Below are 70,599 nucleotides of genomic sequence, written 5' to 3'. Positions count from 1 at the left end.
GCTGTCGGGGGCTTCCCTGGTGTTCCGTGACCCTTTTGCCCACAGGCTCATCCCTCTGCGATGCGTTTCGCTCCCTGAGCACCGTCGGAGGTGAGTGGCGGTGGGCGTGCGGCACGGCTGCGTGCCAGCGCCACCACCAGCTTCTTGTTTTCCTTCCTTCCTCCTACTTGCTACTGCTGATATGGAGATAATGGGTAGAAAAGAGCTCCTGGCTATGGCTTGGTGGCTTTATGCTGGAGAACAGCCCATCACCCTGGGGAGGGTTGTGCAGGCTGGTTTGCTTCTGTGCTGTTCCAGCCTCGGGGCTTCCCTGGAGCGCTGGCTCACGTGCGTGGCTCTTGGCAGGGCTTGGGCACGGCTTATCCTGCAGCCTCGCGGCCTCGCTGCCTCGCTTGGGGTTTTTTTTTCGGGGTTGCGCGAGGAGTTAGGCGCGTGTGGTTGCAACGCGGAGAAACACCGGGTTGGGAACGCGCTGAGGGGTTGTTAGCGCCCCGGGTGGCTCCTCGGGTCGGAGGCTCGGGCGGTGAGCGGGGCTGAGCGTTTCTGCCCCGTCAGCTCGGTGCTTCGGAGGGAGACGGGGGACGCTGGAGCGGCCCGTGGTATTTATTCGCCTTGAGGCGCCTGCGTTGCTCGTCTCGGCAAACAGCGAGGTGCTGAGGCTGGGTGCGACGCCATCGGCGACGCGACGTGCGGCAGATGGGTAGTGGCTCGTGTTTGTGGGTGCTCAGTGCTGGGCAGCATCAAGTATCAGAGGGGTAAAAAGGAGTAGAAACAAGCTGCTGCGCCCTCCCAATCCATCTGTTGGGGGAGCGAGGGCCCTCGTTCCCCTCTTCGTGGCTGCTGCGAGGTGGGAGATGCAGCTCGCGAGGGCTCCGCTCTGGTTTGCGAGCTCCTGGCCCAAAACCTCCTGCCTACAGGCACCTTTTGATAAGGCCAGGCCCCCCCGAAAAAGGTTATCGTGTACCTGGCAGCCCAGTTCAGAGACTTCAGAGCCTGACCGCGCCAAGCGATGCCGCAGCCTTGTCTGTTTTTGGCTCCTTCCCCAATCGTCCAAAAAACCCAGCATAATAACTGAATACTCGTGGTTGCCATGGGAACGGGAATTGGCTGCTCATCCTGATTTTTGTGGCAAATTCCAGGATAGGGTTGTTTTGTTTTTTTTTTTTTTCATAATAGCAGACACAAGGTGTCCCAGGTTGTGAAAGCGGGTTGACTCAGCGTGCTTTGAACTGGCCCGCAGGATGTTTGGCTCTAAACATCCTGTCTGATGGCCACCTCCCCGTGGTGGCTTCTCCCTTTATCTGCCTCTTCTGAGTAATAACCCCTCCTTGCTGCCACATCTGGAGAGGGAGAAGGACAGGCAGGAGTCACAGGTAAAGTCTTCTACCCATAGAAACGTGTTGGTGAGCCAACGTGGGTGCTTGAACTGGGGAAGAAGGGACGTGGGGAGAGTCCATCTGCGCAAGGCAAAGGTTTAGCGCGATGACAGCCGCCGATGAGGCTGGTGGAGGTGGTCCTGACGGAGACAGGCTCCTAGTAATTGCGGGCAGTGACCGATTTTGTGTGTCTTGAGTTGGTTTTTGGGGAGGTTATCAGGTTTTGGAGGTGCGTTCTAGCTGAGGATTTACAGGAGGATAGGGGGCTCGTGACTGTTCTGTTGGGTGAGGGCTGTTGGCCCATGAGAGATGGGCAGCATCTGGATGGAGGAGGATCCACCGAGAGAAGACCCTCCAAATGTCCGTGGCCAGGCGCCGAGCTTGCCCTCTGCATGCAGGCTGGTAGCCCTAGGGTGCTGCCTGCCAGGCTGACGGTTGCACCCATGGGTGCTTGCAGGGGACACTCATGCGTCCACATGGGCAGCGTCCTCCCAAGTAGCATCCATCCCCCTGCCTCAGCAAGTCCACCCACGGGGCCGAAATCATCGATGGGGACAGGCCCGGAGCTGCAACGGCTCCTCGGGGGGAGAGCCTGGAAATCGGGCAGAGATGCTGTCCTTCCCGAGCCGAGCCCGGGGAGGCTGCGAGCAGTCAGGGCGAGGCACCGTAAGGAGAGCAGGCAGCTCCCGTATGGCTATTAAGCAAAAGCATTGCAGCCTGGAAGCTGCGGAGGAAGAAGGGCAGTGCAGGTAATAACTTCTGACTGCAGCCGTATTTCAGGTCCTCTGACAGACAAAGTAGCTCGCAGGAAAAATAAATAACCCGGGCGCTCTCTTCCCCAGCTGCGGCTCACTTAGAGCTCAATCAGCTTTTACTGAACGGGGTCCTCAAATGCTGGGCTGGGGGAAGCTGGCGGGTGAGACACCTATCGGGTTTGGGCTCGGCGGGCTGGTCGAGGGGTTGTGTGGATGTTGCGGGGGTTGGTTTTTTTGTGCCTCGAGTATGTGAGCTGTGCCACGGACTGTTGCTTGGAAACGTGTCTGTTTTTTTCTGTGAAATAGTGGCTGTTTCATAACAGAAGGTGGGTTGTTTTTTTTTCGAGTGGGCTACATCCAAGCTTCTGCTTGACCAAAGGGTGGGTTTGGGACACCTTTGTTGAATAAGAGATGCCCCAGGATATGTGGTGGCTGCTGAAGAGCTGTGCCCGGGTGGTGGGAAGCAAAGGGCACCCGTGGCAACTACCAGAAGCCTTGCTGAACCGGGCTGCTGAGCGAGGTGATAAAGCAAAAGGGTCCCCAGCATCATGAAGAGCAGTGAGGCTACTCTGCTGGGGGGTGGGATGGTGGGGGCAGGAGATCCCAAGGACAGCTCTGAAACAGAGTGGTTTGGGCGCTGCTGGTAACTAAGGTGAAGAGGGGATGCCCGGTGGCTGTAGGGTGATAAATCCCTGGGTTAAAGACGGATGAGATGCTGTTGTGGCTTGGAGCAGCCTCTGGAGATGCAGGTGGGACATGTCATTTGTGCTGGCTGGGTACTGGGTCGTCTCCGCTCTCCTCCAATTAAGCAAGTCAAATTAACACTCCTGCTACGTATCTTGTTCGGGGTACGCTCCCGACTCCAGCCTCAGGCTGTTGCCCTTGTAGTCACAGTCCCCGCAGGACAATGGTAAAATTTGGTTATATATCGTGCAATTGTGCGCCGCTTAAATGGGCTTTAATGGTGTTTGTTCCTAGTCACTTCAGCATGTAGATGCCCGTGCAGGGAAGATATGTGCCCTGGACTGGGCATAGAGGCTATAATCAGGAAAGACACGGGGCGTGAGCCGTCTCACCCCAATGCAGGCATCCGAAACAGAGCAGAAAGCCACCACCGATCCCCAAACCAGCTCCTGGGATGGGGCGTTTCCCGTCTGCCCGAAAGGCTGTTTAGTAACTTCCCTCCTGAAAGGAAACCTTAACACGGCGTAAACAGCTTTGAGCCTTCCCCAGATGACCTGCGTCCCGGAGATCCAATGGATGACGATAGTTTCTACATCCGAACGGCGTGCTTGCCCACGCAGGGCCCAGCCAGTTCGACCGACCAGTTCCGCAGCCAAAACCTGACCGGGGACGTCTTGCAGAGCTCTCCCTCACCTAAGGCTCTTGCCACGCCACATCCTACCCTTATTTTGCAGTGCCTAATTACTTTCTAGTGTGGGAGGACCCGGAGAACGTGCTGGAGTCGTTCATCCAGCCTCTGCAATCTGCTTTGGTATTTATAAACACAGCGAGGATGTGATTTGTGATGCAAGGGCAAGTCGGTGTGGTAGCTTCAGGATGAGTAATGCCTCCTTCTGTGCACATCCGAGCTGTAGAAAAGGACCAGAAATCCCACGAGGAGGGAAAGAGCGAGACCTCCTTAGGTGGTAGATGTGTACAAAGAGCAAGGAGAGAGGTTTCGCTGGAGGAAACAAGACCGTCCCAAGGCAACACCGAAAGCTCACTGCCATAAGCATGTGGATCATTAATTACTCCTTTCTGTGCTTGCTGCTCTGGGATTTCTTCCCACAGTTTGAGTACGGGCTTAAATACTTTGCAGGACATCACTTTGCCCGCGGCAGCCGGTCGCCGTGCCGTACCTCTGCTCCTCCCTCTCCAGCCTTGCTGGTACTCGGTGGCGTTGGTCCGGCTCAGCACAAAGGCAATTTTCATGCCATTAATCTTGGAGCTCTTCCTACCAGAGATGAAATCTCTTTCCCTTGTGTCCCATCACCGCTCGCGTGCGACGCGAAGGTTGTGTGGAATATGCACGATGCTCCTTTTGGAGACGGTAATGGTTCCTGGATTGCCGCCGCCGCCGTCTCCTCCTCCTCCTGTTGCACAGCTGGTAGGGCCCAGCCAAGCCTTTGCTTGCTGGAGCTGCTGAACACACCAGCTGGATTCCTGCCCTGGTAATTATCTAGTTCGGAGGGAGTTTATGTTCCAAGGAAATAATTGTCACGTTGCTTTTTATTAGCAAAAACTTTTTGTTATGGTTCCTCTTCTAGCAGCACGGAGCTGTTAAGCTTTCTTGGGTGCTAATGTGTTTTTTCCCTGGCACGATGAAGTCCTGATGTTCGTACGCATGCAACCATATGCATATAATATATATATATATTGACACAGTGGTGCACGGTGGCAGCTTCTCCGTGGCCATGTCACATCTCCGGTGTTACCTGTGCGCACCCGCTCTGTCGGGATGCAGCTTCCCGGGGATGCTGAGCAAGCGACGAGCAGCCTGACATCTCCCTTGGGGATGCTTTGAGTCACTCCCCAGAGACTGTTTTTCCTTGCAGGACCAGCAAGCGAGCCGAATGCCACCGAGTTTCCTCGGCAGTGCCCTCCGGGGCACCTTCTTCTTCATTTTCGGTCTCTGGTGGTCTGTGCGATACCCCCTGAAGTATCTCAGGCGGAAAGCCAATGCCGAGAGTCAGCCAAGCTATGGGGTCCAGCGCGTGGAATTCTTCGAAGGGGCGGTCAAAGCTTTCTTTGCCTTAGCAGGTAAGAGATGACCCTCTGCCCCAGTAACTACTGGTACTGCAGCCATGCTCTCCCACGAGACTGGGCCTGTTTGTACTATGAAACAGACTGCGGCTGGCGTGGGAGGGCACGGGGAAACGCTGGTGACGCACTCCGTGATGGGATTTTGCCCCGTTCCTCTGGGCAAACACCTCTACGACTTCACCATCACGAAGAAGCGTTTCCTGAAAGCTTGTCCTTTCCCGCCGTGTGAAAGGAGAAGCGTGACTTTCCCTCTCTCTGCCCAGGGATATTGGTCGAGCAGTTTGTTCCCGCTGGTCCCCACCTGCAGCTGTACAGCCCGCAGACACACAGCTGGACAGACCTCACCCCCTGGCACTACACCACCATGTACCTCTTCTTCCTCCTCTCCGGCATCGTGGACATGGTCTCGAACTCCCCGCTCAAGCTGCCGCAGGGCTTAGATCGGCTCTCGTTGTCCGTGGCTCTGTTCATCGAAGGTGAATCGCACGTGGCGCCTGGGAGAGTGTGGAGGGTGGGTTAGGGGGAGCGCTGGGAGGGTCACCGACGTGCAGCAGCCCAAAATCCCTGAGCTGTTTCGAGGCTGGGGAGGTGCTGCGCGAGCAGCCGGAGCCGGTGGGGGCTCGCATCCCCGACGGCATTGGCTGCGTGCCGAGGTCACCCCCATCCCGCTCCTCTCCAAATGTGAACGTGGCCACGGCTGGATGCCCTGGTTGCACAGGGGATGCACAAGGCCCTGGAGATGCGTGCCGCCCCTGGTGACAAGCAGCTGACGCTCTCTGGAGTTGCCAAAAATTGTTGTGCCGCCATCCTCCGTCGGATGTACGGAAGGACAAACTCTGATACAAAGCTCCCCGCAGTCTTCTGAGCTGAAGGTCCCCATCGCCGTGCTCCTCCCGACAGGCCTGGCTGGGGCACGGGGATCCCCTCAGCTACAGGGGCTACTTTGTGGGCAGAGCAGACCCCGGTGCTGGGGGCGGCGTGGTTCTTGTAGAGTGAAGGTGATGAGAGAGGGCTGTTTGCCCTGGCTCTTCCCACCAGGCAGACCCTAGCAAGACCTGGAGCACAGTCTCAGTTTCCAGACATTTGTTTAAAAAAAAAAAAAAAAAAGAAGTCCTAGAGCATCTTTTTCTAATGCAGTGTGAATCTTGGCAGGTTTGCTCTTCTGTTTCCATGACTACACCGATGCTGAGCTGGACCACCACCTCCATTCCCTGCTGGCCATGGCTGTCTTTGCTGGAGCCCTCTGTGCCCTCCTAGAGGTGTTCATCCGAGACCACATCATCCTGGAGACCTTCAGGACCAGCTCCTTCCTTCTCCAGGGCTCTTGGCTTTGGCAGGTCAGTGCGCGTCCGGCACGCTCCTCCGAGCAGCGGGCTTCGCACCCAGGGAGGCAAGCGGAGGGGGACTGCTCTGCCCTTTGTGGCACGTCTGTTGGGGTTAAACTTGTAGGCTGGTTGAAATGCCTTGGGAAGAAACGAGGCTTAGTGCTAAAGCTGTCATCATGGAGGTTTGCACGTGTAACATAGGCAGCAGGGGCAAATCTGGAGTCTAAATGGAAATTGGACCCCACAAGGGCAGGGAGCCACGGTCACAAGGTTTTGTTCTTTTTATTGGGTCCAATTTCTTCCTCTCTTTGTTGCAAGTAACGGGAAGTATTTGGAAACTTCTTCACGTAATCGCCCAGCTTTGTGTCTAGGGAGAAATGCACAGCCTGGCAATGTAGCCTTTGGGAGGTTGTCGTTCTCTGGGGATGCGGGGCTGTACTGTGAGCCCTAAGGCTCATCTGCAGGGCGCCCCTGTCGCCCTGAAATGCACCCCCATGTCAGTGTGGGGACAGAAGCACGCTTGGGGGTGCAGAGGGCAGTGGTCCAGGTGTTACTTGGGATTGTTGTGCCTCTAATCCGTAGTCGGCTGCAACAGTTTGGCTAAAAGCAGGAGGAGAAGCGAGGAGGGGTGTGCTAAAGCCTGACTTGTGCTGATGCCTAATCTCTCTTCCGCCGGCGACCAGATTGGGTTTGTGCTGTCCCCTCCGTGGGGAGGACCGGGCTGGGATCAGACCGACCGCAACAACTTCATGTTCCTCACCATGTCCTTCTGCTGGCACTACGTGGGCGCTCTCATCGTCCTGGCGGCGAACTCTGCTGCATCTCGCTGGTACGTGGGGGAGAGGGGTCCCCGGGAGGCTCCCGGCACCGTGCGCGAGCTGGGATGACCCAGAGCCATACCGAGACCCAACGCTACCCTGGGAAACCCGGCCACCACCGTATCACGGGATAAGAAAAGGGGCTGTCCATGCGTGTCCAAGCACGGACCAGTGCATGGCTTGGCTGGAAAGGGTGGGCGCGTGGCCACCGTGGAGCAAATCATCCTTGGCAGCCTTCCCAAGCGGGCGGGGGCGAGCCGACGGCTCTTGCTGCCCGCAAATACCTGACCGGTCTCGCTGTCTCCCCCACAGCTGCAACGAGTCCTGCCAGCTGAAATTTGGGGACATCGACGTGGAGCTGGACTGCGGCATGTGCATCCGCAAAGGCAACAAGAGCTCCGGCGGCGCCCTGCTGCCGGAGAGCGCTTCGGATGACAAATGAGGCGTTGACGGGCCTGGAAACTTCTTCCCCGCTGTGGCTTAGAGCTGTTGAGATGAAGTTTTTAATTAGTCTTGATAAACTGCACCGGCACTTGATGGCAGAGCATCAGAAGTGGGAGGCAGGACCCCGAAGGCAGGAGGTGCAAAGCCTTTCCCCGTGCGTCCCTTCGGCAGTAGCAAGAGCAAACCAGGCTCGTCTGGGAGGGAGTTTTTAATTTTTCGGGGCTGTGAACAGCAGGACTGGTTTGCCGATGGAGTCCCACCGGTGCGGCCAACTTGGCCGTGGTTTTTTAGCATCATTTTCACTTCTGTTTCTGCAGAAGGGAGCCAAAGCAGCGTTCAAAGCTCCCGGTGGCTGTCGCTCACTCTGGTGTTAATGGAGGGGGTTTTGTACAAAGCTTAATGTGCACAGAGGATACGTCATCACCAATAAAGTGCTTTAAGGAACCACCTGGGTGGATCTCTTGAATACGAGGCCTTGAGATAGAAGGCACGGGTAAGGCGATGCCCGCCTTCAAAAGGGTTTAGGGGGCGGAGGAAATATGGGAGGGGTGGGCCTGCGTGTGGCCGAACGTGGCCAAATCTGCCTGGAGAAAGGGGTGATGGAAAGGATGGAGGTTACCCTGTTAGCACGGGCACGTAGCTGGCCTCCCGCTTGTTTTTGATTGGAAGCTGAGAGGATCGAGTCGGGTGGGTGAGGCAGCCTGTTTGTAATGGGATTTGGCGCGCCTGCGAGACGGGCTGTTCTCTGGGGAGGGTTCAGCTTGGAGAGACACCTTTGAAGCAAGATGATGGCTTCTGCCGGTCCAGGTTGGGCGTACGGATACTCCCGGTGAGAGTCCGAGAGCTGGGCTCTGCGGCGATCCCAGCGCAGATATGGCTTTTCCCAGACAGCTTTATTCCCTCCCTGGAGCTGGTCACTTACAAACAAACCCTTCAATTCTGGGTGTCTGCTTTCATTTGGTGTCTAGGGGTATATGGGCTTTGTTCCCTTAGGTCCCTCATTTAGTTCGCAGCAGAATAGCATGGGGAGAGGCTTCCTGCCATCAAGATCAAAACTGAACTTGAAAGATCTCATTAAGCAGGATTAGAGGAAGAACTAAAAGTTTGTCAGCAGCTTTGAAAATGCTTGTGCCGTGTCCTTCGCTAAGGGCTGGACGGGGTGAGCAGGGGAGCACAAACAGCGTTAGTATTATTATCCTTTAATACCTTCACTGTCCTCCCTTACGATGTGCAAGAGGCAGCTCAGTCTGAGCACATCACTGCCGCTCTGCACAACTCCAAAAGCCCAAGCAAGTGTCGGGAGGAAAAGATACAACCCTCCTTGGCTCGAAGATGTCGCGATTCCCCAGCCCCACGGCAGGTCCCTGGAAGAGCGAGCGCTGCATGTTTTAGATTTTTTCCCTCGGTTTTGGAGCGGGACTGGAAGGAGCCCGATGCCTCACGCTGCTGGCGGCTGTTGGGAAAAGGACCTCGAGGAGCCAAGAAACCAAGGCGAGTGCAGCGGTTCGGGCTCCCACCTTCGGTACCCGCAGGCAGAGGGCTATTATTTGGGGTTGTAAAGCAGGCTGGCCTTCACGAGCAACGGTTTCTCCAGGAGCTGGTGGGGAGGGTTGCCTTGAATCAGGGCTGATGGGGATCCTCCCGCACCGGAGCGAGAGCTTCGAACGTGCTCCGTGGAGGGGATGTGCTTTGGTTATTAACAATCCTCACGGGACTAGAAGCAGGGTCGTTCGGTCAACTTGTTATGGACTAGCTGCCATTAACGGGAAGATAAGTGCAGAGGTTATAACCCTATGTACTGCACTTTGATTGAAAAGAAAGGGAAAAAAAAAAATCTCTTTCCCCTTTGATCAACTAATGGTATTTTTTTCCTGCTTTTTCTTGCCATGGTGTTATCTAGGTAATGCTGAATCCCTCTCTCACTGAGGTTTTTGCTACTTAAAATGTAGGGTTTTAGCGAGGATGTTTTTTCTTTCCTTGAATAAATGCAAATCAGACCAAATACTTACTGATAATCTCGGCTGTGTGTTTTAATAAGCTTAGAGGGATCACGCACCGATCCTAAAGCTAACGCACGAGGGTTTCTTTCGACAGGGAGTGCAAAATTACCTCTCGTCTAGTTGGGTGACGGAGGGGCCTCGTATTTGAGAGAGGACCTGATGTTTCATGGGTCAACAGAGTAGAAAGGAAAAAAAAAAAATGAGACCGTTGTGGCTGTAATGGCATTTGTGGAACAGTTCCGAGCCAGCCCGTGTGTGGAATTGATAACCTATAACAAGGCTTTAACCAGAAGCTTCCCTTGGAAGCTGGGAGGCAATAAAACTCACGGACCGAGCAACGTGCAAGGGTTATCAATCGGGGAAAGCCCCACCGTCCACCCAAACCCACGGCTGCCAATGCTGGGTAGCGTGCTACGGACAGAGCTGGGTGACCCTGAAAGAGGGTGGGAGTATAGAGCTGTGCAGCAAACCCTGCCTCTCTGAGGCGGGTTACGACGTGCGTGCCTGGGTGGGTTTAATGACCGGGAACCTCGTTATTATACACCGACCCAACCGCTGCGGTTCCCCTGCCGACGTCGTGTCGTTTTGCGAGAGAACGCTGGATTCCTCGTGAAGCTCCCGCGGTCCGTCCGTGCCGTCGGTCCCCGGGGAGACGGCGGCGATGCGGACGTGCCGCTCCAGCGCTGATTTGCTTTTTTTCATGGTCTGTGGGCCGTGACCTGCTCCTGGAAGTACCTGGGCCGGAAAGCGAAGCCACATCTCTACGCCGATCCGCACATCAGCAAGTTGTTAGCATTTAACTAAACGGCAGTGCGGGAGCCAGGAGCTGAGGTAACCTTTACCTGCTTTTTATCTTTGTTTTCTGTCTATAAGCACACAGAAACGTGTTGTTAACGGCCAACACTCTCTGCTGCGCAATTGCACTGGGGAATGGATTGAGCTTCCCAGAGCACGTGCGTGCTGAAGCGTTCGGAAGCGATGGGAACGCTTGTGCCTCCGGATCTGAGTCGGTGTGAGGTTAAGGGCTGCGAGAAGACCACTGGAAGGGGGAGATGGAAGTCTTCCCCTTTCCACAAACCCTCTGCTGCTGGCAAGTGTCAGGGACAGGCTTTCAGCCTGGTGGAATTGCCCAGGAAAGCCTTTAGTAGAACGGCTGGTGGATGCAAGGTGTGACGGAGGGTACTCTCTTGCTGCAGCTGGAGGGCAGAGAAGCTTCTGAGACCATATGGAAAGGTGCTGCTGGAAGAGCTGGTGGGCTTTGCGGGCTCTCGGCACCCAGCATCTGGAGGCAAAACTTCTTATGGTTAGACTTGCTGGAGATCCAGGGTTTAGAAAAGAGTTGAAATTAGCACTTTAAGCACCACTGAAATCTACTGTTTCCGTTCAATTAGTGGATTTAGTTTCCAAACTTAGTGCAGTTGCCATTCAGAGGACAATTGGATTTTCTAGGTCACTTTTTTCTTCCAGAACACTTTTCTTTTTAAATCTTAATGCATTTCTTGCCTATTAACTTAAGTGGTTTAAAGAAGAGCAGTAAGCAGTACATGGTTACACATCCTCCATCAGCATTCACAGGTCTCTCATTGCAGCTGCCTTAAGCGATGGAAGAGGATCCCGGCAGGGACGGATCAGGATTGCAAAGCTGAAGCCATACGCGTGCATCCACCCTGCCCTCCCTGCTGGCTCCCGGGAATGACGGGCACCGGGCATCGCGGCCGCCGGCTTTATGTCCTGCCAAAAAAGAGGTATTTTTGAAAGAAGCAATTTGGGCTTAGGATTTAGTGAGTCTGTACAGACGATGCCTCTTGGGGGGGGAAGCCTGATATTTGCCCTAGGAGAGGCGGAGGGTCAAGATGTGGGAGATCTACTTTGTCAGTTGTACTGGAGCTGTTCGGAGCGAGTGTAAATCCTTCTCTCCGTTAATGAACAAAACCCGTATTTTGCTGCAGAAAGGAGAGGGTGTGAGTTTGCAAAGCGTACAGATGAGGGCTGCCAAGGCAGGAAAAGTTTTCCAGCTTGGCCTGGGGCAGCTTTTTCTGGTGCGGGGTGCCTGGTGACTCGGGCCATCGGAGGTTCAGGTCTGAGCTCTTGCAGAGGGGTTGGCCTATCTGTTGTGATAAATGCATGGTCCCTTGTGAGCGCTCTGTACTCATCCAGCTAAGCGTGTCATCATGCAACGCTAGCGGAGATGCTGCTATTTTGATTTGAAAGCCAGCCACGGGCTCTAGCGTTTCCCTGGCGGAGGCTGAAGCTGAAGCGCTTAGCGCCCTGGCAGAGTGAATTTCGGTGCATGTTCATCGGCACAGTCCAGCATCTTGGGCTGGGTTCGGAGGGCGGTTGAGAAGCGCTCGGAGAGAAGGCGGTGAGGAGGCCGTTCCTTGCTGCGCGATGCTCTGGCTGTTCTGCTCGTGCGTAGTTCTCGGTTTCGTCAGGAACTGGACGATGTGACAGAGGTGATAAACTAATCGTTTAACATATTTCTGCTGAGATTTGGTGCCGATGCGTTTCACCGAACAAACGGCCGTGTCCGTAGGCCGTCCTTCGGTATCAAACAGCAGCGCTGTACGTTTGTGGCTGTCAGGCTGGCAAGCAGGCTGTAGCATGGGTGTTAGCTCAGGTAAGAGCAGCTGCTTAGTAAAACACAGAAGCATGCTGGCAGCTTCAGGTGAGCCAAAAAGTCTGGGTAGAGCAGAGAGATTTCAAAACACATCAAAAAAAACCCTCAAAACAATTACAACCTACGTTTTATACGTAAGCTTAGTACTATCTGTTCGCCTTGCAGGACGCGGTGCGGCTCACACGCCATGTCTAGCTGCTAAGACTGGTCTTGGGCTACCTCGTTGTGCTGGATGCCCAGCAAGTGCTGACTCCTGAAGTTCAACAGGACCATCCTTCCCCACACTGGACGCCCCGCTGACACTGGACGCCCCGCTGACACTGGACGCCCCGCTGACACTGGACGCCCCGCTGACACTGGACCAGTACAGCACCATGGCTCACCCGAGAAGTTCCCAGGTCAACGTGTTCCTGCGAGATGGATGTTTTCCTTGGTGGCTTCAGGTATGTCCCTGTCCTTGTCACTCCCAGTAGAGCTCAGCTGCATGGGGGTAGGTGTAGGAGGAACGTCAGCGAGACGGAGCCCCCCCCCAGCTCTCCCCAGCTCCTGCTCAGCAGTCGGTGCGTTGCCGCTGCGAAGATCCAGGCAGAGAAACGCAGCAGGCAGCCAGGGAACAGATGTGTGCACCAATAGTCGTGCTCAGTGTTTTCAGCATTTCCAGAGATCCAAGTGGAGTCCAATGAGTCTGTAATTATCTGTCCTAATGTTTTCCCTTAAGAAGTTTGAAAACATCTTGTGCACAACCGCTAAAAATCAGGTGAAGCTTTTGGGCTTGACGTGCCTTAGCAGACCTGAGGTCGTCCTCAGAGTCCCCAGCTGCCATAGTGGTCGGGCTTATCTCCGTGGCTCCCGTCTCGGCCGAACTTCTGGCTGATTGCACGTGCGAAGATGCGAGAGGTTGGGGAGAAATACAAAGAAAGGTTTTTTCTAATGCTTAACGTTGCTGTCAGGACTTTCCTTCCCCAGAATCTGGTTTGGTTGCACGTGCCGGGTTAGAAATACCCACGTGTGGTGATAATGTGGTGGGGGCACAGGCATGAAATACGTAGGTTGAAGGATGAGCTGCCAGGGCTGCTTGGAAACGCAACTCGAGCCCTTCATACCGCATCAAGAGCTAGCGTAGCTGTTCTGCAGCACTGCTGCTGCAATGATGAGAGAACAGGGGTTGTCTCTTGCCTCCTCGCTTTCCTCCTCAGTGACTTTAATTGCCCCTCATTTCCCTAGACTGTTGCTGTTCGAAAATAAAATGCCTGTGCTGCCTGCTTTGATGTGTGAGCTTAGTCGAAAGGTGGTTTTACTTGACTCTATGAGGTAACCTGTCACTTTGATTTGATTTGCAGCATACGTGCGATACATCTATTCTGCTGACCTGACTGCCGCTTGACCTGCTCCATCACTCGGTGAGTCCTGTTACTGAGGCGCAAGGGTGGAAAAAAAGTCTGTTTTGTTGAGTTTGGCATTGGTGTTTTTATCCTGTGGGCATATGACAGAGACGGTGCAGCTCCACTTCCTCCTCACTAAGAGACTCTCTTTGTCACCCAATGGAAAAACCCACTGTCTCCTGCATTTGTCAGAGAGAAAAAAAAACACTATCTGGACAAGCTATGGCACAGCTCGGGGGAAGGGCTTGCAGGAGATATGTGGGTCTTCTCCTCAGCTTGGGCCCCAGTAGTGTCACCTAAACAGAAAGCTTTGTCCTTAAAATCTCTTACTACAATGAAGCTGATTTAGCATATTTTTAAATTCAAAATATTTGTCTTAGAATGTGTAGTGTGCTACACAGGGCCAGGAGTTGCAGGTTTAAATAAGGCTTTTTTGGGGTTTAAGGCTTTTTTGGGGTTTAAGGCTTTTGCTTTGTGCTGCCATTAGGCCCTAGTGCTGCTTTAAAATACTGCTGCATCAAAACTTTTTATTACAGAAGCCTTTGGAAGATGCAGCCAGAGAAGAGTTGTTGTCTCAAAACTGTGCATCTGCCTTGTCTTTCTGGAGGGATCCAGTGAAGAATGGAAGAAGCTCAGCTGCTGCTTTTTCTTAATGACTGAAGAAAAACGAAGTCATCGTTGTGTATGTGTGCAGAGTTTAAGCTGGCTGATGTTCTGTAGCAAAGCATGGATCAATCTGAGCTTTAAACGGCAAGAAGACAAAGGACCGGAGCTGTGCTTCTCAGCTGGGTGCCTGGAGCCCGGAGCCCGGAGCCCCGTCTCTTGCAGTTTGCTTAATTAACTAATTCAGCAATTATCACTGGAGCTCAGGGGCTGAGACTTTTGTGACCTGGTGTATTACTTGATTCATCTTATGCAGCAACTCGATTTTGGAGCAGGCTTAAGTGCAGCAACGCGACTGTAGAGGTGTTCCGTGAGCGAGGAGAAATCCATGTCTGGTCTTGTTTTGACAGAAAGCTTTTATTCAGTGTTTTTCTGATTTATTCTAAGTGCTGTGTGCTTTCTTTTGTTGCTGTGATTCAACAGGGAACAGGTGTAAGGAGAGAAGCTTCCAAAATAAAAGGTGACTTATACTAATTGCATGATGTCTTTGAACTGGGTGAGTTCAGAGGGATGCAGCTGAAGGCATACACCTCTCTGCAAGGAATCACCTACTTTAAGTCTGCTCAAGTAAAACACAACATAACCCCATTTAAAACAAACAAACAAACAAACAAACAAATCCCACAAAGTAAAATAAAACCAAAACACTTCTAGAAAAATAATAACAACAAAAAATAAAATAAAAAAATAAAATTAAAAAGTAAAATAAAAAAAAACCCTCCACCCTGACTCAACCCCCAGCCAAAATCCCAAACGCATGAGATAGGTTCCGGCCTGACGTTTACTACCATAGAAATGAAAATTGCAGCCCCCTCTTCCCCTGGAGTTTACAGATTAAAAAAAAAGAGCGCCCCCCCCCCCCAAAAAAAGAGACTAAGTCCTGCATTTTTATTCAGCTCTACACCTTAAAAAACAAGCAGCACCTACCACCCTGTACATAATGAATGCTAGTGGAATTGCAAAGCTCCCGTTCCCAGACATCTCACATCTCTTCCAAGTGAGCCAAATTCTAAGTCCTTCATGGAAAAAAAAGTAATCATAGGGGCTGTCTTTCTTCACAGAGATATTTCAAATGTACCAGTGTGTTGCTGGATGGACTCACTCCAGTCCCACATCCCTTACTGATTATAGAGTCTATAAAAGCAGAGAGCACTTGAAAAAGCTCAAAAATGAGCCCACAGCTCAAGGGAAAAAAACCGCACCAGCTAAACCAAGAGCGTGCAATACCTGATGCTGGGTACCAAAACTGACTTCTGGGGAAGATTCAGCTCCACTAATGATTTTGGGTCACAGGAAATTCACCTGCTCTCTACTCTTCTTTTAAAAAATAAATATAAGCAAAGAGGCCTGAAAGTAAAATGCGAAGACTTTCCTCCTCAGTGGTTGCAGTTCTAGATGCCTCATCGTGCAGCGCAGTGATGTTCTTGGTGTTCCCCCTTCAACACAAGGAGACAGCAGTAAGAACCAAAAAAATTCCCAGAATTATAAGCAGGAGAAGGCACAAGACACACATCACCTGTACAAAAGGGATTATTACACTGAATAGCTGGAGCTTGGCTCCGTGACGCAGCAGGGTACCCGAGAGCTCGCTCCAAACGTTGATGCAGACTGGGATAGTCTCAGCAGCTGAACTTTGCTCCAGACTTGTATCACCATGGAGCATTAAAAACAAAATTCCTGCAAATACCTACGTGGCAGCGGGCCGTTGGCCAAAGAAGCTGCGTGAGGAGCGTCACCTGCCGAAAACTCACGTCCGCAACCGCATCTTCACAGGGTAAGACATGAACCTCAAAGCCTGTAAAGCAGATTATCTCATTACATCAAAAAGAATAGGTACGAAAAAGTGACACCCGGGCCCCTTCCCTCCGCCCAGAAGCAAGGTTTCGCATCGCGAGGACTTCATCCCCAGAAAAAGAGCTGCACAGAAAAAGGTGCATTTGTCCAGTGGAGGAAAAAAGGATGCCATTTTCCTGCGGCCCACGGTTAATATGGAGTAGTAATTCACCTTTAGACTTGACTGACCTCATATAATAATTCACGTAGTTTTTCGTGCCCCTAAACCCACGGATAGGGGAAGGGGAGCGGCCGCAGAAAAAGGCAGCGTTGTGTTCAACCCCGCAGCGACCTGATCTGACTTCAGAGCTGGCCCGTTCGGCGAGATGCCCTCCAGAAGTCCCTTCCAACCTACATTTCTGCACCAGCTGCAGGATTATTCCCTGCCAAACCGCTACGCTGGAGAAAAACGATTATCACTCACCTTGCGTTTGATTACGCGGTGCCAACCCCCAGAGACTCAGCTCCGCTCTGTTCTTGTGCCAGTCTCTGCTGCAGAAACCTGGTAAACCCACAGAAATACAACACCCCCCCCTCTTCCCAAAACCACCTCACACAAACCAGGGCAGTGACAAAAAAAAAAAGCCCACCCTGCCTTGCCTCTTTTCAACTAGACTGCTTTTAGGACTGCCTCTCTTTGCTCGGCGTTCAAAGGCGCATCCCGGGGGCACCAAGCCCAGCCCCAGAACTGCAGGTCGCCAGCGGGCACCCTTCCCGGGAGCAGGAACACAAGGCAGCCACCCAGGGAGCGGGCGAGGGAACCAATCCTTCCCTCCCTCTGCTCACTTGCACCCTGCAGGTATTTTTCTCTGGAGCAGCTGTGCTTTCAGCTACAAAAAATAAAATTAAAAATCCAGCATGGCATCACCCACCAGACCAGAATTTTCCTCTATTTTGAGCTCGCATTGCTAGACAGAGACCTTCATCTCAGAGACCTTGCAGGAGGACACGCTGAATTGCTGTGATCCAACCCAGAAGGGACGTTCAATCCAACTCAGTCACAACTCCATCTTCCTTCCTCCTCATCTGCATCATCCAGCGTGAGCATCAGAACAGAAAAAAAAAAAAAAAAAGCATTTTTAAACATTAGAGCGCTAAGTATCACAAAGAGAATTTAAAAACCATTAAAGCCCACACTCATTTCTCCCAATAGAATACACATTGGCAGGGGGCAGGTGAGGAGGAGGAAAGGCTGAGGGTGGCTTCCAGAGGAATCCGTGCTCTTGCCTGAAAGCACGGCGAGCAGCTCCCGGGCCTGGGAGAGGCTTCTGCCTCTCTAGTGGCCTCCAGCCTGGCTCAGAGGAAGGATTTGGACCGGCTGGTGTTGCTATGGAGACCGCAGGGACTTAGAGGATGCTAGGAGGAAAATTGACAGGTAAAACTGGCTCCCCCTGCCCTCCCATCCAGGGATCAAAGGGACCATCTGGGGAAGCCGAAGGCACGGCAAACAGAAAATCGGCTCAGTCACCTACCTCCCAGCCAGGCCGGACGACCCACGGCCCCATGAAGCTGTAAGGAACGAGGATGAGGAAGCCTCTAGAAGACAGGACCATCCCCAAGCTGCTCCAGTTAGAGCCAGCCATTTTGGAAGAGGATATTAAGCTCCACAAACCACGCTCCATCACCCCCTCTTTCCTCTGCCACTGCAGGGTCTTTCCCCCCCCGCCCCCGCTGACATACCCCACGGCAGCCTTTTGAGGAGATGAGACCACTTGGCTCAGGTCCCAGCCTTTCCCATCACCTTCAGTCCAACACGCTGGTGAGACGGGCGCGGCGGCCGCTCGGAGAACCTCCCAGGTGCCATCCAGAGGCTGGCTGACACTATTTAATAACCAACTCGTTCAGCCCGCAGCCTGTTCTCAAATGGCTCTCGGGAGCGGAGAGCTGCTTGAAATGAAACAATCCACATTAAACCGTCCTGGCAGACCGCACGGAGAACCTACGGGGCAGAGGTTAAGTGCTCCTCCAACAAAGCACAGGCTCCCCACGGGTCACTGGTAAATACAACAGAACTCCTGCGTTTTTTAACGCCCTCGCTCCCGCAGAATCACGTATCCACGCATCAATCCCTCGTCCCCGCTCTGCGCTGCGCTCCGCAGAGCCTTCTCACCCCACCTGCGGCAAAGCTACCAGCGCCCACGGGGAGCGAGGGGTGAATTTGGGGAGAGGCATCCTGGCACGGGTTAAGGATGCCCCGACTCCTGCGCTGGAGAGACACCTTTTAAGCCTGCTGCCTTCCAGCTCCCCAAGGCTTTCATCCCGCGCTGTTGCTAAGAATCGCGGGCAGGTGATTCGCACGCGGCCCCGCCGAGACCCGAGAGCGCAAACAGCTTTTTCCAGGGGCTGAGAAATTGCCGCGGAGCCGGCGTAACCCGGAGCCGGCACGCGGCGCGCGCTCGCCGGCAGCGCCCGGCAGGCGGGACGCCGGGTCAGCGTGGACGGGACGATTGTACCGACGCCGTGGGCCGTCCCGCGTGCGGCAAGGAGGTCAGCGCTCCTTTCCAGCAGCCCAATCTTTTTCAAAGGCTTGACGGAGGGTTTGTCACGCATCCCAGGCTACCTAACGTCAGCATTTAGCTCCACTCGCCCTCGCTTTCCCTACCTTGCTCTTCATTACTCTGCTTGCCAGGTACCTCTCGCTACGTCCTACTAAAATGGTCTTTCTCTGGCACACCCCTGTTTGCCCCTTGTCGTGCACATCTAAAAGCCTCTGCCACCGCAGCAAAGCCGTGGGCAAAGCACCCACGGCAGCCACCGAGCTGCAGCTCCTCTGGAGACCCACGCAAAGAAATTCCCGACCTGAATTGAGCTGCACAAAAGGACGCAGGATACCTAACCTTGAGGTCTGCAGCTCGCTCTCAGAAACACTGATGTTCAGGGCTAAAACACCCCAGGTCTGAGGGTTACGGGGGTTTTACGTGCTCCGTGAGGTTAACAGCAGCACAGGGACAGGCACCGCATCACCACGTACCGGAGCTCCTCTCCTCGAGCACCTTCAATCTCTTCCATCAGCCGGGGCCGAACGATTGAAAACGCACTCCACATGCCTCTCGGGAAGCGCTGCTTTCCACACAAAAGACAAGCGGGGCTGGTAAAATACAGCCGCCCACGTCGCATCCACCTCGCATCACGCACAGAACGGCCTCAAGGCGCGTTACCCCACTGCACCCTCGGAGAAGCAGCATTGACGAGGAGCTTTACAAGAAGAAAGGAGACCAAGTGACCCAGCGCCCCCTCCTCTGCTCAGCGTTCCTTGTTTCCACAGGCCCCCTCTCTCCAACACGCTTTTTTCCTTCACCGACAACATGCTGCCTCTCTTAAAAGGTAAACAGAGGACTAGTGGGTTTTCTCTTTAAATCACAGTTTCCTTCTGAAACGCAGCTCTCTACAACCCTCCGCAAGTCTTTCACCAACCCACTACTCCGCCCTGCTTTGGACCATCTCATTTTAAGTGTCTTACCGCGATGGAACTTCTGACGCTACCCTGCGGCCTCTTCGCTGGGACGTCGGCCCTTCACGTCCGCTTGCTGGTACCAGTAACATTTGGGGGAGGTTTTAGCACCGATCTTCAAGCCAGCACCTTTAAACATTACTTTTCAGAAGCTGCGGTCAAAACCCATCACAAAGAATCGATCCCGAGCGCTTGGCAGTCTGCGCCAAAGCATGTAACTAATAGACTTTGATTCCAGCCTGACGTATTTATTTTGTAAGACTAATAGAATTTATCGAGGGGAAAAAAAAAAAATTAAATCTAATACCCAAATTCAATTCTGGAATTCAATCCACAGCGTCAGTAATTTGTTTCTCTCTCAGGTCACCCCACCTGAGGGTGCAGTCCAAGAAACAGCTTTGGACTGAAGACACGCTCCGGCGTCATTTAAATTAGATTTACGTTTTAAAATCAAAACTCTTTCCCAAGTCGTTGTGACAAGCCAACAGACGGCATTTTCTGGGACAGCATCTGTTCTTTCCTGCGGAGTCTGAATAATTTAACCGGAACGTGGAAGTTCCAGTGGAACCCGGGAGCCCACGTTTAGGGAGAAACAGGACACGGGACCGCTTCCCATTCAAGATCGCTAAGCCTCCGTGTCTCCTCCTACCTCCTGACCCCCTCTTCAGTCAGACCTACTGGGAGCCGCGCAGATCAACGCGAGGGAAGATTAATTCTGTCTCTCGGCCTCCTAAAAGAGCGTTCAAACGGCAACGACTCTTCGGTCATTTCGCCGAGACGTGAGAGAGGAGGAATTTGCGTTCGAGGTCACACTTCAAAGGAGGAAAATCGAGGAGGAAGGACACAGAGGAGCAGAGGCAGCTGTGAGCTTTACAGGCTGCTAGTTTTAGGTGTTCTGGAAGAGAAAGTTAAACCAAACAGCCCTTTGGTAACACAAAAACGTTAGAAGCGACGCAGCAAACACTAACCACTGTCGGCCAACTACTGTCCCGGGCTCTTTACGGCTTCAAAGTATTTCAGATCTGGCCAGCCACGACGGGAGGCGTTCAAGGAAACCGCGTCCCTGTTGGATGCCTTTTTCTACGCCCTCTTATCTACAAATTCAAAGATTTCCTGCAGCCCCTCTTCTTCCGTCCAACCCCGTTCCTAAGGCTCGCGGGCACGCCAGGCTCCGAGCGCCACGCCGGCGGCACGGTCACCGCGCTCCCCAAACCCTTCCCCACCGCCCGGATCTCTTCCCACCGCCCGTGGGGTGGACGGAGGAGGACGGCCGAGCGGCGGAACAGCTTGCTACCGCGGCGCGCTCCGGCTCTGCCCGGTGCCAGCGGCCGCCTTCGCCCCGCGAGCGGTGCCGGCGTTTTCCTCGCCGCGGAACCGTTGACTCCGGGCACGGCTACACACCCTCGGCAGCGGCACGTTCCTTCCGGCCGAAGCGGAGGGCGGCTGAAAAGGCAGGGAAAGGTCTCCGCAGGTTTGGCAAGGAGATGGCGGGAGGAGAGAGGGAGCGAAGCGAGCCCGTGAATGAAGAGAAGAAACGGTCGGGAAGTTAAAGTGTTTATTGATGTGTTTAAACTTTGTACATTCCCCACAGACCACACTAAGGAGTTTGCAGGTAAATCTGTGCATAGTGGGAAGAGACACGGAAGGGGGGGGGGGGAGAAAAAATAAAGTCACAGGAAAAAATAGAAAAAATACACCACAGGTTACCAGAACCTCCAGATTTAAAAAAGCCGTGAGCATTAACACCAACTATACAAGCATTACAAAGACATAATGGCGAGTGGAACAACACCCCTCTTGTTCTTCTGGGGGCCTACGCGTCCAGTTTCCCTTAAAGCAGGCAGTATCCCTTGCCCAACTCGTCCCTCTCTTCCCTCCCCAGGCAAAGCGAACTCCACGTTCATCAGCTCCCAAGGTACTGATTATTGCAGTGATTTGTCATTTCTGGGCAGACACCCAAAGCCGTGCCGACGGCCCAACGTCACCGACGCGGACGCCAAGGCTCAGAGCCCCGCGTCTCTGGACTACTTACCCTGTTGGTGAGGCGGGAGAGCTGGGGAAAATTAGACTGTAGTAGCGAGGGGCGGGGGGCTGTTAATGCCAGGTGAGTACTGAAGGAAACTGGTTCAGAACGGAGGATTTAAATTCAATACCGGGAACTTCCAACTCTAGAGCAGAACTGAATCTGGAAGGGGAATGTGCAGACCCCAGTATGCACAAACCATGCTCTACCATTCCACTAGAATACCTATAAACAGAGATGCTAGAAGCCTTTTAACTCCTTGCCTCCAGGGAGTCTTGATTCCTACAGCCCAAACTGCTAAGCAGCAGGGTGCACACCACTGGCATATGAGGATGGGGGTTTTTCTCTTTTTTTTTTTTTTTTTCTCTTTTTCTTTTTTTTCTCGTTATAAGGATTCTTGTTAGTTACCATTCCCAATTGCTTCCTTGCTTACGCTGTCATTAGCTCCTATCCCTAAATTAATCTCTTTGCAACTCCCAGCGAAATTCACCTTTTTTTAAAAAAAAAAAAAAACAACAAAAAAACAAAAAACAAACCAAACAAAAAAAAAAAGGAAAAAAGAATACTGCTTTATATATAAAAGCCAAAATGACCTAAGAGCCACAACCATCTCCTCTTTACAAGGCGGGCTGGTACAAATGACCTTCAATATACAGGTGGTCTATCAGAAATAAAAATCAACATTTCCCATTTTATATATATAGAGCTTGTATCAGACAACAGTACACGGAACTGGTATTTTTCCGATTATTTTTTTTAAAAAAAAAAAAAAAGAAAACTACATCTCAGTCAAATATCTGCAATAGATCCATTTTTCCCATTTAAGGAGATTTATATATCATATTGTTATATTATCATTTCTTCACCCATTTAAAAGAATGGAAATTGCAACTCTACAGTAGTAATTATAGTCTTAATGATCCAGGAGTTCTGAATGTAAGATGAAGTCCTCTCGAAGCAACTGTTGGTCAGTAGTTGATCCAAAACGCTGGACCCCTTTGGCCCTCCGCCCTGCTCCTTTCCCGGTCAGGGCTGTCGTATCTTCATCTCTTTTATATCTGCATCTGCTCCAGGTATTTGTAGGTGGGGTTCTCGTAGCCGTGGTTCTGCATCTTGCTCAGATGCCGCTCTTCGGGGGTAAGCATCGGGTCGACCTTTAGAAAGACCAGACACGGTTACCGGTCAAAGGGGGCGCTTAGAAGAGCCGAGAGACGCACGCCGGGTAAACACCGCGGCAAACGGGGGGGAAAAAAAAAGGCAAGCCACAAAAAAATAAATTTGCTGAACGGAGTTCCTCGTTCGGGTGCTAAGGCCTCCTGCCTGCCCTTGCCTCTTCGGGGACGTTCTCCACACACCTCTACCAGGTTAGCTAACGCTACAAGTTTGGGACCCGCTTCTCTCCTTAAAGAGGTCATTACAATTGCACGCGTCGATCGGGCGAAGGGGAAGAGCAGCTTCCTCCGGACTCCGCTGAGTTAGACAGGCGCACGTTGGGAGCGGGAGGAAGGAGGAGGAACCGCTTCTCTGCGTTCAGCCCGTCTTAGTAGCCCTTACATCAGCTGGGAGGACAAATTGCCGTAGACTGACTGGCTCACGCCCCGGCTAAAGATATCGCCTGAAAAGCTCATTTAGTGCTAAATCCTCTCCCGAGCCAGACAGGGCAGCCTAACGAAAGCCCCGCGATAAGCGACTACGGCTGGGAAGCGGCGGGTCCCGGCACGCCACGCCACGCCAGCGACCAACCCCTGCCCGCTACTGAAGCGGCGACGAAGACGTCAGCATCTAGAGAGTTAAGTCCCACCTAGCGAGGAGCAGAGCGGCCGACGGCTTGGCAGCTACTGCCATCTTCGCCCCCGACACCCAGCATGTGATTCGAGGCTGCCTATTTTCCATCCCCGGTGACGGAGCAGGAGTTCGTTTCTCACCTCCACAATTCCGTGGCTGATGGTCCCATACTGCCTCTTCCTCAGCATCACCAAGCTGATAACTATAACGGTAGCTATGGCAACGGCAATCACCAACAGGCCAATAAGGGCGCTGCTGCTGAAGCTGAAGTCATCGCGAAGGGAGTTGTCATTATCCTGGAGGGAAGAAAGCAACGGAGCGGGTAAAGGAAGAGCGATGAGGGAGGTGCCCTGCTAAAGGCCAACCTAGAAGGTGGCCGCCAGTAAGGTCTTCCACCATCTGTGGTAGCAGGACACGACTGACTACCCGAGACGCTGCAAACGTTTCACCTCTACGTATTTCTCCAGAAGGAGAACGAACCCAAAATCGTTTCCCCGCTTTGGCAGGCCGGACAGGCACCGACCCACCCCGCTCTCCTACCCCACAAGACACTTTTGCAACTAAGGAGCCAGGTGAGTATCTCACGAGGGTTTACTGTTTACATCTCGATGCTCCCAGAGCAGCACCAAGGCACCAAACCCCGAACTCAATTACACCCAGGGGCCGAAACCCAGCTTTTGGAAGTTGCCGACCGCCGGACTCGGTAGCCGCATACGTACCGGCTCGTCCACCAGCCCGCCGACACGCTCCGCGTTGAAAATCATTTCCTTCACGTCAAGGGTTTCATCAATTACCTGAAAACAGTCACAAAAGCGCTTTATGAAAGGAGCCATACAAACCCGGTGGGAGAAGGGATACCAAAGCCAGCAAGAGACCTTTACCGAATACTAGCAAAGGCTCAGCACCACCTACCATCCTCCCTCTGCTCTCAACAGCGTGGGACCTCCTTCAACTTTGAAAGCCACCCGAGTTAGTGCTGCGACCATAGCTGGACGTCCAGAATACCTCAAACTGAAGCCCCAAATGAAAAACTAGGTCCTAGCCTCGGACACACTCATCTCTGTCGTGCGAGATCTAACCTGTGGCTTCAACACAATCTTGAAAGGGAACGCTCAAAAGTCAATTCTTATTGTTCTTTAAACCCAGGGAACCGAGCCAAGGCGGTTGCCGCCATAACCTAGCGACTTCTTTGCACTGCAGGTAGCGCTAACGCCTACGGAGCCGCTCACCTTCGGAGGAGGGCGAGGCCTTTTTTAGCAGGAAAAAAACAGGTGGCAAGACCGATGGAGCACACCAGCATTCGGTGTATCCAGGTAGCAAGCTACCCAGCTACAATAAACCGCTTGGGAAAGCGGTTACTAAATCAGATGGCTCTCCAGCTCCGGCTGCCAAAGATCTAGATCTCTCTCTTTCCCTCACCCTCCCACCCTTCTCATGCTAATCAGCACTAAGAGCCTACAATAGTCAGAAACCCTGACTCCCCCACACCATATGGATAATGAATACACTGACATTCTGTAAGCAGGAAGGAGGCATGGAAATAAGCCACCGCTATTAATTAGTGTCCACGGCAGGCTTTGCTTTAGAAAATAAAGGTGGAGGGCTCACCACGTTTTCATCCACTTTGTTCTTGCTGTTAATCACTTTTTCCTCGGCGCCAATCAGCCCGTCCAACTCGGTCATGCCAGAACCTGCACCGAAAGAGCAAGGCAGGGACCGTCAGTCGGCCCTCGGTGGCGTTTCGGCGGGGTTACCTACTCTTTGTAGAGCTGCCACGGCTGGCGTGCTTAACCGCGTGGACCGCCGATTATTAATCTGTCTTCATGCTGTGGTGTCAGAAGGGGGGCTCGTAAGCTATGCTACGGTGACAAGTGCTTGGGGGGGGGGGGGTTTCTGTTAATGAGGGGCAATGAGGTGGCAATGAGAGGAGCAGACGAGACTCACCAAAACCAGGCTGAAGTGCAAATCCAGACCTACCGCACCGCTAAGCGCTGCTGTTAGAAGGTCCGAGGCAACGCGCAACGGCCACCGTGAGGGCGCAGTGCCTTTCCGCAAACGTCACCCCGGGTCACCGGCGCCTCGCCGTCCCCCCCCCGCGAGGGAAGCACGCGTCTCCCCTCGGCCGAACGCCTCCAGCCAACCGCGCCGTCAGCGGCACCCGCTCTTTTGAAAGCCGGCGCCTCAGCAAGCGCCGCGGGAACGAGAATCTCAAGGTCACCCGGCGCGGCTCTGTCATGAGCCGCTGCCCCGTATCTGGCGGGAGCCCAGGAACAATAAATCCCAGGGCAAGGGAGGAGCGAAGAACTACACTAGCCTTCGTACCAGAACATCACTCACCCGTTCCGAGGCTGAAACTACCATCGGCTCAAGACGAGAATATCAATTAACGGAAGGTGGCGGCTCCGCATGAACTGTTTTGATCCCGAGCGTTTATAAATAGATCAGATCAATAACAGAAGGGCCTGACGCAAGGTGCTCAGACCCAACGTAACACAGCAAGTCCGGAGAACACCAGTTTTCCATTATCAGCAGGGCGACGCGACGCCCTTCACAACACCTACGCCTCCCCAGTGCAACAAAGCAGGAGGACAGCAAAGCCTCGGGCCTACGGCGGGCTCTCTCCAACGCGGAGCGGGAGGCGGGGGAAATATTACTACAGCGCTTCACGCTTCGCCGGTGACCGCGCACACCTCTCCGCAAGCTGCTGAGCTTGCAGGTTGCCTACAACATCATCACGCCAACCGCTGCTGAAATCGGCAGCGTGCTCTTTGAGGAGACGCAAGGAGAGGCTCGTTGGCTCCAAGGCGAGTTTTTACCGCCCGAAAATGCCGAGGAAACTCCTGTTTCGCTCCGACTCCTCCCAAAAGAAGCGTCCCGGGTTGTGGCGCGTCCCCTCTTCCTACACGCTGCTTTGGAGACACAGTAATCAGATTCCAAGCACGGCCAAGGCTGCCGGTCTGACTTCTCACGGCTGTCAGAGCAGGTCGTGTTATTGTGAAAGTCAATGATTGGGATTTTCTGGAGAGACCAGCCGCAAACAGTTTTTAAGAGAACTCCTGCGTCAGCTTTTGGCCTACGGCCGCTTTAGTCAATTCTCAGGAGCCAACACAGCGTCGTCTCCAGGGCTGGCAGGTCAGCTGCTGCACTGAGCTCGCCTATTTGTTACAGAGCGCTGCACCAAATAACAGACCCAGTTCTACGTAGCTGGAAGGCACAGTTTATATTATATACTTCCCAGTGAAAAAAAAAAAAAAACCACAAACCCACAAAACCCTGCCCAAAACTCCCTAGCAGCCCTTGTGAAATGAAAAAGGAAGGGAGAAAAGGGGCAAGTGCAGCATATAATCTTGTTCCCAAGCCATCAGAAACTCTTCCATTTACCCCAACGGGGAGAACCAGCCTGCATTTATCATCTTGAAGTCAACAAAGCAGCTGTCCAGGGAAAAAAAACAAGAAAAACGAAAAAAAAAAATATCAAACTAAAGGCTGTCCCAATTCTTTCCAGAGCAGTCAGCACGCTGAATTAGCCGTACACTGTTCCACTAGAGGGATGAAGGTGACTTACATTTGTAGAGAAATGCTGATAGCCAGAACAGTTTCAAGCTATCTGGCCTTCACCATGCTGCAAAACTACTTGTGCTCATCTTCAATGGTCATTAGCGAAATCCTTTGCTCTCTTTTGAGATTCCGCACAACGTATCTGGAAGCAAAGGCCGATCAAAATGCCGGGTTTACTCCCCGCACACAGCACACGTACCACTGCTCTGCAAGAGCGTTTTGAGCATTAGCCTTCCATTTCTGCTTCGGAAACTACACCTCTGGTAGCAGACCCGCCAGGCCTGATCTCTACCCGAGACTGCACTAACAGAGGAGTTCATTCAATGCCAATATTTCCACGCTGCGCTCAAAGCCCTGGCAGCCCATTTTTAGCCGCGCGCTGAACTACCGCAGAATTCATCACGAGCTGAAGGAGAACTGGATAATCACACAGGACTTTCCTAGCACGGAGAGACGCCACGCGCCCAAAAGGTGATGCCGAGGAGACCACGAACACAAAGGAGGAGTCTCCTACTCGATCTGTCCCAGACCAGCCGCCCTCTATGACACCTATGAGGACGCTCAACACCGCCTACGTCTGCTGCGGCACTCCCGTTCCCAGTTCAGCGCCGTTGTCGGGCAGTCAGGACAGATTCCACAGCAGGCAGAAGGGCCCCTAGACTATTTACCGTCGGCACCGCGAGGTTTCTGTCGAGAAGCGTCGAACGCGAGCGCACCCGGAGAGGTGCGGAGCACCGCGCGGCTGCAGACGCACCGCTAGGCCCACGCCACTCGAGGGCAAAGCAGCTGCTTCGTGACTCTGAGACCCCTTGTGAGCCCATCGGGGAGGAACACGCGCAACCAGTTAGATGCTCAGACTAGCTCGTTTCTTTAACGCTAGGCCTAAACAAGCAAAACTGGAAGTTACCGATCTAAATGAGCGCAGGGAAATGAAAATAAAGGTGAGCATGAAACTAAATGAAGCTATCAAACACACTGAGAAGGTAGGTAGGAGAGTGATCGAAAGCGCTGTGAGGGAGCAGCTTAGAACCAACCTTTTTTCATTGGATGGTACAAATCCGGCTGAGGATCTAGCAGGAGGGAAAACAAAAACAAAAATAGCAGAGAAAGGAGATTAAGAGAGAAAGGAAAAAAAGGCTTGCGCATGATTTCTGACTCACACCCTGGGAAAAGCTTTTAGTCTACAGCTTTCTTTAAGCTCAGGACTCTGTTTGAGCATTTTTAAAATAAAACACACACACCAGCTGTCAACACCCGATGATATTAAAAAAAAAATACAGATCTATATATATATTTTTTAAAAACAAAAATAAAGAGAATTCCTGCAGCCCTTCAGCAGGTCACGGCACAACGACTAACCATTAACACGAGAGCGTTTTGGTTAAAGACTGAAAACTTAACTCCAGAGTCAAGCCACGCAGTAAAAATTTAACACTCCCTGCAAAATGGAAAAACGACCTAGAGCGATTTTGCAAAGAGAGGAACGGGAAAATCCAGGCAGCGGCTCGGTGCGAATCACTAGCGGCACTGCCTCTTTCCAACGGACAGAGTCTGAGGGGTACTGCTGGGGCGACCGCTCTACTCTTAAATCACCCCAAGGGATGGAGCTTTCTGTGCCACCAGGCTGAGCCCACCAGCTCAGAAAAAGCACCTGGATTCCGTAAAGCCAGGGAACGCCCGTTTCAGCTGCACGTACCTTCGCTTTCAGGTAAGGCCGGGAAGGTTTTCACCTGGAACGGACGGAAAGGTTTGCCCTCCAGGGGAATTTCTTCGCTCTCCTCCGAGCTCACTCTGACATCCACCTGGGATTCAGAAATGGAGGACGTGAACTGATCCATGTCTGCACGTTGCTCCTGAAGCAGCTCATCTGAAAGGAGTAAGGGGAAACATTACACGAGCTGCATGAAGCCTGGCAGGAAGAGAAAGGGGCAGATGGTTTGAACCGAGCTGAGGCAGGGCTGCAGGGGAACGCTGCCAGGTTATCTTATCTTCCACGCTCTGAAGTCTCATCTGGAATTCTCAGTAAAGGCGTTGGCTAGAAATACATATAAATAGGGACCAAGAGGTTTGATGTGGCAAGATGGGATTAAATTCCTATAAAGCGGGAAAGCATCTCCTTATTTTTATGGATCTCTTTCATCTCCCTTCGAGACACAGCTTTGCTACTCTCAACGTGCTTGTCTCGGAAAATTAAACAGACAGTGAAAGTTGTTAGGAACAAGCGGTTCCGACTGGCCGTGGTGCAAAACCCAGAGAGTATCTGCCCCGCGGAACCTGAGCCTAAGCCCAAGCGCTTGCTGTTGAGGGCATCCCCTCCAAGGGGCGAGCGAACTTTCGGGAGCCCGCTTCACCCGATGTAGTCTCACAGGGCGGCACGGGAGCTGGCACGCAGAGACACTCACCGATCTCATCCTGGATATCTTCGGCAACATATGGCACCTTGTAGAGCAGAGACAAGCTTTGATTCATCCGCTCCTCGATCACATGGAGATGTGTCATCACCTGCAAGAGTGCGTTGGAGCAGGCAAAGACTGTCAGTCACGTGACTGGCACCGGTACGTCACTTGTTTAATAAAATACCTACTACTGGTGGATCTGCCACGACTGGCAACAGAACGGGACACAGGTCCAGCTAGTCCAGTTCTCTGACTGATGGTCTCTAACATGGCACGCTTCACCGGGACTGGCTATGGGTACATGGCACGCTCAGTATTTTGGGAAAGGGGGCGGGGGGGCCGGCAAGAGAGCGGATTCAGCCGACTCCTGCTGTAACCAGCTCTCCGCTGCGAACACCGAAGCTGGCGTTTCCCATCCGCCAGATACAGTCGTAATTCATTTCCTGCAGCAGCTACAAGCAAGTGCTTTATTAAATGGATTATCATTCCCGACTACTAGAAAAGATACAGGCAACGGGAGCAGACAACATTATTTATCAACGCCGGTTTCAGAACAAAGGTGCCTTTCAGAGCAACGGTGGCATTACATTTGTCTTACACCCACTACGCCCACTCGCTGGCAACAGCATTCTCCCTTCATTGGAGAAATAAATTCCAACTCTACGCACCCTCGGATCGCTCTTCCCTAGCATACTAAACGCGCTGGAGAAGGCGAGCCTGACCTGAAGGGGGTGCTGCATAATCAGGGATCACGCAGACCAAGAGAAACATTTACATGGACGGCCAAATGTTGGAAAAAGCTACGGAATTGAATGGAGCTGCTTTACGGCCTGACCTTTAAGAGCAAGGATGAAAGCAATTTAATTTTACACGTGGCAGCTTGTCAATCAAGGGAATCGATTGAGGAGCATAAAGTGCCTCTGAAAAGTAAAGCGAAGGGCAATTGAACTGTACCACCCACATCCCTCGGCACGTCGATTTGTTGACACCGCGGCCTTCAGGATGAATTAAGGACTGTTTAGGTTTTAGCTCAAGAACACAGTTCACACACTCCCTCTTGGGCTCTGGCAGCGTCAGAACAAAGGGTCGGCGTGGACCGTGCTCGATATGCTAAGCTGCCTCTGAAAACGCTACCGCATATTCCGCACCGCAGGGCAAACCCCAGCTCGTAACCACCCCAGCTGCGAGGGCTCCTCCTGAGGATGCGCAGCTGCCCAGGAATCACAGAGGCAGAGGCAGGCCGAGAGACGAGAGCTGAAGGTGCACTGCTAGCACCCATAAACACCGCGAAACCCACGGGAGCAGGCACCTCCCAGCGCGAGGTTCGCCTCCAGAAAATCCCCGCAACACCACTCCGCACCTCACCGGAGGTCACTGTAACAGCCTCCGGTCCCTGCCTTACTCTTCAGCCACGCTATGCCCTTCTCCTGGTTATCCAGCCAAGTAATAGAGCAATTTTTTCTCAGCGCCTATTTCTTTCCGTTTGGCAGCACTGGATGTGCTCCGCCGCACTGTCTCCTTGCAGCTCTCCATTCTTTTCTGTTCCTGGGTGCCTTTCCTGCGTTACGGGATTCAAAGATATTTCGAAGCAGCAGACCGGCCGCAAACTGGGACCAAAAACGCACAGGTGACGTGCCTACAGCTGCGTCCGGACCGCCAGCTCTCTGCTTCTCTCTGAGCTTGTGAAAGGACATACCCTTCTGAACAGATCTTTCCACGTTAACAGGCCATTCTGAATTTGAGCCTTCGTTAGGCCTTTCAGTACATCCTTCACCATTTTAACAGTGGGTTGTAAACACAAGTATCAGGACATAAATCAAAACAGTTCGGGAAAATCTGCAACTACTCTTACAAGTACAACGGCTAGGTTTGACATCCACTCGAAGCAGCATAATCACATACGCTACCCAGCAGAAGGAAAACGACCTTTTTGGCCGTTCAGGAGTAAAAGACGTCGTAAAGGCACAAATCAAACTCATCAAAACAGACTTTCTAATAAAGCTAAGAACGAAGATCTAGCGCTTGGCAAGGGTTACGTACCGCGCTTTGGAAACGAGGCAGCAACGCTGCTGAGGCACGAGAGAATTCCCACAAAGCCAAAACACAGGCATTGTGAAGAACGAGCCTCATGAAAGGAACACACACACGCACGAGGCCTTAAAAGAAGCGAGGAAGTCTGTTCCAAGGATGACCAAGTCCCCAGCAAACAATTTCACGAGCGTTTGACAAAAGGAAACACAGAAACGATACCGAACCAATTCTAAACCCCTAGACTTGTCATGGCGACCGACGAGAATTCACGTATAAACCAGAGTTCCCATTTTTAACCCCGAGTCAAGCACCAAGGAAAATTGTACAGACAGCGTATCGGTAAACAGACAATACGCACACAGACCGGGAGATCTCTGCACAAGTACGAGAAGTTGCTATAGTAGCCAGCAAACCAGCTTCTAGAGCCTCCGAGAGCCGGGGCCGGGTAACAATGCCTCCCTTGATAGAAACCTTATTATACCTGAGATTTCATCTGTGCAGCCTTTTCTGGGTCAACTGCCAGGACGTGCTGGTAATGGCGGATGGTGTGCAGCCGGTCCTTGTTCTCCGCACGAACATAGCGCTTCAGAGCTTGCAGGATGCGGTGGGGCTGCAGGATTCGAAGAGGGGAAGAGTTCAAACCCGTTTTGACTCGGCTGAAATACAGCACTCGAGATGTGAGCCTGCTTTGTTACTGGACAGATCAATCACCTGCGCTCCCCTCTTAGGTATTTTCTTTCGAAATTCAGTCCGTTTGACGCAGAACACTATGCCCTGTGAACACTAAACAAGGCTGAGGGGTTTTTAACTAGGCCCAAGGCAAAGTGAGTCAATTAGGAGACCCACTGCAGCACCAACTGCCACGATGGAGAAAGCTTTAGTGCCAACTTATTCCCAGCTTCTGCCCCGGCAAAGCACAGGCAGTCTTCTCACCAAGCCATTCCCACCTTCCACCCTACGCAGCGCTACCCCGTTGCCAAATTTGCTGCACAGCCACTCACCCGCGGCGGGTCAGCCTGCAGGGCAGCCAGGTAGTTCTCCAGAGCAATGCGACGGCGATCGTTCAACATGGCTTCCACACGAGCCAGGTGAGTTTCCACAAGCTGCTGCTTCTCGCTTGCTGCCTCTTTCTCCAGAGATTTAACCATTGCCTGGAAGTGCTGGAACAAAGAAAGGAGTCTGTAGGAAACGCACCGTACGCGTCAGGGTCACCTACTGTCTCTCGCCTAGCTCCTCAGAATCAATGGAGCCTGCCACGCTGCATGTCCTGGGCGTTTACAGAAGGAAAGAAGGGCACTGACAGATGTTGATGCGATTCTGTGATTCACTAGTGACAATTTGCCTTCCAGACTTCCTTCGCGAGCCATTTCAAACGTCTGGAGAGCGCACACACGGCCTTGCAGATAACGATCGTGTTGAAGCTGGGAGACGCAGACTGTACCGAGTGAACGACACAGTATTAACTCTTTCCCTCAACGCTGCCACATGGAAACAGGACAGATCCCCTCAGCCTAGAGCCGTTCATCTGAATTTGCTAAAGTTTCCCAAGGTATTTATCGCACAGGGGATTTTTCATCAGCACGCAGGCCTCCAGGCTAAATCCCTACATATTCCATTAGAAAGGTCATAACCCACATCTCCAAACGAGCCAGAAAAGTCCATTAAGCGTTGTTATGTTTAACAGAGATGATGGAAAACCCTTTCGGACTTACAGTGGCTTGCGTTAAAAAACGCAGAGAGAAAACCGTGTTCCAGGATAAAACCCAAAGCGGGGCTTAAAAGCTGGAGCCGGTCACTTGGTTGTATATTGGTTTGAGGGGACTTCATCTAGTTGTCGCTGCCAGAAGAGCCTGCCCCTAACAATCCCATACTGAGAATATCCCTGATTAACTTCACAGCCTAACTGAACTCTCCTCCTAAGGCAGGAGATTGGCATTTTGGCAGCAAACCAGCTTCATCTGCTGTCTAAGTGGTTTTCACTAAGTCTGCCCGAAGAGGAAATGTGTGTCCAGACAGTCAGGGCCAGCCCGAACCGGGCTGCGAGGCCGCCGGTTAGTGCAAAACGGGCCAAGGCTCTGAGGTTACAATTTGGCTCCGCCGTCGCCACGTTCAAGCGGTGAGACAGCTTCCCGCCGCTGGGTTTAGGAAAGGACCTGGCACGGCACCGGATCATCTCCCGCTTTGAGAACAAAGCACGCAATTGAATCCAGTCTCCTCGAAAAGGCAGCTGTCGACAGAACAGGAAAGCTGTTCTTCCCTCTCAGCCCTCTTTTGGCTTTGAGTATCACAGCCTCTCGTTTTGTTTATTGAGAAGACGAAGGCCAAGCACCAGCAACTTTCCTCTGTAGGCCCTTCAGCTCTTACCTGAATGAGCGTCTGTCTTTCTGCCTTGGGAAGATTCACAGCTTGGTGTTCCGCTTCCTCCCATTCCTTTTTCACCTGGACAAGAAAAGGACAGAACCCGTCAACAAGAAGAGACAAATTTGCGTCCGATCTTTGTGAGCTATTCTGCCTCCTCGTACAGCCCGGCTGGGTTTTGAAGGCACAACAGAGCCGCCGTGGGGTTTCAACCTAGCACTTCAGCCCTCGGAGCAGCAAGGCAAGCATCCCCGGGGCTTCCTCCCTCCCGGCACTCTGAAGAAATGAACATCTAAGCGCCGCAGCCCCGGAAACGCACGGAAGGCTGGCGACTGGAAAGGCAGTCGGCTCACCATCCGTTTGTCCCGAAACCCACAGGCGGCAACTCCGCGGGCGCGGCACAAAAGACTAAAGCCGGACGCTCACCCGGTCCATGCGGTTGTGGTGCCTGACCTCCAGCTGCTCCTTGGCCTTCTGGAAGCGGGCGTGTTCGTTGTCATCGGCCGGGGTTTCAAAGTAGACGTCCACGTCGTCCGTTGGCACTGCAAAGAGAGGCTAAGGGTAAGGGGAGGTTCGGAAAGCCGCGATCCTGGATTGCAAAGGACAAGGTAGGGAGAGGAATCTCCACGCCTGCGTGATCATAACAACCTGGCAGGCTGAGTTTACTGAACCGCCACCTACCAGCAGTCCAGTTGGGTATCTGTAGGCTGCCAATTTACTGCACAACACCAGTTCGTTACATCATCCCCCAAACCACAGCAATGCACTGCGGCAACCAGCACCTGTTCGGTCCTCTCATTAGTTCCGAGACGAGCGTTATTCAGCTCCAGCAACAGAATGACTTGGATTGCAGAATAAAGCACTTGTTTTCTCTTCCCTTTCACATTGGCTTTGGGTAGTTTAAATGACATTTTGTGCATGAGCTGTTCGCTGACAAGCCGGCTCCAGACATCATTAATATGATTAGGGAGCTTGACAATAAATCTGCACAAAACACTACCCAATATTTTACACTTCCAACCTACCTTCCCTACCAGATGCACCATGCAGGACTAACAGGCAATGATATCAGACAAGACAGCGACAGAAGGAGGCTCAGTGTGACAAATTGACTTGTCCAACAAACTGGATGGCTTCTATCTTTAAGACATTCAAATTTGAGACGGGGAGAAATAAAATTTCAGACCTGACAATTTTAAGCACCTGCAAAATCCACAACAGGGGCTCCTGCACTCCAGACACCGCAGTTCAGGAAACCAAGTTGAACCCAGCTTCTGCGCTTCGGTTTCAGAAACCGCCCACCCCAGAGCCCTCTCTGAAAGGATCTATGGCAAACACGACACACTCCGCTGCTGCCCTTCAGCAGAGGGAGGGCAGGAAGGGAAAGTCGAGGCAACCTTTTGAGCATTTTAGTAATTTGGGCGGGGAAGAAAACCTCCAACACGTCACCAAAAGACAGCATGCTTCAAAAAAATTAAATTTACCTTGCAGTTTAGCACGCGCCTCAATCCACAAACCTTCACCTAGGGAAGGAGGAGCAAAGAAGGGGAAAGCGCTGATGCGTGCGAGGGACAAGGTCAGATCAGTGCTGTATCCTGGGCCTGCTCGTGGCATTTCTGAACCGGCCTTGGGACTCCCTTTTCCCACCCTAAATCCCTCTGTAACAGGACAAACTGTTGTACAAAAAGCTCCTGACATCCGCATCTTTTATTTCGCCACTTCAGTTAGATCAGCCCAATCTAAAGCACATGCATGAAGCCCATTTTGTAAACAGGATTATGGCTGTATAGTCAGACTGCCAAGCCCCAGATAACACAAAAAGCCTTTCAAAAGGCTTTAATGGTAGCTGAAGTGGAAGTGCTGGAGTTCAACAATAAGATTAATAAGGAGGTTAAAATGTTTTTGGTAGTTTTATCATCTGACATAAAAGCCAGTGGAAACCGGTGCCAAAAACCTCAGGCTCTCAAAAATGCAGGGACTGAGTCACGATTCATATTTCAAACCAAGCTGAAAGTGGGAGTCTGAACGCTCTACTACTTCTCCGCTCATTTCCCAAAACACACTAGCAAGAAAAGGCCTGCTACCAGGAGAACGGCGAGTAGCAGCCTACTTTCCAGGACCAACGGGTCAAACATACGCACGGTGACACGACTGGGGAAAGCGAGTGCTTCCTTCCGTACTTTTGGAAAAAAGAAAAGCCAGTTAGGCAAACAGGCAGGCTATGTGTTTTCACGAGAGGTTAGAGACAGCCCCCGGGCCCTGCTACAGATCCGGAGGAGGACATCTAAGCCCTTAGCAAGAGCTGTAAAGCCAACGGTGAGCGCAGACAGCGTACGTCGAGAGCCACTTTCCCCAGGAATGTTCACCCTAAAGACCTAGAGAAGCAGAGACAAGAGGAGACCGCTGCAAAAGGACAGACAGAACCGCTGCAGACACCAGAACCAAAAGGATGAGCTACAGACGTATCCTCTCTTGACCTAGGCAAGGAGGAGGAGACACCAAACGCCAGACAGACAGAGGCTAGCTGCAAAAGGGCCAGTGGGAGGCAGGACTTACTCATCTTTTTACACACAGCCATACAATACTCCTCTGACTCAAAATTGTTCCTGTTGCCTCCGCAGCCTCCATATATAAAGCGAACGCATTTTCTCTTGTTAGGATCGAAGTACCAACGAGGCATCACAGCCCGGCAGGGCCCTGTCACCGCCTCCTGGGAGCAGACAGCTGTGTGGAGACGGGTTAGAACATGAGCTAGTGAGGAGCACAGGCCTGGCCGAGCGACTTACACAGCGCAGCGGGGGGGGGGGGGCTAGTTCGCACCTTCCTTCACGGGCACCGGCGCTAGCCTCAGCATCGCTACTTCACCCACCAAAGGGCTTTAAGTCAGGTTTCGGGGGGGGTTGGGGGGGGGGATTTAAGCTTGGCAAAAGCATCCATCGCCAGGCTGGCCAGCGCTTTTCAGGGAGGTGCCTGCACGTGGTGCTTCGGAGCGGGCTACCCGAGCGGTTCTCTCAACATGGAGCTCTCATCTGCAGGAGTGATTTCTCCTCAGCTAGAGGCTAAAAAACCCAAGGATCTACTTTGCTGGTGCCACAGCGTTATGCCTCGGGTGTGTTCCAGTGGTAGAGCCTCCACTGCATAAACCCAAGGTGACGGAATGAAACTCTACTAGGGCTGCTGAAAGCATTCGAAAACGTCCTGTTCCGCTGCACTCCGCCTGGGTCGACACTTCACATCTTAAAGGTGAGGTACAACAGCAAGCGAAAAGGCAGGCGAAGCATAAGGAACACGATTGCCATGGCAATCTCAGCTGCACGGATTTTCACTTTTGGAACATCTAGGCACTCAATACTGAAACTCCAGGTAGCCACGGCACGGGGACCGCTTCACAATAAGCGAGCGATATAAGCAGCTGGGTTATTTTGAGGCAAGAGAACAGATACGGTCTCTAAGTTAACAACTGTTCACGGTACTTTGGGGGAAAAAAAAATAGACTGTGTACCCCCAAAACAGACACCCCAACCATACTGTTCCAATTCCAATTCTGTTTCAACACCTGCCGATCCGTAACAGTCCTGTACGTATATGAGCTGAGCCCTGTTTCAGCAGGGAAAATTATCTGCAGCACGCTGGCATTTGACCAAAAAGATGCAAGAACTGCTGGCAATGATTCAGTGATCTGTAGCTAATTGAATTTCATTCCCTCTCCCTTCCTCCTTCCTCTGCAGACAGTTCTACACGCAAAGTACAGGACATCGTATAACGCTGAGGCACCACACAATCAGCAGATGCCCTCTGCAATGGCACCTACCACTTAACACAATCTACCACAAGTATAGGATATATTACTACTGCAGTAACTATATATTACTCTTACGATAAAAGCGGGCCAATTGTGTTGGCTGACTTTCTTTCATGAAAGAGAAGGGTTTATGCTAAGGCTATTAAGGCAGCACTAAGTTTCTTCCTCGCCCTTAAACGGCCAGATGGTACCTTTACGCCACCTCTGCGGAGCGTGGCCCACCACTTGGAGCTTTCTCTTTGTAAACGGGTATAGAACACCAAATCCGAGGTAATCCCCCAAAACGAGGACCTTAAACTCTCAGTGTACCCCACATGCCCCTAAGGTCTCTCAAAATTAGTCTATGCAGATAAGGTTTCCTGACTCAACGCCGCACCTTCGTGGAGGTGCTCGTTCGACGTGCCAAACGCTGGGCTCTCTGCCAGCAGAACTGCTGTTTATCTGGAAACATATGGCAAATGCTCCAGAGAGTTAATTTCAACACTCGAAACACAAGCATCATCAGCTTTCCTCTGTTTGCTAACTTATCTGGCAAATAAAACTTCCAAGTGGTATTTATTGACTTGATCAAAAACCCCCCCCACCAACTGACAGCCGACAAGCACACTCCCGAGGAAGCAAGAGGCCTGCAGGCTATCAAACGGGTCTTACACTTCATATCGCTGCTGACTTCTTTTTCGGAAACGGCCTTGTCGTTGCTAGGCTCCGTGGGGGTCTCTTCGTTGTAATCGTCCACTTTGTAGCTATCGTAATAATATTCACGATCTTCTACCACGTCTTCCTCCTCCTCGCCTTCATCTTCTTCATCCTCATCCTCCTCCGCAGCTGTTCCCGTGAAGTCTTCTACACCTGCCTCTGTAGGGAACTCACTGAAGGGATACAGGTCAGTTAGGGGGTAAAGTTAAGCTAATCACTTTGCAACCAGCCTTCGATGTACCAGAGGAACGACCCTCTTCTCATCTGCGCCGGGAACGCAAAAGAGATGGGAAAAATAAACGCACCAACTACTGCTCCGCCCATCAAGGGCAGCAACGGGACTTCCCTCACCACGGACACACCCGCTACTGCAGGCAGAGCTTCTCCACGCCTCTGGCTTACGGGGGTTGCCTTGCAATCGGGGGAGGAACCCACTCTAGCAATTAGACAGTCTTTTTGACTGACTTTTGATGAAGGGATGCGGGGCTGTCGAGCTCCTCCAGAAACAGGAGCGCCGCAAAGTCATTTGTCCTCCTGCAAGGCCTTTTCAGGCTCGGGACGCTCCTTTGGGAATTTTCGGAAGCACCGGAATTCTCCTCGCACCCCTCATCGCGGTGTGAAATCGTCACACGCAGCCACTTCACATTCAGAGCTGTTAACGTCTATGCCACTAAGAACCCTACCTTTTATAAAGGTCGTAGTCTTCATCCTCGTCTTCATCCTCTTCCTCTTTGGACAGAGCCTCATCCACCACCTTTGTCTGAGGACAACACACGTATTCTGTTCCGTGGAACTGGTCTACTCCGCAGGGCAGCAGCATGCCGTAACTGTGCAGGATCATCCCCTCTGACAGACAGGCCTGAAAGAAGAGCCCGTTTACGTCAGCTTAGCATCGTGCTCTCGCTTGGGATATAACTCCAGTTCGCCTGCCCTAGATCCCAAGAACGCTACCGACAGTCTAAATTGTACAGCAAAAAGACAACACCAACGTACAACCCAAGTCTCCACCTCGAAGGAACACGGATTTGAAACCCGTAGCTTACGCAAAATCCCCAGAAAAGCCCCGGATTCAGAGCCACGCAGTGCTTCCTGGAGTTAACGTATCAAACACCCCCCTGGCCCCTAACAACTGCTGATCTGTCAGCCTGGCTAAGTACAGGAAAAATAACTAGACATTTTGTGCCAACTCAAGGGAGAGAGCACTTGAAAGAAACGGAGCTGATGTTTGCTTTTCTGGGCTGGGTATTTCATTAAACTTTGTCTATTAAACTTTTACATCAGAGTAAGTGAATAACCGCTCAATGGACTTTCTGTCAAGAGTATTTTAACATGCTGTAGATGAAAATCAATCAGATAATTCTAGAAAAAGCCAAATGCAAACTGTGATTAGGCATTATGTCTATACACCTCTCAGGCTAAGGAAATACATGGCTTTGTGGTGCCCCAGAAAAGAAGGAAGTAAGAAAGGCTTTCTTACGTACATCAGAGCCCTTCTGTGCTTTCCTTTGTTACAGCACAGATGAAAAACGAGCCAAATACTTCTGGACAAATTCTCCAACTACGTTCAAAGCAAGGGATTTTTACATTTGCTAGACAAGTTCATCCTCAATTACAAGGTGATTCGTCTAGCACAGCTTTATTTAGACAGGTTTTTGCCCCCGGGATTTTAAAGACATAGGAAGTTTAATTGGTGCATCCATAACCTCCTCTCTACTAGCACCATCACAGCCAATCGTTGTGCTGCTGTTTCTACAATTGCAGTTTCTACAAAACAGAAAACGGGTTATTTTGTCACGATTTTGTTCAGATCGGTCCCAGTTCAAATGGGTGTGCAGGGATTTTGCAACATTTTTGCTAGTCAGATAAAAAAACCCAAACCACAACCCCCCCATGAGCCTGATTTATTCTGGGAGGATAATCCGTCTCTTATGTAAAACCTCCACTAATCAGTCACAACGAAACTCGGACTGTCCCCAGGCAAGCACTCCCAACCAAATCCCCAGCAGCAGCAGGTACATTAATGCAGAATGTGCAAGAAAAATAGGAAACATCCTACGACCAGGGTAGCTCTCTACCCTGGAAAGAAGGATGAGCCATTGGCTGAAGCAATAGCCTAAAAACCTCCTTTCAATTCCTAGCTCCATCCTGAAGTATGATCTTGGGCAAGCTACTTGGGACAGCTTTTCATGAGTGAAGAGTAACTCAGCTTTTTAAGTCCCTTGAGTACTTTTCTACTTTTTTCTTTTCTTTCATTGCTCTCCCCCTCAGCCCATAGACCGCAACATGGGAAAACCAGACCCCAGAGATACACGCTGTTACGCTCCCGCACTACCAGCATCCAAGTGGACAGACCTAGAATAAACGTTCCTGCCACAGCAGCTCCATTACCTCTTTTGCCACGGTGTGCCAGTGCTGGTGGCTTTCACACACGTCCATCCGCTCCTTGTGGAAGAACCGGCACTTCTCCGGAACCAGCAGGACGTCGCTTACAAACTCACCCACTGCAAAACAAGAAACGACCACAGTTCACACGCGCCCAACCGCCAGCAGGAAACAGAGCCGCTATCAGAACTCCCCCAAAGCACACAAATTTTCAGAAAAACAGAGCCTCGGAGTTTCCAAGGTAAAAACAGGAGGAGGGGCTGATGGCTGAAGCATTATGTGAACCCTAAGGCTGAGGGGAAGAGGGCAAGGTTTACAGCGCAAGTTCATAAATAGTTGCCCATGGAACAGACAAGACTGACTGAGGAGATCTCACGCAAACCTTTGACAAGATTGTATTTGCATACGGAAGTTTTCAAACCACTTAATCACCAATTCCTAAATGAGCCGCCTCGCACCAAAGCTAGTTCACGCCGTCTGGTGCTGTAACAGCCTGGAAATTTTTATATGCCGCGAGTGTTATCTATGTTTTCAGTATCTGGGTATCTGAGCAAGTCTTGTTTGTTTTTGTTTTGTTTCGTTTCCAGATGGTTTAATTCAGGATCAACCGCAGCACATTCCCGGACTCGGACAGTCCTACCCAAAACACAGAGGGCTGGGAAAATAAAAACTGTAACAGCCCAAAACACAGAGTCCAACCCGAGTCAGCAAATAGACCACATTCCAACACTTGGAGAACCGCAGCCTCACCAGCGTGATGAGGTTTTGGCACCATCTTAAAACCAGGCTTTTGCTTTTGAGGAAGGTGGAGGAGAGAGAGAATCAGTCCGCTCTACAGACTCTGTATGAGTCAGACTTAACGCTGTTTAGCCTAAATTTCCCCCGTAACTCAGTTTGGTACCTACACACGTGAAATAAGTATCCGAACTATATGAGCGTTACTTTCTGGTTTTAGCCCAGAAGTCCTAACAAACACGGCCACTGGAGTCCAAAATGGGAAATTTTCTCAAAGTTGAACTTTTTTTCTCCCCCTTCCTTTCTTGGAGATTTAAACGCTACATCCAGTAACTTTAAAACAAGAAGGTATCTAGACACTCTGAGAAGACCAGGAAAAAATCTCCAGCCAAGCGCTTCAAAGCACTATATACATCGCACACCTGACTGGCAGCTTTAGGGATCGTTCGTTAAAATTGGAGAGAAGTTTTTTCAGTCAAAGGCCTTTTCTCATGGAGTCTCCAGGGAGCACAACTATTTCTCCAACCAATCTTCAACATCTCTTTTCAAAATGCGTTTCATTATTTTGCGTGACCGCTTTTTTTGCAGCCCCTTAGTACTGACACCAAAGGCTCACAGGCGCTTCTCCTATGTACTACACACAGGTCAAACAGAGTTTAGGGACAGATTATCTGACAACACTTAAAAGATAAGGAAATCAACTAGTATTCATCATCCCTTGTCAACTAGTTAATTTTTGAACTAACAGACACAACAGAGAAATGGTAGTTCCCCCACTTCCTTCTCTCAGAAGAGGCCAGCTACCATTTTGAGTTATATTCCTTCCTCCTTCACTCTCACCAGAGGTTAGTTAAAAAGTTTATGATAAGAAAGCTAAAACTTTAAAATCAAGCGACTGTGGTTCTGGGGACTGAAGGCAGGAGGCTCAAACCCATCGAACACAACGACCAGTACCACAACCCAGCCATTGAACAGCTATTTTGGAAAACACTGAATCCTGGCACCGCCGCCTAAGACCCACAATTCACCTCGGAACGGCACTTCCCCATTCATGGCCACCGCTATCACAAAAGAGAAACCCTCGCCCTTCTCAGACCCGAGCAGACATAAGAGGTGTTTCCACGCCACCTAACAGCCCAGCCAGAACTGTCAGCAGTTTGTCTTTTCACACCTCACCAGGCGCAGCCCTGCTCCCATCATCCTATTGTTACCTTTATTTTACAGTTCAGTGAGAGTGCTAATGGCTTCTCCTCTTCTCCCCTCCCCACCTTTGAAATACAAAACAGCTTTCATTGCCGGGGGAGGGGGGAGGCAGGAGAAGGTTAAACACGGTACCAGAGCAAGATCCTACCTCAACAGGGCCTGTGCATTAACGTAGCAAGGGAGACACAAGCAGGAATGGGAACAAAAAGCCCATGGTTCGACCACCATCAACAAGTCACAGGCACCCCAGAGACACATCATCCATTCACAACAAGCTATTTGTGGACCACTAAAGGCAACGGAGACAGTATTTCATACACATATGGACCACTGACTTGCAACTGGGAGCTGAAAACCAATGCTGCCTTGCGGGCCGGGCTGTAGTCAAGAACACCGGGAAAGACACCGATTAAAAACTTTTAACAGATAGTTTAATGCTTATCAAATTTTAGGGCAGCATCACTAAAATCAGCTTATTTTTCAGCTGGAGAATAGGCTCGGGGGAGGATTATTTCTAAAAGAGATGACTCCTTATAAATCCAGAGATGGTGCTTTCATCCTTATTTCCATTAAAAGTTCTCAGCATAATCAGCCGGGTTTGGTGGCTTCTCAAACCTGATTTTCCACATCTACACAGAGATGCATCCACACCAAATTTCATTTATACTAAGTGCTTTATGATCGCCTAGTGAAGGTATTACATCCAGGACAGCAGTGCTCACACAGTTCTGCAGATTTGCTGGTGTTCTCCTACGTCAAACCACATGCTAACCTGAGACGGGGATGCAAGGGACGAAAACTGGTTCCCCCGAACGCCCCCCGGCAACCAGACTCTCCCAGATCACACAAGACTTCTACAAAACAAGCCTTTTCCAGCGGATAACCGAAAAGAGCTCCAGCCAGCTGAGACTAAGCTTACTACTAAGAACACACGCAGTGCAGCACGGTGTCAGGGACAACCTACAGGTCAAAAGCCACAAGGTAAACAAGCTAAACACACCGCTCTATTCAAGCGGGGGGGGGGGATAGATTCTGGAAAGCACCGTGAAATCCACCACAGGTTCTCTCATATTCTTCACAGTTCAAAGTGAGGATATGGGATACAGCTGCAAGAAGCAGGGCCTCTTTGAAACAGCAAAGTTTAAATATAGTCATTGAACTAGAACAGAGATCTCTTGCCAAGACCAAAGCAGGAAGCCTGAACACACTGAGCATTTAAGTCTCCCAGGCAACAAAATATTAAAGCTCCACAAAAATAGGATCACAGTATTAAATTCCAATGTCTTTGTGATACTCAAATACAATAGCCTTCAGGTTTTTATGGCAGTTGCAGAGAGAGAAAGGAGATTTCTTTTTCACGCCAGGCGCCATTATTCCACCACAGCTGTTATCAAGCTGTCGATCTGTTGGGAGACAGGCAGAGCCGCATCTCGTGGAAATACAAACGCTGAAGTGGAAGTCGAACGTGGAAATGGCAAGCTGACACGAGAGCAGCCTTACACCCTCAGCGGTGCTCAGCGTAAGGCGCCAGGAGGCACCTCCCACAGGAAGGCACAAACGCATCCTACCAAGCACTCACCCAGGCACTTGTAGGGCACGACGATATGAGTGTGATCCTTGCACTGTTTCTTCCCTCTCTTGCACCAACTGTCGATGCTGACGGGCTGATTGGCTTCCACAACGTTCGTAATCTGAAGGTCTGGATACATCTGTTTGGCAAGACACAGGGATCAGTTTCTCTCCATCCAGAAAGGACAAAGCACGCGCAAAGCGGCTCCTCACCAGAAGCAGCGAGGCCGATGCTCTACACAAAACCGAGTTCAAATCTGAGCACGGATCCACATTCTCTTCTGGATCGAGCTCGCAACAGCTGAAGACGTAAAAAAGCCCCCGGCTGTTTGTCACACAGAGCTTGAGAAAAGGAATGGGTCCTCGCTTCTCTGTGGCAGGAGACAGCCAGGTCAGGGGCAAGAGCCTTCATCGGCACTAGGCTGAGGTGTTTGGCTTGGCATGGCAGGGGAGGAGAAAGATTTATCTCTTCTGCTGTGTCTCACGCAGCACAACACCCTCTGGAAGAGGGCAGTCACCAGCATATAGGGTGACTTAGCGACATCTCCAGGCTCCCTCATCACCGACCAAGCTGCCATGCACCTGCCTCCTCGGGTTTCCACACGCCTGCTCCATTTATGATGTATTACTATGATCCCTGCGTCCCGATGGAGCCCTCGGGTTCAGACACGGACTTATATATAGGCTTCTGCTCTGCAAACCCAATGTAGCCCCAGTTACATTGGCCTTGTAAAACAGCTTTTAGAAGTTCCCCAGTCCAGACGTGGCTTGCTCTATCACTTTCCCATTTCACAGAAATATTCCTTGTGGAATTTTACACGCCTGTCACCTCAGAGGAGCAATTAAAGACACTTATCGAGGCCAATACACAACAGGTATCTGGAGCACGCTGAAAGGAGATCAGGGTTTTTACACTGAAGCGCGAGGAGCCTAAACATACTGTCAACATTTTGATGAAAATACTTTTCTGGGTAATCTGAACCCATCACCAAGAACAACGCAGGCACGTTCCAATTAAAACAGGCGTCAGGTTCCCTTTTGCACAGACACGGAGCAGATGCTGGTTAACCGGCTCCGAGGCAGAACATTTGGAGAAACCCCTGCAATCGAACACGGATACCTCTCTGACTTACAGACAGAGGACCTTCTGTGGCAGCACAAGCTGATCTAAATCAGAGGCAGCTCCTAAATCCCACTGCAGTGTCCTCCCTGCTCTTCCTGGGCATTAACTCAGCAAGACAGTTCTGGGAAGTGAGCTAGTCCAGCACAAGTTAGTCTCCTGCAGGGTTACTTTGCTAGTCAGGGGCTAAACTGGAATCCAATTCCTTAGCAGCAGTGAAGATTCGGGATCAGACAGAAAAACTAACCTCCTGGCAGTACTGCAGAATCTCTTCCTTTCTTCCAAAGCAGCTCTTGGTCCCAGAAGTGTCAGGTTCCCATTTCCCAGTCTGGATATTCACATGCATATTTAGCTTCCCACAGAACATGGCAATTTGAGGCTCTGCCACGGCAAACCCCGTCCCAGCATTGGCTGCCAGCGCCTGTGAAGACAAACAAAACCAAAGCACGTTGATTGCATTATCTGATCGAAAGCAGAACAACTCAGAGAACTCCAAACCCTCTGGCCTCTTCTCAGAGAGCTCCTGTTTAATCCAGAATACCGGTGGAGTCTTGCAAACTATTTCATAACCATTCTCCTTACGGCTGACGAGCCCACACCAAGTTTTCACCACCAGCGACCTGTTTGTTCTTCCAAACTCTGGTTTTATTACGATTGCAACAACAGCCGACCGAAACCAAACCCCAGAGTAAGTCACGCTTGAAGGTTGCGCCCACAAAGGCCAAAACAGATTGCTGAAAAATTTCAACCGGTACTCGAAGATAACCAACTACCACGACTAACTTTTGGCAGAAACACCTCCGTGAGGCTACACGCAAAGCGGGTATTGCTACCGCTACTAAAATAACTGCTCTCCACCGCAAGAATCCTGTTCAGAGTTTGAAGCCACGAATTTCTCCCCAAAACTTCAAATATCTGGGACAGAAACACCTAAGCATCTTGCCCAAACGTACAAGTAAAGATGACTTCTGCTGAACGGGAAAAACAGAGCTGTGGCAACCAACTCCTCAAAGGCTGTTGCCTTTCATCAGTGCGCTCCTATGAGTCTTTGTACTGCCTGGCTTCTGTCTGATACGTATTCCCTGCACTTCCCACCCCGCACCAGCAGACAAAAACCCGACAACCCAGACCCACATTCGGGTCAAACTGCAGACTGATCAATGAAAACAAGGTCAGGTTCCCTTTCTGAAATCTTGCTGGCTGACCAAAAGAGGAAAAAGGGGATTAAATTAAATTGCAGACTTGGGTTTTCTTTCTGAAAAGGCTGAGTGGATGCTGGGAGCTGAACATCCTCTCCCTACGTAACTACTAGCTGTTGTAAAAGACAAACAACCAAAAAAAAAAAATTAAAATAAAATAAGAAGCATGAGGCAAAAACCAGAAGAACTCCTAATCTGAAAGCTCTAGGATGTTTAGGGGAATGAAATCCATTTCATCTACTTCAGACAAGGCAGATGAGAAACAGGAATACACAGAGGCTTCAGGGCATCACTGCCCCATAGCTTTTCCTTTCCTGGCAGGCAGCACGACCCTGGGCCACCAGTCCTGCCTGCACATTTAACTTTTCATGCACTCAGAAATGCATACGCTACCGGGGGCACCGCTCATTCCCTAGTGCCTGCGGATCCCCATCAACTTCCATCAATACGCGTACGCTTAAAGCGAATAAAGGAGTAAAGAGAGGAATTCAGCTGGACAACCCCTGTGTGCAGCTCCTAGCTGATGGCTATTAGGAAAAAAATAACTATTATAATCAGCTCAATTCTCCCCCTCCCCGTTTACAGACAAAAATCACTGCCTGGAGAGAAGACATTTCAACGCTCAGAGGCAAGGATTGTTCAGAGCCAAACACACGGCTGGTGCTCGGGGGATGAGACCAACTTGAGAAACAAACGTATAAATCCACATCTCAACTTCCAAAAAACTACCCCTTGAGTTTTAAGAACCATTCAACTGCACAACTCTTAGGAGAAACAGCCTTACACAAGTGGCTTCTATTTACTCTAACCCTTTCACCCAGCAGAGGCTCAGGAGAGCAAGTTCCAGCACAGCCCACAAAGTAATGAGACACTGAACTATATATAACAGGTACTGCCATTGATGTCCCAGGAACAAAAGGCTTCCAAGCTCACATACACTCTCCGTTTAGTGCAGGTCCGTTTGCTGTATTCTCTGTCCTAACAGGAAGATGACGGTTAGGTACTTCAGGTGGAGGAGGACTTCTGACGAATACACGGAGGCTGGGTAACGCGGTGCAGTAACTTTGTTCCTCCAGAAATCCAACCACTTCATAAACACGTGCTTCTAACGAGCGCCCACTGATACCAGACAGCAAAACGTGCGCTCTTGCACTGCCTTCCTCCCTGCCCTGTGGTTTCAGAAGAAAAAGGCAAACGTGGAACGATCCTTCATAGCTCTATAAACACACACACGCACGCAAACTTTGCAAGAGGGCCTTTTTATCTCTCTCCAAACCACCGCCACTTTGGTAGCAACCACCGCTTTCCAGAGAGCACAAGCCTTGACACGTTAAAGGAAACAATCCACAACTTTGTTTCAGGACAACATGACAACTACATCCAAGATTCAAGCTGAACTCTGAAAAGAACAAAAAGTAATGCAGGATCCAGTATGCACAAAGCATTAACCCTTCGGAGAAGTACATAGGGCATCAAAAGACAGTAAAATCTACGTGTGACGGACGACTTGGAGATCATGAGCACCGCCTATGCTCGAGATGTGTTTTCTCCCAAGCCAACTTGACAAGCACGCAGCTGAATAAGGTAACTGCGTGAGCAGGAGAGGTGCAGGCTCCATCCCGACAGGCAGAAACATCCACCAGTAATCCATTCATACCAGCTCTTGCAGGAGCAAAACCCCTGTTCAAACACATACCAACCTCCTGAAATCATGACCACCCCCTATTTACATACCGATTCGGGCTCCTGTTTATTTTTGCGGTCTCTCCGGCCTGACACCTCGGCACTGTGGCAAAGGTATCATTCCTCCTCCGCAGATTGCTCACATAGTTTGCATATCAGTCGAGTGCTGTTGCCGTAGCTACCAGCACATGCTAAGCCCCAGTTCACAGCTGAACAAACCAGACTAATTACTTGCTTGATTTCATCACTTTTAATCAAATGGAAGAAATCTTTTCTTGCACTGCACTGTTGAGTAAGTTAATGGACTTCGATATACACGAGTTGAATCTTTAACCCCATGACCTGCAAGATAAGATTTTTTCAGTTATGGGCTTCCAGTTTGCACCCCGGACAACCCACTCCAGCCCCCAACCGCATCAGTTACTTAATTCCGCATTTTTAGCTCATTCTACCTCTAACGAGAGAGTACAGCACAGCAAGGTGGAGGCTGCACCTCTAACGCTACAAGAAAGTCACCTACGACAGTTTTTTGAGGACAAAGACATTTTCTGTTGCTCCCGACAGCAGCCTTGGGTGTACCAAAAATAAAAGCAGAGCACTCGGGCTGACGATGCCCGAGGTTAGCTAGCCTCTCTTCCAGCATCGCTTTGCAGAAGGAGGGTTGGGGAACATGTAAACCAGCACGAAGCTTGGGATAAATCCATGTCCTCAGTTAAGCTCTTCAGTACTTCAGAGAATTCACCCATTCCACATTGCAGAGGGATGAACAAACTGACAGCCCATTTTTTCTTTGGGAGTTTCCCAGCCATAAATGGAAGCAGCCACCTCTTTCAGTGCTGGGGAGCAAGTATTCAACCTCTCAAATAAGCAGGCTGACAGCTCGGAAGGAGCAACACACATATAACGGGAGACAGTTCATCCAGTTGCGTACATCCTCCGTGAACATTATTTCAGTAGCTATTATCCTATTAATATATATCCAAAACACGAGAGCAAGATGAATGTTACATCAACTGTTACCTCCCTCACCGGCACTTGCATTTACAAGATGTTTCATGATAAATTCGCTCTGCCTGTTGGTGTAATTCTGTAATCCGGTTTGCTTTCCAAGACCAAAGAAGTATTTCATTCCATAAACACATCAATCTCTGGCCAGTTTATGTCACTTAAATTCCTCACCCTGTCACGCAGCGCCTGATTTACGGTCCCGAAACACTGGAATTCAAACCTCTCAATCTTCCTCTCCGATGGAAGTGCCTCTGCCCAAGTATCCTGTCTTTTATTTACTACTCGCCTCTTCAAAACTCTGCTCTAAAAAAGGGCTCTGCCTTTTCTTCCTTCAGGTTACCTACCCTCTCAAAGGAGGGGTGCAAGGTTAGAGAGATTATGGCCACTGCACAGCACGATCGTGTTCTTTAGGGAGGCTTTTTTGTGGATTTAAACCGTTTCTGCTCTCTAGTGTGCCTCTACTTCAATGCTGGGAACAACGATGTACAGGAATTCCTACCAACTTAGGTAAAACAAGGAAAATGTCACGTCTACCCCTGAAATATATGCACTACATGGCAGTTCGGGTTCAGAAAGGCATAAACATTAAAAAAAAAACCCCACACCCATTTTCCTTGCCTTGTATTTCTAGGATCTGCTAAACCTCAACGCAGCAGAGCTTCTTGAGCACACTGTCTATGCAGCTCCCTCGAATGCTATTCGGGAAAGCCTTCTGGCACGCTGCTGGGGACACTTCAGGATAGAAGGGGGACTGGAGTTACTCTTTTGTGAAGAAGAGTTGCTGTTCACTACAGTTCATACAAGCGAGTTCCTGGAAGCTTTCCTTAACAGCACAAAGGTATTCACAACACATCAAATTTAACCACATGCTGAATTTTCTGTGAGGTCAAACATTACACTGATCTTGCTCATCGGATCAGATTAGCCAGAACATGAGTCTTTATTCCAGCAAAACCAGAGCGGACGGGAGCTTCGTAGGAAATCTTAGATTCCCTTTTCACTTATGCTCAAGAGCTGTTCCCACAGCACATCGCTTCTCAAGGAACTCTAGGAAGACGCATTACAGAAAATGACAGAAACTAAAGCGTTTGGTGCAAAGATGTCGGCTACCGGGCACGTGCTCTCCCTGTTGCACAAGCACGACGAGAGCTGCTGGCCCTGGTTACGGGGCAGAAGGGCTGCAGGGCTTGAGAAACGTCGAGAGCCTGCTGGGAAAACTCACGCTGCCTCTGCTTTCCATCCATCTGCAGCAATACACTAGCAGCCCTGGCCGGATAAAACCACTCAAGATTAAGTTGCTTTAAAACTGAAACTCCAGCCTCTAGAATGGATAAGCTGCTGAAAAAAAAAAAAAAAAGCTTCGATTGTGAATCGCGCGGACTTGGTGGCCAGGGAACACAGATTAATAGCTGGCTGAGGGCGTCCACTGCCGCAAAAGAAACCGCACGGGATTGTCTGCAGGTCGGATCACATCTCCTGCTCAGAAGAGCTACAGGTATTCCACAACTATTTGCTGCTACACCCACAAAAAATGCCAGGCAGTACTTTCAAAGATGACTTGCGCTGTTTGTTTTTAATTAAGCCAAGCCCCTTGAAAGTAATACGGCGTATTAAACCAGAACGTGCACGAACCACAACCTGAGGGGCTTCAGAACATGCTGTTCAGCACAGTCCCTACCCAGATAAAGTACGCTTCCCACCTTTACTTAATAAAAGGGAAAAGAAAATAACAGCTTTTCTGATTTTTTTTCTTTTTAAAAAAATACATATCTGGACCGCAACACTGCAGCTCTTCCTATGTCAGTGTAATACCCACCGATACGGAGGACGTGCATCGAACTCTTTCAAAACCGCTGAGGAATTCTAGCGGTTCCTTTGATTAAAAAAAATGAGCCTTGTTACCGTATCAGCCTTCCTGAGAGCACAACCCTTGACAGCTGCTGCTTTTAAACGCAGGAGCATTCTAACTTTTCACCCTTTCCTTGGCTGAAAAAAAATCGGGACGCACATTCGTGCGGGGACACGACGGCTTCAAAGCCCAGCTGCGCACCCCACTTCGCTGCTGTCTGCAGAGCCGATGTACAGGGGCATCTCTCCTTCCGTAAGGAGAGGCCAGCCCTCGGCAAAACAAAAATAACAATCAAGAAGAGGTGTTGCAGTCGCAAACTCTACCACCGCCATCTGATGCGAGGCGTTCGGAAGGAGAACAGCTGGGCTGGCAGTGCAGAGCTGAGCCTTCCCGCGCCCTGACGTGCCGCGCAGCCCTTAAACCTGATGTTCCTCGCCTTGAAGCTCACCTGTGAATTACTGGTTTATGGCAAGCTAGTACTCAGGAAGCCAACGCTTCCATCAGAAAGCGAGGAAAGCTGGTGCAGGGACTTCACGCACAAGAAATCTGAACAGAATACTTCAAATTCCCCTGGTTTTGGATTTGTAACTTGTAAACGCGAGCGGAGCTTTCAATCGTGCTTCAAACTGCGTTTCACGCTTTGTTTTCCTTAGCTTCTCTTCCTGCTTTTATTCAGCAGATAGGTGGCTTGAACCCAGGAAGGCTAATGAATGCCTGACACAGCAGGCAGTAAATCTACAGACTAGCAGCTCATCCTAGCTTTATTGCTTTATTTTTTTTTAAATTGCTGATAATTACAATAATGCACATGGGCAGGGGTCCAAGACAGGAAGAATTATTGTCTGCAGGCAGATCTGGTGCGAGCTGATAATACCGGCCTGTGTTTGCTTTTGAATTTAAATGGCAGAAATCTCAGTAAAGCAGTCTTTGGCTTACTTTAACTTGCTGGAAGGGGTGGAGTTCTCATCTGCTCGTCCTTTATTGACTTTTGTGGTAGAGGATTCTGCACCAGCAGAGAACTGGAAACCAATGCCGGAGCTGCAGCGCCAGCTCGGGTGCAGTTTATATTTAGATCGCCGCTGTTTAAGGCCAACAGGCAGCCTCGAACACTCGGAAGTTCAGCGACAAGAATCTATATATTTTCGTACTGATGACAGCAACCGTAGGCATCCCAAAGACCACAACACTGCCGAAGCCCGACGCGTTCCTTACTGCCTTTGCACCTTCCTCTGCCTTTCTACAGAGGAAAGGGGAGTTTTCCAAGTACCTGTGACTCACGGGCAGCCTTTTTGCCCATGGAATTTCTACTAATGAGGCAGCAGATTATTTCCCCCTCCTGCTCTCGTTCATCATGCTCCATAAACCAGGCCGACACGAGTTCTTGGGCAGATAATCTGCCTTTCAGACATTCGCACTCAGGAACTGCCACATGCAGATAGGGGAAGCCACACTGCAGGCAGTACTGGTGCAGAGCTAGTCTCGGGGAGTAGCGAGCAAATTCAGTAATTCATAGTCTCGCCTTCCTGAAGTTGTGTAACACGGTTGCCTTCGGCATGCTCTTTTCTACCCCCAGAGAGACAAAAGTCCACAACAACTCAGTTGGAACATTCCCGGAACAAATGTTACTGTACCCAGAACAGTGTCCTTTAAAAAAAGATTTAATTGATGGGCCTCAAGCTTTCCAAACTAAAGCTGGTGTGTAATGGCCGGGACTGGATCAGTTTACCACAAAAGCCACCCTAAAACTATAAGGGCGAGAGCAGAGGTAGGCAGTACTATTATGCCATCAATAAGCCTTACACGGCGCACAGGTAGGTCCAAATAGGCTTAAGCAGCCAGTCAGCCTTCCACTGCCACAAGGACCTCGGGAACAATTTTCACACAAAGTGTCAGACGGCTTCCCCTTTTCGGCAAAACACAGCACCGGTGCTATTTGAGGTACCTTTTTTTTTTTCACGGAGCGATTCCAAGTCATATTACAGCACGGGGAGGCTAGACCTATTTATTACTGGGCTAAACTAAGGCACAAAGTCAAGTGACTTGCCTAAGGTCACCCGCCAGTGGGCTCAGCCCGCTTTAATCCTCAACCCCTCATCGCTCCAATCTGCGGCATCATTCTGTCTCGCACAGCAAGACTAATTACTGCTTTCCCACCTGAATTACTTGGGCATCTGAACCACAGAGACTCAAGATGTCTTGTTAGCTCGCCAGTAAGTGGAAACTTCAGTGCAAGTTTACGTCTGCACGTACACTAAAAATCTAGGGAAGAAAATGGCCACGGGGCAATTTTGCCTTCCTGGACAATTGCAAGGGAGATCCAGAACACAACGTAGGAAGAGCGGCTATGACTTAATAGTGCGTCACTTCACTCTCCTTCACTTTGACTCTCCTTGCAGGTCTAGCTTTCACTACTGAGCTGACCTAGCACGAACGATCCCTGGGCGCAGCACGAAGGCTTCGCTGACAACAGCACACATCTGGGATACGCTATTTTGTAACTTCTCCGCGCGGTTCGACAGCAAGTCATGTCCATTTTAAGGCACTTCAGCTATCTAAGAGTTAGTGGCTATAATCACTGCGGTTCCCAGGATACAGAGATTCCATAATACACAGAAAAGTATATTTACAAAAATCTTTCATCACTTCAAAACAATTTGTTCGAAGCAAAAATAACTTCTGGACTAAAACTCACCACAACTCACATACACACAACTCGTCTCCAAACTTTCCTGGTGGACAAAAGAGACCGAGAGAGTAATTTATTAATATCAGGCAGGCAAAACCAAACCCTTCACTATTGATTCAAAGTGATTTAACAAAATCATTAACGGGGGAACAAAACCAAACCAAACCAAGAAACTTCCCCCAAAACAGCACGAATATCTTGTGAAGCACACTGGGAGCTTCGCAAAAAAGCCTGCAACAGAGAGACCACTGTAGGAACCTGTGGTTACTCAGTCCAACCATGCATCTAACCACTCGAGTGACCTCGGTTAAAAAGGCTGCTCCGACTGGGGTTTTATCTAACACAAAAACTACCCAAAAAGCAGGCAGGAAATCGAAGGTCATATTTTAACAGAGCATGGAGAATTTCAAGTGGCGATGAGAAATATCTAGAAAAAACGCAAGATAAAGGAAAGATAACAAGCAGGAATGCAATTTGGGTTTGGTTTCAACCATTTGTGAGCTCAAGTATCGCTCGCTTTATAGATCTTGTTCAGTATCACAAATCGGCTATTTATGGGCACAGACCGCAATTGTTTTGGACCACGGTAAAATACTCACTTGGTATCTTAAACTCCTGCAATTAGGCTACACACCAAGCTCCCTATAGCACACAGGAATAATTCCACAGGCATTGCTCTAACCGCCCTGAAGCTCAGCGGGTCATGCCGATCGCTTTCCCCCCCCCAAATTCACAACCTTCCAAAAAAGAAACCAATCAACCAACCAAAACAACCCCAACACCAAAATACATGTAACACACCCAAATCAACCCCAAAATCAAATTAATTGGTAATTCTGACCCCTGCAAACAGTCCAGATGAAAACTTCAAATCTGAAAGAGGAAACCCTGAGGTTTTTAGGCCCTGGCTTTACAAACTGTGATAATGACCATCTTTTGAAAACAGGAAAGCCACAGCTACAACCCAGGCCTGCTTTCACTTTTGCTGCTGCTCCCTGAGCTTTGCCAAGCATATGCTGAACCAGACCAAAATTAACACGTTACCAAAAATTATGGAAGCTGTTTTCAGCGTCCAAACTCAGGATATGTTTATGCTTCAAACTTTCAAAGTTCTGTCAGAAACATAGGTTAATTCTGTAAATTACAGGTCTTTGAAAACACTCAGCAGTTAGTAGATATGCCCAAGAGTGGGTAACTTCACTCTAGCTCTCATTAAATCTATTTAGGAAATAATGCAAATTGGGATTTTAAACCAAAAACATCTCCCCACGCACCTTCCCACACACCTCCTCCTGTTATTTATTCTGAGAACTTCTTATGGCTTGTTCTGGAGCATCTTCCAGGCAGCATCACTGCTTGCATACGAAACAAAATATTTTAAGAACCTTTAATGTCTAGCGGTGCAGAACTCAGCTCTTTAAAAAATTTTTGTATTTGCTGTAAAAAGATTCCCGTACTGATATCGTAACTTTATTCAGCTACAGTAAAGGATTTTTTTTTTTTTTTCTTCAGCAGAAAACTTCAACATGAACATTGCCCCAAGGAAGTTTAGTTTTCAGTTAGCTGCTCATTAGGAAAAGTTCCTACCACTTCTGGCTAAAAAATAAACGCAAGACAATTCACATAGCGAAACCATCTCAAATTCTCACCCAAAAATGGTCTTTGATTTTCCTGGCTGCAGCTCTTTTTCATCCCAGTAAACCACAATAAAACTCAAGAAAGGCTGCCGGTTTCCTTCCACTAATGCTGGCAACCCGGAGGCGAGCGAGCAAGCAAGAGCAGGATAAAGAGCGACCAGCATCTCCTTACTGAAGCAGCAAACTGGCTGAAGGGGAGGAACATGGCTCAGAGCAAGACTTCTTACTTCCAAGAGTCAGATACGAAAGCCTTACTTGTTAATTTTTAAGCTTATCACCCAACAGGCAAACGTCTCCCAGAAGAATCCCGGTACTAACAGCAGAATCCGGGCTCAAATCTCACAACTTAGTCCCTTCTTCCAAAGCAGAGGCTAAAAGGCAGACCTCTATCTCCTCAAGCTCAAACACCTACGTTTCGCAGTGGGACACAAGAGAGAGGTCAAAGGACAAAATGCCCTTTGAAGTACCCCGAAAGTTTTGTTAGCAGCGGGGTCAGAAAAAGCGAAGGAAGGACCTCGGTAATGGCGTAACGGATCTCAATTTTTTACCCTTTAAAAGCAATCCAGACTAATTTAGCAGCGTTTTATTTCCGAAGCATTAATTTATCAGCTGGGGTTTAATAGTCACAGCATCGTATCACGGCTAGGCTAGCATGCTGGAACTCTAATGGATGTATTAAACAGCTCCTTTAAAGGAAGCAACAGATCTCTACTTATAATAACTGCTTAATGCTATTAGAAAATTAAGTGGTAATTTATAGCACAGACTAAAGCTGGCTAGGTTGAGATCCCCTTTATTCATTTTGCTGATCCAGGAAGTAAATAAAACTAGTTCCCCAGAAGCTAGCTTAGAACCTCAAATATTTCAGGGCTATCATCGCATAACATCTAACCGGCTCCGCACGTTGTACAAACACACCTCATTTTCCCATGCTGAGGGTTACAGCTCTTCGGCCTACTGAGCTGTATCGCATTGTGTAGCGCTGCATGGAAATAAAATGGGAGAATGGATTTTTTTATCTCTGATAACATGAGATTTCAACCTGATGGCAATTTCTTCCGGATTTCACTGGGAAGAATGAACCCTGTGTACACCGACAGCTATTTCCTTAGGGTTTCCTTATGCATTTTCTGGAAATTTTCAAGGTAGGGGATACAAAAGCAGCGCTTTCTTCTTTTCCGTCTATTTAGTTGAACTACAATTGAACGCTAGACCGGTGGAAGAAGTGAAATACTGCAGCTGCACACCCCTGATGGTCAGTTCTTTGATGAGTTTTGAGAAACGTGACACTTCAGTAAGGGCTTCGAAGCACAAAACCATCATGAGCTGAAAGCTTTATTACAAATGTGGAAGCAAACCCGGCCTGTTCTGCAACCGTGAGGGAAATCGCTCTTTGAAAAAGAGCGGGCAGGACAGTTTTAGACAATCTAGTTACGCCTTAAAGAGGCAGTATATACCTAGAACTTCCATCACCTCCACAGAATTTCCTCCTCAAGGTCTCTGAAAGGTACTACTTTCTTTTAAACCCTTTGTCTAGGCTGTCCATCTTGGCAGCAAAACTTTTTTTTTCTTTTTGCCCCAAGACTTAGTGTTCTTCAGCAGGAAGAACAGTAAGGGAAAACTTTAAATGTGTTATTTCAAACACAAGGATTCCAAACAATTCTTTATTTTCCTGTTTGGAAAAGGCTATCAGACAGCAGAAGTGCACACAACTGTTTGTAGCTAAACTTCCAGCAGCTATTCCCCTGGTCTTGACTTTGAGATGCGTTGAGGGGGACTATTTACTTTTTCTCAGAGAAGCTTTCTTGCCTGCTCAGATACTCGTCCAACACACTTGAGTGAAAAAGAAATAAATGGTCAGGCAGCCTTTCCTTGACCCTACAAGCAGCTACGGACAGCAATGGAAACGCTGACTTCACATGTAAATCCCATCGCTGGGACAGCGATTGGAGGGTAGATTGATTTGTGTATTGATGCACACGGCCACTCACCATTTTCCTAGCCATAGGCTGAGTAGTTTCAATAGAGCTTTCTCAAAGTCAAAGGATGAAAATGGTGCATAAAGTTCAAACCCTGGGGAGCGGCGGTTTTGTTTTTTCCCTAGCTGACTGCAGATGTGGCCCACTAAGGCGGTTTTTAAATTCAAATTTAAATTTTAAATTTGCGGCTGCAAATACCGACCTGGCAAGTCACTGTTGTGGATGAGCCCTACGGAACATAGGCAGATGTCTCGCATCGTAACAGACCAGCACCCGAGAAAGCCGTGTTGAAGTAACAGCTTGATGATGCAATAGCACAACACACTAGAAACATCTCATTCCCATATCCTTACTGTCGACATCTTAACCAAAAAAACCCCAAAAAACCCACAAAACACCGAAAGCCCAAACAAGCCCCTTAACAGACTATGTCTTAGTTATCTTTGAGGCTGCCCCTGCCTGCACAATCCCCAGCTAGCCTACACAGCAGCGCTACCTGTACAAGACAAAGCTGCCTTATGAGGCTAGGAACGTTGAGAAGACTCCAAGACTATTGCACAGGGAACTTTTGTATCTGATGGCAATACCAGTTCGGGGAGGAAAACAGGTTCGGTAACTGGCACAGAATGAATTCACGTGCGTCACGGCGGTGTGGCAATTCTAAAGCCTGGACAGCAAAGACAAAGGGACTAACTATCCAGTCGCACGACTCCATTAGAGGTTCTCTGTATTTTCAGGGCTATACCCACCCACAAAAGGGCTGTGAATATTAGCCCAGAGAGGCGGGCATAAGAAGAACAGCCCTCTGTTTTGGGGCCACTATTTGTTCCCAAAGTTAATTCTCACCACTACGGGAAGTGTCCTAACAAACACTGCTAAGCACACAACGTTAAGTTTCCCTCAGGAGCCAAGGTGCTGCAGAGGGGACCAACTACCCATTCACACACAGGAGAGGGAATGAAAGCAACAAAGTGTCTGCAGGCAACAACAGGCCCACGTTTCCATATGCAAACTCAGCTCCAGTTTAATACGAGCATTTGAAATTTGGCTCGAGTTAGAAGTTGTTCGCATCCTGATGCATTCCAACAGATTGTAGCACGCCAGCACGTTCAGTCTGTCTGTATCTTTATTTTGTACTTTACAGGACATGTGGTGTATTTTGGACCTTAATGACTATTTTAATCCTCTTCATCACTGCAGAACATCATCCTAGATGTGATGTAGATACATGTTGTTAGGTGGATGCTGCTCAGAGCTGTATTTGAAGAGCTATTCCACAACACAGAAGTCATTCCAAGGCCTGTATTACGAAACAAAAGTCTCTGCTTTACTTGATCTGGAGTATTTAAAGCGAGCTGCTAGAAACAGTAAAAATCTACCAGCCCCCTGTTAGGCCACGAGAAGCAGGTCAGTAGCATCCTCTTAAAAAAAAGTCAATGAATAACTACGTAAGTGGCAACGCATCTCAAAGTCAACACCAGGGGAATGGCTGCTGGATGTTTAGCTACAAACAGTTGTGTACACTAAGCCCATCTTAGAGAGTCAACTTTGCTGCCAGCTGTGGCTCATTGTTTGTTATGCCCTCAGTTATATGATCTAAACAAATCTATTAATCACAGACTATTAAATAAAATAACAGAACGATACGAGTAAAGCTACCGGCCACTTACATAAGGGGGAAGATTTCGCAAAAGTCTTTCAAGAAAGTGACAGGAAACGCGAAAAGCCAAATCGAAACCGAGGACAGCAAGGCCAATGAAGTGAGGTCATCTTTGCTTCTGCCTGAAGCAGAAGTCCACTCAGAGCCTCACAAAGCAGTGCTCCTCACTTCTCTTCTACAGCACAGACGAAGCTTGCAGCCCAAAGTTTTGTGGATATCTTCCTAATATTCTTCTCTGGAGCAACCACTTTACATACACACAACTAAGAGGTAAGACACTGGCCATTTCAGAACAGTGCTCCGCTTCAAAGACACCAGCAGTTATTACAAAGGGACTACAACGATGCATTCTAGTCAGTGCCCTGCAATGAAAGAGGGAATTAACATGCTATAAATGCCCTGTGGAAAACCTCCCATACGGTCATACTTTGAAAAGTATTCTTCTCATCACACTAATTCCCATGTGAAGCAAGTTGGAAAAGCTTGCTCAATATAATTGAGCGCAACAAATCCATCCACACCTCGGAATTTCCGCCTCAACTTCAAAATGCCTTTTGTCTGTCTCGCGGATTTTACATTAAAGCAAATTCAAAAGAAGATTTCCTGCCATATGAGGAATCCAGCTCTTCTCATTACTCTTCCTCGGAGCCACGTGTCCGAGCAAAGGACCTGGTGGACAGGGAGGGAAGGCAAAAGGACTCGGACGCCGTCAGCTGGTTGATGCTTAATTCTTTGTCTCTTACCCCGAGAAACAAAGACATTCTGAAGCAAGATGCAAGCGTTCACAATGAAGGACGAATGGATCTAAACCACTATGCATACAAGACAGCACTATGGATCCAAACGCGGGCAACAGCTCTTGCGATGAGCGCAGGTTCTTATTTGCAACGTCAAATACATCGCGTACGTGCGCACGACGAAACGGCCGACAAAAACCAAGCGCGAGCGCGCAGGCAGAAGGTGAGGGATCTCGGCAAGTCACAAGCTGCAATTCAGCCCGTAAAGGCAGGCCACGCAGGGATACAGCAGTGCGAAGGATGACATTGCAGCCAGCCTGCGCTCTGGCAGGCCATTCATCTCCCGCCTTTGTTATTGGTAAATTGCTTCCGAGAAAGCGGCTGTTGCCCTACACAGAATATCCACACACTGACCAGCTTTGTTGCAGAGCAAGTCTTGATGCAATTTGAACAAGACAGCATTTATCAGGAGCGACGGGGGCAGCAACAATTCCCCCCACCCCCGCCCCTCGTTTTTAAAGCCTCCAGGGAGTCTCTTGGGCCGTGACATGATGCTCTGTCCCAGGCCCAAGCTTCACACATCCACAGAAATACCCGAACCTCATGCCGTCACCCCCGCCAGGCCTCTTCTGGGGTCTGGCTCTTGCCCAGGTAAGCCCACAGCACCGGGTACATTCGCGTCCGAAAGCTGAGCTCTAACACACCAACCCCTCGCAAAAACAAAATCCCAACTTTTTTGGCCGGCTACCAAGAAAAAAAACTTGACATTCCCCGTGCTGAGGCCACGAGGTTCTACTTAAAGACTCTGGAAATGAGGCAGTTATTTGAACCCGTGCAACTCAAACCTACTTAGAGGCACTTAATCGTATTCCAACAGTCCAAATGGGAGCCGCGAGCATCCTGCTCCATTCAAGAGTAATCACTGGTTTCCACGATAACGTGCACCCTCCACAATTTTTGTTTCCCTTTTTCCTGACAGGCAGCGATATTTAAGTACCCACACGAGCACCGCCCTACCCTACACACGAGAATTAATCTTTGGCCGAGACCATCGCACAGGCTAACGTGCTTCGCTTGGATCCCGACGCCGTTTCATTCTTTAGGGTTTCTAAACGCCTATGTGATCTTGCTGCGTAAAACGGAACAGACATCAAATTCAATTTCTCCAGAAAGAGCTTTGATAAATTATGCAGAGAAAGACTCGCGTTCAAATGCCGATATACTCACTGGGAACTCAAACCACAGGTTTGAATCAACATTTTGCGTTTAATCTTTGGAGAGGAATACTTAGCAGATTAAAGCAAATCTGCCCCTCTCTATTTCAGGCTGCAATTACTGTACGACTACCAGCGTAAGAAGTCAACCAGCGTTCGGTATGAGTGAATTATACTAATTCATGCAGGTTCCTCTAGGACCGTTTTTGGCAAGTTACTAGTCCCAATACGAATGAGAAAAGATTGAACACCGATAAAACCCCCTCCCCTACTTAACTTAGACCCGGCAACGTGCCATGCCAAGTCCAAAACCATATAGAGAATTTGGCGATTAAAAGCTTTGTGCCGGAGGCTACCGTACGTCTAAGCAGAGACCAGCTTCTGCTGTGAATATGCAATCCAAATCCGCTTGGAATCTAACATGAGTGCATAATGTTTATTGTAACAGATGGTGTCGGCAAGATTTTTCTTTCTGGTGCTGTCACTTCACACTACACAATGACATCACAACTAGTGGGATTCATCAACCCAAAATCCAAAAGAAAAGGGACAAAGCTTTTGGCAGGGAGCTGGAGCTAAAAATAACCTAAGATCCTTTAAAGAAAAGCCCAAAGATTAAAAATGCAAATATTTGGCTTTTGATTTAAGCATCTCCGTACTGAAGCTAGCACAGGGCAACTCCTGGAAAATACCAAGTAGTTCACCAAACCGCCGTTTCATCTTCGCAACAACATCAGAGGACGACTTTTGAGGTCTCCTCACTGACTATTTTAGTGCTTTGAGGTGGCAGATTAAAGAACCCAAGCACAGCAGCTGTGTGAGAAAATGCAAGCCTCTGTTATGGCAGAGACTTCATAGAACCATAAAACTCTCTCTTACTGCAAGAATTAAAAAACCCAAAACACTGACCAACACCTCAGACGTTTGAGAATATCACCTACCGAGCAAAGTTGGAGGAAGAAAGACCTAAATGAGTAAGAGAACTTTCAAGGTTAAACACTGATTTTATTAAACATTAAGTCGTCAGCAAGAGGATGGTAATTAGCTACTCTAAAATGGAAACTTCACTAAGCATCAACCTACTGTTACACTAAGGAAGAACCACGGCCCCAGCCGTCTCTGCGTGCTCGTGTGTGTCCGTCTCTCTGTCCTTGACCCGAATCAAAATATACTTTGGACTGTTGTAATTTTGTTAGAGAGAAGCTTACTGTATGAAATTACTTAAATGCATCCTTGTCACTGAGCCAAAGCCTGGAATCCCCGTGCTGAAGCACGGTTGTCACCCACACAGCGCCACTGCAGGATACCACCTATTAGTCACATCGCCAATAGTCGAGGTGAACCGTAACGCTACCGGTGACCAGTCCCCTACCGCGGAGCCGAGACACACAAAGCTTTACCGAGACCAGCAGGAAAGAAGAGTCAGCTCCCACCTTCTGTGGTTTTGCGTTTTGGTTTTTTCCAGGCTGCATCTGGCACATTTTAAGCCCTTCCTATTTGGTGACTTGAAAAACCTGAACTCAAAGTCATCGTTTCATAATGATTTTTCAGTGAGTCTCAGAACACAGAAAAGCCATCGGAGCCAAACTGCTATTGATTTTGTCTCCTCTGTAAACTTCCCTGAAGCTCACGCACCGCACCGAGTAACAACTTCAGACCCTGCTTCGTCAACTGAAGGGCTTGCCTAGCCACAGCAACCGGCCGTACTGCTCACCTGGGCGGGATATCCTAGTAGTTGAAATAACTGGTGAAACTTTCAAAGCTTCAGAAGAGGAATCCCCCAGAAAGTCACCCACAAAGAAGATTAAATTAAACTCCGCAGCCAGACGCTGCTCAGCAGGCTTTAGAGCTAAGACTTCCCCCACAGCACTGCTAAAGGATGTTACTGCATGGCATAACATAGTCTTCTTTGGAAAAAAATCTGCAGGGGAAAAAAAAACCACCTCAAGTGAAGCTATTATCCTCGCAGTCAGCACAGCAACATCATGGAAGCCCAGCAGCAGCAGTCCTCACAGACTGTTGTGCCAGTTTGGCCAGGAAAGATCAAGTCTTGATGAAGAAATACAGACGTACACGTTCAGGAACCAGGTCTGCCCGTACCAGGAAATAAAAGCCCTTCTGGACCGTGCCTCATCCATCCGTTCTCTTCCTTACACAACACAGAGAACCAACTCATGATTTGACTTTCCGTTGTCGCCAGTGAATACAGAAAGCGAAATGGAACATCGAAAGCCACAGAGAGCGGCAACATTCGCCTCTGCCCACTAGTCAGGAGCCACGAGCACGCTGCTGAAGATGTAAACCAAAATGAAGGTCTGCAATGTCTAAATTTGTACAAGAACACGGTCACGGCCGACAGCACGAAATATGACAACAAAACATGACAACTAAATTTACTACATCCATGGGTCAATCTCTCAAAATGTAACAAACAGGTTCTTTTTCTACAGACAAAGCATCCACCGTCACACGTGGAAATGAAGTGCTGGTAAGCAGCTTAGCCGCATGCGTTCCTGATCAGGTGGACACCTGATTACGTAAAGCCAAGCAGGCTACGTTTTGCTGCTACAAAGATTAGTTTAACACCATTTGCAGAGCATTAGTCTTTTTGATCATTCATCTCAAGTCAGAACTTCGACTTTTACAAAGGCACAAACCCCCATCAGATTGCCGAGCAAGGATTAGAACTTAGTGACCATTTAAAAGCCATGTTACAAAGCAAATTTGACTTATGTCTTATTTTATATGTGAATTTTCCACGTTCTTGCACGATGGGGGTGAAAGTAGTAAATCTAGTGCTGAACAAGTTAAAAAAAAAAAAAAAAGGTGTTATCCACATGCAAGATCTACATGTAGATTATATCCCTGCTTACGGGTGCAGGGATTCACGAATTAAAAGAAGTGCAAATCTAACATTAAGAAGTTGGTTTTCAAACTATTTCTCCTGAAACGCACATTTCCGTGTGCACTGCCTCTCAGGAGTGCAGGTTCACTTGTTCCGTTCCCCTGTAGCACCCCACCTGAAGTACAACCTGCCCTCCTCACCTAACAGTAGGTATATGTTACAATTAGCTTTTAGCTTACTGTATCCAACGAGGAGCCATCAGCTCTCCCGAGCCAGAGGAAAGGAAGTTGTCTGCCATTTTGGTCAATCCACGATAAAGAGAAACCTGACAATTTACTCTGCTCACACCTTCCTTCTTACTGCTTTATAATCCACACTACTAAGCATAAAATCAATACACGTATATGGAAGAGTTACTTTGAGACGCTGCACAACGTTGTCAAATCATTTCCTCTCCCTCTCCCCACAAACCTGAGACTCACTGGCGCCCACAGCAAAAAGCTGAAAATGAAAATATCGGGATGGAAATTACAAAAATTATTCAAGTCCAAGTGCCCTAAAGACTCCATTTAAGGTAAACAGTGAGGTAAAACCTGCAAGAGGATGCGCCATTCGCCCGGGCCAAACTCGCTGCTAGCAGAGAAAGCAGAACAAACCCATTATGGGGGTAGACAACACAGTCGGAGAAAAAAAAATGGGCAATCTTGCAAGTTCAAGCACAGTTCCGAATCAGGAGCCTTACCAGAATGGTTTCTAGGCCACCGCAAGGATTTGAAGCCTTTCAATTAAGAGCGAGCATCACCTTAAATTAGCAACACGTTCCAGAGGTGATGACTGCATGAACTAAAAAAATCAATGGCACTGAGTTTTACTGCCCATAAGTAGCGTGAGAGCGCGCATCTGAAGGATTACGTCAGTTTAGAAAACCGAAGTAGTTAACGAGAAGAGCCCGAAATGCCCAAGTGTAGAAACAGAGGTAGAGGCTTTGTTGTTCTAACAAGAAAGAGAGCGTGGGGGATAGCGTACTTCTGTTTTCTAACTGAAGAACAAGTTTATGGTTTAAGGACGTTTGTAGAAGCAGATGCTACAGTCAAAATAACTTCTGCGTACAAGATTGAGTCCCGCCGCCTCCAAAAGGCAGATACATGGGAAAAAAGCAAAGGAAGCGTTTTTACAAGCAACATCTAGAGAGAAGCCTAACTGGTCTAAACAACAGAGATGCTGCATTAATCCTTCCTTCCACTGTAAGGTGCTGAAGGAGGAGCAGCACGTAATTACAATAATGCTCACATCCAGCTAAAGCCACCTACAGAATAGGTTTTGAATAACTCTCCGGCGATGCAACGACCACATTAACAAAGAATCATTTAATCCCTGGTAGAGACATTAACGCCTAAATAACGTTTAAGAGAGGTCATAAATACTTCCGATGTGAAACAAGGAGAGCTGAAGGCCTTCTCCAAAGAGCAGAGCTTACCTTCGGGTGGCATTCTACAACGCAGCAGAAATTCCAGAGCCTCCCTGCAATATCAGGCATCCATCTGATCTGCTCTGTTTCCTCACACGTATCTCTGCTCGAGAGGAGCTTTTGCCGAGGCTTCGAAGAGGCACTGCATATAAACACTTTCACGTGAAAGTGTTATTTCCCAACACTTACTGGGAAGTGAAGTTTTGGGAGCCGAAAGCAAACCAAAGGCCACAGGCTCAAGACTGGAATTTTACTGAGCTCTTTCTACCCAGGACTTCAACACCGAAGTGGAAATTTCCCCTAGGTGGAGTTCTTTGTTCAATGCAGCAGGCAATTAGAAGTCCCTAAGGTCTGCAGAAATGGCACAAGACCGGTATTTTTGTCAGAGAGAATTTAGGCCCACAACACAAAAATAACAACACGAAATGCACAATTCTGCTGTAGAACACACCGTTGCTTTTTCTCACCCCAAATCCTGGTAATCTGAGACAGGTAACAGACGTAAGCATTCAAGATAGCTCTGGAAAAAGACCACTAATACCAAATGTGATTAAAAAAAGCGGTATCGAGTCTGCATCGCCTCAGATTGGATTATACAAAAAGGTCAAGTGATAAAAAAGAAACTTTGCATCTTTAAAGGCCTTGAGGGCACAGCAGAAGTAGTTTATCATTGGAAAACAGATCGAATTAGAATAGATTTATTTCCTTTTTCCAGCTGGCATCAGTGTCCTATTTAAAGTTCTCAGGGACTTCACCAGCAAAACACAGCAGTCACTGAATTCAGACCCTAGGAGACATCCTACTAGGGAAAGAAAAACACTAATTGCTGAGTTTTGGTGATTTCTCTAAGCTCTTCTATTCAAATTCATTTGGAAGACAGATTGTCAAAGGTTATCTGCCATCAACACACGATGAGCTGAAAGGGAGACTGACTGTCTGTCACTGACACAAGCCCTTGGGAACGCCCTATGTAAAGACTCACGCACAAATAATTAAAAAAAAAAAAACAACCCGAAATCTGCCACTCCCCTCCCTCTGTGCAGGAAAGAAAGAAACCCAAATTGTAGCCGATAAGAAGATTACCGGGTGTTCTAGGGACAGGGACTGGTGGCTAAGATAATCAAGCAAAAGAAAATCCACCTAATGGGACCGTGCCAATCCAACTAAACTAATAACTGCAGACATTGCTCTGCATTTTCCTCAACTCCAGTACACTTTCAAACGTCATCTTTTATTATTATTAAAAAAAAAATAAATCCAATCTCTCGCCTGTTTTTCATCACATCACCTGATATCCCTCAGTAACGATCACAGTATAAAATCCAAGGCCAGTAACCACCGCGCTCCTTAGGCTCTGCATTGAGATACTATTCTTGAGAAAAACTGGCAGCAAGAAGGACTCGAGAGCTGCAGTCCCACCCCCACCCCTGACAAGACAATGGGAGAGGACGCGGCAAAAGTCGGAATTAAAATGTCACAGTTGACATTTCGTGTCAGCAGATTGCGGTGGCCGTCGTGCCTTCAGAGGACGCAAGTTCTGCTGCGGGAATGGCTGCACAGATCACCGAGGCGCCGAGGGTGGCCCGGTGGGCCGACATCGCCCCACGCTAGTACCGACTCCTGTCGGCAAAAGGCTCGACCGCTGCAGGTCGGGAGCGAACCCACAGCCTGTCAAACCAACCCCAGGCCGGGCATCGCAATCCTCTGAGAAAAAAAAAAAAGAGGCAGACACGGTTTGGATTTAATCCTTTGCAAAGAGGCCACCAGCCCCGCTCCCTGGGCTGGCCAGCCTCTCCTGGGGCGCCGCCGAGGCGGGACACCGCTGCTCTCCCCTCCGTGCCAAACCCTCTGCCAATCCTGCGACTGCTGAATCCCGGGATCTGCTCCTTCGGATGGACACAGGGCTTCGGAATGAAACGACAGCTCGATTTGTTTTGCGACCGGGCGTCCGTAAGCAGCAGCTTCCAGAAGGGATGTGCATAGCAGCCGAATTTGTCTCGGATACGACAGAGGAAGTGACCTACGGCTGGAGGAGTTTCCGAGCAGGTGCAAGGGATTAGATGGAACGCGGAGCAGCCAGGACAGTCCCCTGCCACCAAGGCAATGCCAAGTAACCAGATCTTGGCAATCGCTAGACAGCCTCAGAGCAGCCCTACCAAGCCTGAAGTCATCTTTCCCGCAAGATAACCACCGCAGGAGTTGTTCCAAAGGCAATTATCACCACGTTCCAGCGATTTATAGAAATTTAACGGAAGGACTGATGCAAAGTGGGTAGAACGCTATTCCTCAATAGCAGCCGAACGAGCAGAAGTCATTGACCAGACTCACTTCACACAACACATACTAAAGATTTTAAAGAACCAAGCTTATTGTCAGTTAGTAATTACCAGCTCAGGGCTTCAGATTTTTGCATCACGCTGAGGTAAATGTTCTGCTTAACCAAGCTTGTTAAATTTTACTTTAAAACACCAAATCAAGCCATTCACGAGTAGCCACAAGCCTGTTCTTTATTCATCCTGAAACCCCGAACCTATACAAGACGGATGTAGCTGGTTTGCATTTCCAAACAACATTCAGGCTTAGATTATTAAACTCTATTTATGTGCCATGTCTGAAGCTCAGCACATACTTTGCTCTTTTTTGCTGTTTCACTCTAATAGAGAGATTCCAGTGGGAAGTTTTTTAATCGACAAAATTTTTTTTTCCTATTCACCTTGCTGTTTAGATACCTATAAAGTTTTTAAGGACAGAGTTTTCCCCATCCAACTACCTTCATAAATGGAGATATAAACGTAAAATCTATTCATAACATAAACATGTGCGTGTACATATACGACTGAACTGCGGCATATAAGCCATTTTTCTGTTAAATGCACACCCTTTACACTTGGCTGGAGCAGCCCTCTGAAAGACAAGGCAACAGCTCAAACCCGAAGATTTATTCAGGATCTATCAAGGCGATACCAACCAAATGGATGCGTTTAACCGAGGCTTTTCGCTACGAAATTGCCCTCTAATACTCTTCTAAGCTTCTAGACCAATCTGAAGCTCACAGCTCTTGCTACCGTGCCAAGAATGCAAAGGTCACTTCTCCAAAAAAAAAAAAACAAAAAAAAAAAACCCAAACCAAGCCGGTGAAAGGAAGCTGCTAAACCATGCGATCTTTGGGCAGAGGCCTGCGGTATCCAGCTGGGGGGGACGGGGACGGGGGGCTTTCCTAAAAACCAGAGGGAAACGCGAACCCATCACCGCCTGCCCCTAGAAGGTCTTACAGCAGCTCCTCAACCTCTAGGTCCTTCCAGACAAGCAGAGACACCTTGAGCACGCCGCTTATCTCCCTCCTTCACCACCGCAGCCCCGCTGCAGGCTGACCCCGGGAGATAATGCAGCCCCCCCCCCCCCCCCCCCCCCCCCCGCGCTAACTCGCCGCCCGGGGGACGGGGAACACCCCGATAAGATGGCGAGAAAGTCCCACCACGGCCTTTCCTCCACCTTTAGCCGCCGCCAGGCGATGCTCGGACCCCTCCACCCCCGCGGGCGGCACCGGAGACACCCCCCCACCCCCGAGCCCCAGGAGAGCCCGCTCGGAGCGGGGCCGCACCCGCTGCCCCAACCGCCTCAGGAGCAGGGCACCGGCGCGAAGCCCCTGACGGCCGCCGCGGACCCGCCTGCCCGCCCCCAGCCCCTGCGCACCTCGATGTAACCGGCGAGCGTTGCCGCGGGGCCGGCGAGCCCCAGGAGGAGCAGGAGGGGAAAGCGCAGCGCCGAACCCATCGCCGCCACCCTCGTCCGCCGCCGCCGCCGCCCAAACGCTACTGCGGCCTCAGCGCCCCCCTCGGCGGCGCGTCGGGAACCGCCTCGCCAGGCCCCGCCCCGCCCCGCCGCCCTGCCCTATCGCGGGGATGCGGAGGAGTGACGATCCGCTGCCCCCCGGCTGGCGGCCAATGGCCGCGCCGTCCAGAAAAGCCGCCCCTGCCCCCGGGTGAGTAAGGACGTCTGGGCGAGGGAGCCGCGGCCCCCTTCCCCACTACCAACCAATAGGAAGAGGCGCGGGGCACACTGCCCCGCCCACGGGGGGGGGACAAGCTCCCCGCCCGCCCGTCGCCCCCCGCCGGGAAATGGCGGCCAGAGCTGAGGGCTGAGGCTGCGGGGAGGCCCTGGGGGGGGAACCGCGGGGCGGGGAAACACCTCAGAGGGGTTTTTCACCCTCTTTTATTTTTAGGCTGCTATAGAAATTACCCGCCCACGTGAAATTCCTTACATGGAGAAGCCTCAAAGGCTGCGGGGCAGGGCAGCCGCGGGCTCTATGCACTAAAAACCCTCTGGCCTCGTTGCTTCTCCCCCCCCCCCCGCCCCCCGGCGGTGAGGAGGGGGGTTTCCTGGGGTAATAAAAGGAAAATGAGGCAGTTTCCTCACCGAAAAAGAAAACAATGAGGTTTCCCCTCTCCAAAAAAGAAAACCATCTCTCCATCCATCACTCCAGCGAGCTCCAAGCCCTTCCTGGTTCGCAACACAAACCCCCACAGTTGGGCTTTTTTTTTCTTAAAATACAGCTATTGAATAATAACGTTCACCAACACTGAGGGCAGGTGCTCACCAAGCACTACCTGGAAGAGAATATGGCACACGTGCTTTCCACCTCTGTACACACAGCTCTCCCTAAACTTTAATTAATCAACAGGCACACAACACACCATCATCATCATCATCTTCCCCAGTTCGTGCACCAGTTAGTGTGAAACACCCGTCTCTGGTCTCTGTGGAACAACTGGAGCACACCGCAGGTTTCTTTCAGTGCAGATATTCCGCCCCCGCTGAAGGACACATTTCTGGCTTTAAAGCCAATTGCGCCAAATTTGCATTGACGCTATTTTAATGCCACCACTTACTTATAAAAAGGCATTTTTTAAAAAAATCAAGCACTTCACTAACAAAGCAGAGCTACCAAGCACAGCTGCTGGTATAGTATGGCCTTCCATGCTGGTGCAAAACATTTATTAGTCTCTTTTTATTATTTTTTTTGGCTTTCACCGTGAGAACATACTTCAATCAATTCAGGGATGACAAATGCCCACCTTGAAGTAGTAACCACTAACACTTCTGCTGGTTTCAGTGGCAAGAACATTTCTAGACATGACACCTTTGAAAATCTTATAGAAACCAATGTATTTTAGACTCCTGTTTTGTTGGTTTTTTTTTTTAAAGCAGTAACAATCAGTCAACGCCTTAGAATCCTGTCAGAAAGGTAGTACCCTATAGATCCTATGCCTTCACTTTCATTTCAGTATGAAAATACAAAACACATAACGTGCTTACATGGGATGGAAAAAAGATCTTTGTACCAAGTGTCGCATAGTTATAAAACATTTCCATTCTCAACTTCCATATCTTTAGTGCCCCTTCCAAGCGCTATTTTCTGAAATGGTTAAAGGGAATATTGCTGAAATGTTGCAGATGGGGGTAAATCTGTACAATAGATCAATAAGCGGCCCAGTTTTAATTAAAACAGCTGACTGGTCCACTAGTCACTTATTATAGTCTCTTTT

General features: G+C 49.7%; 2 protein-coding genes across 4 annotated transcripts; one reads left to right on the top strand and one right to left on the bottom strand.

Moving 5' to 3' along the window:
* The first annotated feature begins 4,707 nt into the window (after positions 1 to 4,707).
* LOC104351083 (transmembrane protein 45B) lies at positions 4,708 to 7,482 on the top strand. Its single transcript, XM_009957093.2, has 5 exons — positions 4,708 to 4,894; positions 5,161 to 5,373; positions 6,050 to 6,234; positions 6,906 to 7,051; positions 7,353 to 7,482. The coding sequence occupies exons 1-5, from the start codon at positions 4,708 to 4,710 to the stop codon at positions 7,480 to 7,482; spliced, it is 861 nt and encodes a 286-aa protein (XP_009955395.1).
* A 14,518-nt stretch (positions 7,483 to 22,000) lies between these two features.
* APLP2 (amyloid beta precursor like protein 2) lies at positions 22,001 to 68,827 on the bottom strand. Of its 3 annotated transcripts, XM_086476819.1 has the most exons (18): positions 68,747 to 68,827; positions 45,336 to 45,509; positions 43,979 to 44,108; positions 40,468 to 40,580; positions 38,763 to 38,938; positions 38,035 to 38,252; positions 36,138 to 36,305; positions 34,008 to 34,123; positions 33,588 to 33,662; positions 32,225 to 32,383; positions 31,705 to 31,833; positions 29,199 to 29,298; positions 28,493 to 28,663; positions 27,831 to 27,866; positions 24,847 to 24,929; positions 23,958 to 24,032; positions 23,379 to 23,534; positions 22,001 to 22,607 (listed from the first exon to the last, which is right to left on the bottom strand). In XM_086476819.1, exons 1-18 carry the CDS (start codon positions 68,825 to 68,827, stop codon positions 22,506 to 22,508), a joined length of 2,262 nt encoding a protein of 753 aa, XP_086332945.1. In that variant the 3' UTR covers positions 22,001 to 22,505. The 3 variants fall into 3 exon arrangements, with proteins under 3 accessions (XP_086332945.1, XP_086332944.1, XP_086332946.1); XM_086476818.1 differs by lacking the exon at positions 27,831 to 27,866; XM_086476820.1 differs by lacking the exons at positions 27,831 to 27,866; positions 36,138 to 36,305.
* Positions 68,828 to 70,599: the final 1,772 nt, after the last annotated feature.

This window comes from Leptosomus discolor, chromosome 22, assembly GCF_034619465.1.
Source record: "Leptosomus discolor isolate bLepDis1 chromosome 22, bLepDis1.hap2, whole genome shotgun sequence".
NCBI classification, from domain to species: domain Eukaryota; kingdom Metazoa; phylum Chordata; class Aves; order Leptosomiformes; family Leptosomidae; genus Leptosomus; species Leptosomus discolor.
Note: the sequence above shows the minus strand (reverse complement) of the source record. Positions and strands in the feature narration are given on the sequence as shown.

What these genes read in the sequence shown, in the direction of transcription:
- LOC104351083 (XM_009957093.2), top strand. Translation starts at nt 4,708, where the DNA reads ATGCCACCGAGTTTCCTCGGCAGTGCCCTCCGGGGCACCTTCTTCTTC. An exon ending in AGCTTTCTTTGCCTTAGCAG is followed by an intron (nt 4,895 to 5,160) that starts GTAAGAGATGAC and finishes CTCTCTGCCCAG; the next exon opens with GGATATTGGTCGAGCAGTTT. An exon ending in CGTGGCTCTGTTCATCGAAG is followed by an intron (nt 5,374 to 6,049) that starts GTGAATCGCACG and finishes GAATCTTGGCAG; the next exon opens with GTTTGCTCTTCTGTTTCCAT.
- APLP2 (XM_086476819.1), bottom strand. Translation starts at nt 68,827, where the DNA reads ATGGGTTCGGCGCTGCGCTTTCCCCTCCTGCTCCTCCTGGGGCTCGCC. An exon ending in ACCACAACCGCATGGACCGG is followed by an intron (nt 33,663 to 34,007) that starts GTGAGCGTCCGG and finishes TTTCTTGTCCAG; the next exon opens with GTGAAAAAGGAATGGGAGGA. An exon ending in GTACCATCCAATGAAAAAAG is followed by an intron (nt 24,930 to 27,830) that starts GTTGGTTCTAAG and finishes CTTTCGGTGCAG; the next exon opens with GTTCTGGCATGACCGAGTTG.